Here is a 72,089-nt window from a genome sequence, read left to right as displayed (position 1 = left end):
TGCACACCAGGTGAGTTATTCATGGTCACATCACTTCTTCTCTGCAGAAGGAGCTATTTCTACTGGGTTTTCCTTATGCCTCAGTTGGACATACTTTTCCCCTCCTTGTAAGAGGTCAGGCTCTCAGCCATTTCAGAGTCATATTCATTTCAGCCACCTCCACACTTCTCTCCTCCCTGCTATTACAGCATGAAAGGCCTGCTGATCCCCACTGCCTAACAGAACACATTCTGGCTTTCTGCTGCCCTTGGGCCAGATTCTGTTCTTATTTAAAGCCAGGCAGCTCCATTGACTTTGCAGGTACACGTGTACCTCACTAGTCAGTGTGTGCACAAGTTCCCCTCTGTGCCAATCCCCAGAGAACATGAGTGATTACAGCTCCTAGCTACAGGGTTTGGCTCTTTAGCTCTGGAGGTGCCTGGTCCAAAGTCACATCAGCAAGAGCAGAAGGCACCTACTTATCTTTTCTCTGTGAGCCTGGCCTGATTCTTTTGTACTCTTAATTGGGTGCTTCCCGTTTTCCCTTCTAGTGCAGTTTGTGAACCTCTGGTCTCTGAGCAGTCTGGCACTGGTGGATTTCATGATGCCTGCTCATTACTCCCTGCCGGCTCCATTGCGCCATTAGGCACTGGCTGTCTTTGGGGACCACCTTGTCCCAGGAGTGCAGCTGCTGTTACAGATACTTGGAGCGCACATCGGGTCTGTCTCATAGCTACAGTGGGTGCAAGGACAGAGACTGTGGCCAGCAGAGAGATGCAATCTGGGATCCCCTTGTGCCCTCAGAGTCACCTTGTGTCCCTACTCAGGAGCCAGGCACAACCTAACCCTGGTATTTTTAATCCCTCAAATCCCCAGAGCTAATCTCCTTATGCTGCTGCATGCCAAGCTCCCATTCCTTACTCTGCTGTGTTCTAGCTCATTGGTTCCCAGTTTCTGTTCCAAGGCTCCTGCTCCCTGTTGGTTCCTCCCTGCCAGTACAGAGCAGATCTGGGCAGGCTCCTCCTAACAGTGAGTTGTATCTTGTGGCTCACAATGTTGTCTCCTGATGTCCCTCACTCTGCTTGTCTAGCTCAGGTCCATCCTGCAGCATTATGGGTGCTCTCCCCTCTCCCAGCATTGCTTGTATCTGTTGCTGCAGCATGGGCATCTTCCAGACACAAATGCAGACATGACCCCTGCCCTAAGGAACTTACAAGCTAGATGCACTCAACTACCACAGGGATGGGTGGTACAAAGTTAGAGACCAGGAGCCCCTGGATCGTCTCTCCTTTGGCAGGTCCCTTCAATGCCATTGTTTTGCTGTGGCCAGGGAACTGCAAACAATCCTAAGTGTATTTGTAGGCATCTGTTTCTAAAAATTGCTTATTTGTGCTTTACAAGGAAGGTAAAAATCTGTGCTATGACAGGTAAGAAATGAGCCTTGGCAGGAGTCATGAAACTGATAAAGCAGCCAAAGGACAATTAAAATACGTGCCCCCCTCAGAGTTTGAACTGGGGGGACATGCAGTGGCACAGCACACTATCACCTCTTAAATCGCCAGCTCATTCGCCAGAAGCTCAGATGCCACCTCTAGCCTTTATGGTTGCAGAGAAAACCCTGAAAGCGTGACCTTGGTGCCACTGACACCATTACACCTGCCTGAGTCTGCAGACAGCATGAAAGAGTAGATCTGAGAGGTGTGAACTGCCTTATTCATTTCAGTGAGGTGCCCAGTGATGGCAATTTAAATGGCAACATTGTTAACTATTTCACTGCTGATTCAAAGCACATAAGATAGGGGAGGAAGTATTACATCACAGAAGATCTGCACAAACTTTTCTGCCGGACTGCTCATTTCGGTATCATTAGTGGGCGGCCCTTGAGAGACTCCACCACTTATTTCCTTCCCCCAGTCAAAGAAGAGGCAAATCCAAGGAGTTTAGCAAGGCCCCACATGGTATTTGAGCCCCATTAAGGAGAACTGCAGAGCCCAAGGATGTACGTGAACCTAGTGAAGGGGAGCCATGACTAAGGCACCAAGGAGTCCAAACACCACATGTGGCCATGTTTTGAATGTCTGCTCAGTGCACTATGCATACTGGGAATGCCAAGTGGGTGGAGTTGTACAAATATGACTGCCCTTTCTTATCTGTTCTAAAACAAGGCTGCGTCATCACCAAGCCCTGGGGACAAAGCAGCAGCAGTAGACCCAGGGAAGAAGATCTTGGCCTCCAACTTTCAAAAACCCTTTATTCCACTATCTCCAAATTCCTCTGTGAATACTGTCAGTTCCTCGTTGGGCTGTGAGATGTGATGGACAGTCAGGAGAGGGACCACAAAAGCCGAAGGATCCCATGCTCCAAGTGTTTGAGAGTTGATGCAAATCTCCTAGAGTCTGAACTAGATCACCAGGAAACAACCTTCACACTGGATGCCAACGACAGCCACCGAGGCAGGAGAATTTTATGGGAGGCTTGAGGAACATCCTTTACAAAGATGTGCCTGGGGCTTAACAGCAGCATGTTCTGGCAGGAACACTGTGAGCTGTTCAATAGTTAATGAGACTGAGGTCTGTGCTCCGTTCCTTAAGATGATTGTTTGCAGCTCCTGGAAATCAGTTTCAGATGAGAGTTTAAGTTAATGCCATCCTGCAATTTTTAGCAGTGCTGCTTGGCTTCTTCCCAGAGTCAGTCTTATACTTGGGACACTGTTCCTTTAGCTGGGAAGCACCCACCAAGGCCGCAGCCTCCCAAACAGACGGCAGTCAGAGGTCTGTCTCATAAGGCTCCAGCTAGTCCTCTGTAACCCTAGCCCAGGCACTAAAGACCAAGGCCAGTGGTCCTAGGGTCAATCGCTGCTGCCTACAACACACCCAGGGGCATGGTGCTACCCATTTCTTGTATGGAGCAGATTTAAGGAGATTTGTGTCATCCAGGACAGATCCCTCGGGCGGTGCCGCTCCCGGCTTGAGGCCTGGCAGTGGAGGCATGAGTCTACTACAGCCTCATTGCTGATGAGGTCATGGATGGCCTGAGACTTGCGGGCAACAACTTCAGCATTGATGCACGTCTGCTGGATTATCTGGTGAGCAGACTCTGTTGCGTTAGGAGTTGTGGCTCTGCGCTGCCGTTCCCTGAGAGCATTCTCTACAGGACACATATGGGCACTTGAACTGCTTGGGAATTTTCTCAACAAAATGGTTCTTGGCCAGAAAGTGCCAGTTCTTTCAAACCAAAACCGTGTACGGGAAAGGGTGGGTTTTGACAACGCTTTCAGCAGGAAGGTTTCTCTGACCAGGAGGGAATTTCTGCTCAAAATGAGAGAGACTCCAGAATAGCCAAGAGCCCAGCGGTTAGAAACATGGCTTCAAGGCCCAGCTCTGCCCGAATCAGAGCAACTGGCTATTCTGGAGTCACTCTTTTCTCAAAAAAAAAAAAAAATAAAAAAATATGAAAAGGGCTTGGTTTCAGCTGAGTGCAGAAGGGGAACATTTTTGAAATCTCAGAACGTTTCATGGGATCAGAAACCCACCATGCCCTAAGCACAACATAGGGCCATGTGTTTGAAGCGTTTTGGTAGGCAAGTGCACATTTGCTCCCTTGTGTGTGTGTGTGTGTGTGTGTGTGTGTGTGTGTGTGTGTGTGTGCGCGCGCGCGCGCGGGGGAGTGGGTGTCATAAACAGATAGCTAAGGGTTAATGTCTTTCACCTGAAAAAAAGTAACCTGAAACACCTGACCAGAGGACCAATCAGGAAACCAGACTTTTTCAGGTCTGAGTGGAGGGAAGTTTGTGTCTGAGTTCTTTGTCTTCTGCCTGTACTCCCTCTCGGCTTTGGGAAGGATTTCTCTATTTCCTGCTTTCTAATCTTCTGTTTCCAAGTTGTAAGTACAAATATAGTAAGGCAGTAAGGTTTCTATTGTTTTTCTTTTGTACTTACATGGGTGTAGTGGCTGAAGTGTTTTGAATTGTATTCTTTTTGAATAAGGCTGTTTATTCATATTTCTTTTAAGCAAATGACCCTGTATTTGTCACCTTAATACAGAGAGACCCATTTTTATGTATTTTTTTTCTTTTTACATAAAGCTCTCTCTTTAAGACCTGTTGGAGTTTTTCTTTAGTGGGGGACTCCAGGGAATTGAGTCTGTGCTCACCAGGGAATTGGTGGGAGGAAGAAGTCAGGGGGAAATCTGTGTGTGTTAGATTTACTAGCCTGACTTTGCATACCCTCTGGGTGAAGAGGGAAGTAATTCTGTTTTCCAGGACTGGGAACGGGGAGGGTAGAGTCCTTCTGTTTAGATTCACGGAGCTTGCTTCTGTCTCTCTCTCCAGGAACCTAGGGAGGGAACACCTGGAAGGGAGAAGGGGGGAGAAATGGTTTATTCCCCTTTGTTAGAAGACTCAAGGAATTTGGGTCTTGGGGTCCCCAGGGAAGGTTGTTGGGGGGACCAGAGTGCCCCAAAACACTAATTTTTTGGGTGGTGGCACCTTTACCAGGTTCAAGCTGGTAACTAAGCTTGGAGGTTTTCATGCTACCCCCCATATTTTGGACGCTAAGGTCCAAATCTGGGACTAGGTTATGATAGTGGGCATGCCCCAAAGTGCAGAGGAGGCAGTTGGAAAGTCTGGCCCTTGATGTGAAAGCTGTGCAAGGGGGAGAGGCCTAAGCCAACTCTCTGAAACGATAGCCTGGTGGATTCTGTTACAGTGTGTGCCACGTTTACAGAAACAAGGAATGGGCACCTCCCAGCACAGAGCCCTGGCACTGTGAACCTACATCCCAAATAAGTGAGCACTGAATCAGGCCCATATCTTCCCAGGAAGCCGGGCTGGGCACAGCGTGGACACAGCACCGTTGACCCATCAAGCCTCATAAAAAACACACAATCAAAGATAGCTTTTTGGTACTGTCTAATCAGGCAGTTTACTCTGCCCTCCAGCTTGCTAAATCTCATCCAGGACCAGCACAATTCCCATTCCCCCAAATCACAGCGATTACCTCATTATTTGATATGAACAGAATTCATATGGTACAGAGAAGCCAAGTGTACTGTAGGGTACATACCCTAGGTGTCTATTCACCTTAGCAGTGCTAGCTGGGCATGCAGGGTCTGTACTCTGCATGCTGCCCTAACTCTGCTAACCAAGTACAAGCAAGGCCATGAGGTTTAGCTCTGGAGAACGTACAGCATAAGGGCTGAGTTAACTTTGCAGTTCCCTCTTGAGAATGCAAGTTGCTCAGTGTGGGGTCAAGATACCGTTTTAAAGGTGAACAGTCATGGACTAATAACATCACCTGCTTGGATTTTCTGCCATGCAGCAGCTTTAGTTCTTAAATCTTATGTTTGGCTCATTAAATTCAATTGCAGGCTGAAAACCCGGGTTTCTTTTCTTGCCTATAATGTTGAGTTAGGAGACACTTGAGCTGCTGAAGAGGAGACAGAAAATGAAGGCTCTGGCTACTTGCGACCAGTAAGGATCTCACAGCTCCAAGGATGCTAACCCCGCGGTCCTAGCTAAATTCCATTTGGGTGATTACATTTTAACCCCCCTAAATTCTCCTGAATTGACTACGGTATCCTCCACTGCCTGGCCTGAGCCGCCATTAGGGTGACCAGACAGCAAGTATGAAAAATCAGGACAGGGAGTAGGGGGTTATAGGAGCCTATATGAGAAAAAGACCCAAAAATCAGGACTGTCCCTATAAAATTGGGACATCTGGTCACTCTAGCCACCATTTAGTGTAGGACTGCTCTGTCCAACAGAATGGGTGCTCCACCCAGAGGCAGCTCCACTTCACTCCTACGCAAAGGGATTCCTACATGTAGTCTGTAACTCCACTGACAGTGTTTGTAAAGCGCTTGGGGATCCTCCTGTATGGAAGGGTCTATAATAAACAAGAGGCTGTTGTAGTCACAACAAATAGTTCGACAAGCGTGAACATTAGCCAATTAGCTTAGTCTTTTTTTTTTCCCGTTCATGAATCAATCCTGACTTCTGCAAACCTCTTTGTTAAACATGAATATTGGACAAACCTCTTGGACAAGCAATTTTCAATCTCCAGTGTGTCTGAAGCTTCCTCTTAGCCACTGGCAACTTGTGGCATGCGACTAGCCACCGGAATCACATGGTATCATCTCTGTTCCCTGACTTGATGACAGAAAACTTTTGGACAAGAGAACTACAAATGAAGAACAACGAACAGGACAGCTGTGCAGGAACCATCTGCTTTGTGGACAATTTGGTGACACTGTTTAGTGTGTTCGTCCCATGCTGGAATAAAGAGTTGGCATGGTGATATTTTCCATAAACATGGAATCTTCCACACAAAAAAATTTCCTTCTGGGAAGAAAAAAAAAGAAGGAAAACTTCAAAAAAAATTCAGGGCAGCTGGAAACCAGCAAGCTGACTGGGCAGCCCCCATCTCCGCTTGCCAAGCAAGCAGCCACTGGAGCCAGTCAGCTAGACTTGCTTCCTTCAGAGTTCTGATGGAGTCAATGTGTTCCCACAGATTCCATCAAATCAGCATTTTCCCAGTGGTGACTCCAGGCACCAGTGTGCCAAGAGCATGCCTGGGGCAGCAAGCCGTGGGGGGCGCCCTGCCAGTCCCTGCAAGGGTGGCAGTCAGGCTGCCTTCAGTGGCTTGCCTGCAGGAGGCCCACCGGTCCCACGGATTCGGCGGCAATTCGGAGGCAGATACATTGAATCCATGGGACCGGGGACCTCCTGCAGGCAAGCTGCCGAAGGCTGCCTGACTGCTGTGCTTGGGGCAGCAAAAAGGCTAGAGCCGCCCCTGCATTTTCCAATAGATAAATGGAAGAGTTTCAACCCACTCTGGTGGCTCACCTGCACATCTGGGTGCAAAGTATTTGTGCAAACAGAACCTGGCCAGGAGGGAACATTCATGAAATGGGACTCTAAAGGGCCAGACCAAAGAGCTGGTTGGTACTGGAACCAATGTCCTTGAACCTTGGTGTCTAGAGCATTCAACCTGCTATAGTTATTTAGGGCTAGATTGCAGCCCATCCTGCACACACCTGCAGGGGAGTCAAGGTATATAAGGTGCCTCATTATTCCTCTGCACTCACAGCTTCTGTGAGGTTGCCACCCGCACTCCCATGCCAGTAGGTGGGCAGGGGCAACCACTTGGCTGAGTCAGTCTCTGTCCATTCACAGTGTGCCCATACTGCAGCAGTACTGGCATGCCGGGGAAGTAATCTGTGCCTGAGACAGGTCTGGAGCCAGCTACCCCCTCCTAGGGCTAGGGGAGAGCCAGGAACCCGATTGCACTTGGAGGCCCGGTCCACTTCTGCATCAGGATGCTGCCCATTGCTCAGGACAAGTGGCAAAGCCAGTCTCCTGGTAATTCCTGTCCCTATTACCATCCTGCCTGTGAGTGGCAGTCATTCCATGGTACTAGGCACTGAACAAACGCAGCACAGAACTACGGTCCCGGCCCATCGATGGTGCGTAACAGGCCTGGCTGGAGTTTATTCATTTGTTTTCTTCAAAATCTCACTGAATTGTACCTAATTTTACCATGAGCTTGAAGGAGAACAGCAGAGTCTAATGTCCCCATCTCATCCCTCTCTTCCCTGCCCCCACAGATCCTACCTTGGGGGGAGACTGCCTGTGCCCTGCATTATGCATGTGACCGTTATTTAATGGCGGTTGTGTCCCAGGGTGCTGGCCAGCCGCGGCTGCACACCGCTGGTGCCTGTTTGCACAATGGGGCGGATTCGGTCCTTTCACCAAAAATTATTCATTATCTGCAAAAACCACAGAGGCAGTCTGTGCACTGAATGGGATTTCCCAGATGATCCTGCGCCCCCAGAGGCTGTCTGCTCCCCTTTTCAGGGGTTAGATTGAATCCACTCACCCCTGCCACTCGCCTGCATTCCTAGGTGTAAGCAGAGTATTGTGATTCAACTCCAGCCCCACCTGCTCTCTAGTCAGATGGAAAATGACCTATGAGACAAAGCCCAAAGCTATCCCCCCACTCTAGTGCTTTGCCCCGACACGTGTCTCTTTAACCTCTGCCTTGTGGCCAGCTGCTACGAGGGGCGCCTCCTTTGTGGTGATTAATAGGCCCTAGATCACATGATTAAACAGACAAGTCTCCCCATCTGGTCAACAATCCCTTGTCTGTTAGAGACCCCGTGCCCTTGGTGATAATGATATTAACCTCCCCGGCATTCTGCAAATGGCCCCCTTCAAAGGGCCCTGTCAATTGTCAGCCGGCCTGAGGCTGAGAGAGACGTTTGTCCTAGCAGGCCCCACTTTGCTAGTGACTTGATCAAAGTTCATGGCGATCTCCCTGCCAAGGCAGAGAGAGATTTACAATCGCCACTTAACATGGGTTTATGAAGCCAGCTAAACCCCTGCCACGCTGCGAGCCCAGCCGCCTGTGTGGCTGTCCCAGGAGGAATGTATGCCGTCGCCACACTCCTTTCCTTAAGGAATCATCTATTTAATTCACCTCACTGCAGTGACCCCCTATCCACAGCAACAAGGGACAGTTCTGCAAGGGGACGTGAGGCCACTAGCCGCTGGAGCGTGGTGCATGCTGCTGCTGCTTTTTCACACTTGTGCAGTGGAACTGCTTTCCAGACACTGATGACTCTGTGCCCCACCTGGGGAGGGGCTCCCCATGTCACAGCTGGGGGCGCTGCTGCAGGGAGCAGATTTTCCAAGGAGACAAGCTCCCATGGTTGTGGCTTCTCAGCCCTGCTGAGGCCCAGGCCATAAAGAGTTTGGCTGAGGGCCCAGCAGGAGAGCTGGGAGGACACTGGCATCGCTGGCTCTCCCTGCCCTGCTTAGCTCACTAGACTATGCTGCCTCCGAGTTCAGTTGCACCCTGGTGGCCAGAGGCTGTTCAGCATAAGAACCAGCTCCACAGCAGGCAGGCAGCTGGCAGGAAGCCTGTGGCGGCCTCATCGTGCCATCACTTACTGCAGCCAGAGCAGCACTGCCTGCCACATTATAATCAATCATCCTGGAGTCTTTCCCCAGAACTGAGCCCCCATCAGTCCCACAGGCCAACCCAAGCAGCTGTGGGGCTGTCTATACATCTGCCATCCTTGCAGACAGGAGCCGCTCGCAAGCAAGTCTCAGAGGCAAGTCTCCAAGGGGAGCCTGCAATGAGATGAGCTAGACACCATGGGACAGATCCTGAGCTGGTGGAGGCTGGCCTGGCTCCCCTGGAGTTAATGGAGCTGTGCTGATTTACACCAGCCAGCGAGCTGGCTGTGGTGTGTAGTGAGGGAAGCAGCTGAGTGCCCGGAGATGCAGCATGGTTTAGTGATGGAAGCATGGAACAGAGAGTCCTGCATTCTAACCTCAGCTCTCAGGCTGCCTCTCTCTGATATTATCAAGTTACTTATGCTTTCTGCCTTAGCTGTCCCCATGAGGGAGCAATAGCTGTTCAGGAGGAACAGAGCTATACAGAACTAGTAAGTTCAGCGTACCCTATGGCACCTCCTCCAGGCTATGCTTAGGTAGCAGGCTATAGCTCTCTAGCACCTCCTTGGGGAGACAGCAGGCATGACTCATCTCAGAGGCCCCTCCCTGGGCCAGAGGCCAGAGCATTGCCTGGGGGTGTCCCAGCATCCTGAGTGCAGCCCTCCTGTTTAAAAATCTGCCTCCTTACCAGAGTCCATATGAAGACATCAGGATGATTCCACAGGCCACAAATAGCAGAATCCAGACTCTTCAGAAAACACAAGGGGGAAACAGGGGCAAGAGAGAAGAGGACCTGGGCAGCCAGGGCTTTCAAGCAGCACCCCATCATCAGCTGGGGCTGGGTAGCTCAGAGTTTCAGCTCTGCTCCTGCAGCGCAGCCTGCCACCCTAAACTGAGCTGGGATCCTGCCTTTTAAGGACTCGCCCCCTCTGGGCCTGGCAAGCCTCAGGTGTGCAGAGTTGGGCTGATTGTGCCGAGGTCTTTAACCTCTTCTTAACTGGGCTGGGGATGTGGCCTACCACATCCTGTAAATGTCACTTGGACAAGATTTAACAGGCGAACACCAAGGATGAATTACAGACACCGTAACAGATGAGCAGCCTCGGCAGGGTTTATTCCCATAGGTGATTCCAGAACGAGGTGTTGATTTTTGTGGTCTGTTTCAATAAATGACACACTCTGCTGATTGAGACTCTGAAGTCTCATCCAGGGCTCTTTGCAGAATGGACAAGGACCCTATTTCATGCCAGGTGCTGAGAAACTCTGGAGGCTTTTTAAGCCTTGGCTTTTGCTGAATCTTGCATTGGGATTTTGGGTTTGTTCAGACCATGGAACATACCATGGAAGTTTGGGTTTGGAACAGAAAACAAAGTTTGTACAAATTCTGGCAAAACAAAGGCACTGGGTTTTGCACATCTCCGGTCCTAACCCCAGACCCCTGCTCGGACCACTACCCCACTTGAGCCTGTTTATAGCCAAAAGCCCCGGAGTCCCCTATGGAGGAATCTTTCCTGCCGAATCACAGGTTGCTGAAGAAGGGTTTCAGGGGAATGCAGACTCCAGGCACCTAGGTAGTCCAGGGGATTCTTGTTGTAGTGAAACAGATCAAACCCACCCCACACTCTCTAGGAGCTGGGGCCCCTCAGCTGCCAGGGCTGTAATGTGGAAGGATCAGCAGAACGGAGCACGTGGCTGAGGCCAGCTTTGCCGGAGAACCCTCATCATAGGCAGGAAAGAAAGGCTTGAAGCAGCAGTGGCAGACACCCAGTGAGGTTGTCACAGAGCCCATGACAGACTGAGACAGCAGCGCCAGTGGCACCAAACAGACTTGTCCTAACTTGTAGAGCCTGCAGGGAACCCCTGTGACTGAGCAGCACCTGGAAAGGCCTTGCCAAAGGGCAGAGAGGAAAGAGTCAGCAGGAGTCCACAAGGAGAGCTCAAACCAGAAGCACATCCATCACAAGCCTGTGGGCTCCCAAGGCCAGGGAATGGGTGACCCCAGACTCTGGTCTGTGGTGCCCACGCCAGGCATCCATTTCTGAGCAGGGTCCTATCTCCTGCTAATGCTTTGCAGCACACACACAGATGCTTGTGGGCTTGGCAAGGTACTCAGGAACTGCATTTGCTCCAAATGGATTCTATCACAGAACACCGGAGAGTTTTCAAAGCAAGTCATGTCCCCAGACCCAATGAAAGCCAGCCCACCTCCTCTTGCAGCACCTTCTCCATGACTCAACAAGTCATGGAGCCCAGCCTGACAATCATTCAGAGTCAGACCTTCTCCCAGGACGAGGCGTCTGCGAGTCTGCATGTGGTGTGGGGAATCCTTCCCCTGCTGCTTAAAGGCAGCCACCTCTGGGGTGGGACACAGCTATCCTGTGGCAGCAACACAAAACAGGTAATAATATCTGCCTTGTTAACCCTGGTCTGGCTGTTTGCTGTGACATTCTCTGCTGGGGCAGCCTCATCTACACTGGCCTGTTTCTTAAACACTCCCACGTCACAGTTACAGTGGGGAGGAGTGTAGTGTAGACCAGCTGCCAGCATTGGGCCATCGTGTGCAGAGGAGCTGTTGGGAGTGGGTTAGATGGCCTGATGGCAGGAACGGGACAGAACCGAGAAATCACCACTTCGCTCCTTCTTGGCTTCCCTGTCCGAGGGGGAAGGTGATGTGGCTCCCACAAGCCTTGCAGCCTGAGACCACAGATGGGGCAAGGGCACAGCCCTCCAGGGGACTTCTGTGGCAATATGCTGCCAAGATCCCAGCTCAGAGATGTAGCAGGGACAACCGGGTTGCTCTCTTCCGCAGCACGTGGCTGCTGAGCCAGGCGCTGGACAAAGCCGGTCCTTTGGAAGTGCCCTGCCAGTGCTGCCACAGCTGAAGAGAACTTCAGGAAAGTGAAGGAAACTCCTGGGGTGGGCGTGGCCCGGGCAGCTGAGGGGGTGCACATTTCAGCCCTGCCTGTGGGAAACCCCCTCTGATTTTCCACCCTCCCCACTCCCCCACTTCCTGGGATGTAAGCAGCCAATCAGGCAGCGCCCTCCCTTTCCCCTGAGGCCCAGCAGTCTTCTCAGAGGAGGGGGAGCTAACGAACCCAGGGCAGCTCTGCCCCCCACCCCCGTCCTTTGAGCAACCCCCCCCTTGCTGCAGCACTCCTTGGGCAGGGGGAGAACCACCCCTGGAGCTGGAGCAGGGCAGATGGGGAGGACAGAAGTGATGGGAGGTAGGGGATGGGCAGAAGCCAGGGGTGAGTGGGTTCAGGCAGAAGCCAGGTGGGAGGTAGGGTTGCTAACTTTCTACTAGCACAAAATTGAACACCCTTTCCCCACCCTCACCTCTGGGGCCGGGGCAGGGATTTGGGGTGCAGGGGGGTGAGCGCTACAGCTGGGGGTGCAGGCTCTGGGGCGTGGCTGGGGATGAGGGGTTTGGGGTGTAAGAGGGTCTTCGGGCTGGGGCCGAGGGGTTCAGAGGACCAGAGGGGGATCAGGGCTGGGGCAGGGAGTTGAGGCACGTGAGGGGAATCAGGGATGGGGCAGGGGGGGTCAGGGGTGCAGGCTCCAGATGGCGCTTAACTCAGGCAGCTCCCAGAAGCAGCAGGATGTCGCCCCTCTAACTCCTACGAAGACGCGCAGCCAGACGACTCTGCGCGCTGTTCCATCCACAGGTGCCGCCCCACAGCTCCCATTGGCTGCAGTTCCTGGACAGTGGGAGCTGTGGAGGTGGCACTTGGGGCAGGGAGAGCATGCGGAGCCCTCTGACTGCCCCTACGCCTAGAAGCCAGAACAGAGACATGCTGCTGGTTCCAGGAGCTGTGCAAAGCTACATAGGTAGGGAGCCTGCCTTAGCAGTGCTGACCGGAGCCATCAGGGTCCTTTTTCAACTGGGCGTTCTGGTCAAAAACCGGACACCTGGCGATCCTAGTGGGAGGTCAGACAAACGGGGCAGGGAGAATGGGCAGAAATAGGGCAGGGAATGGGCAGAAGTAGGGCAGGAGATGGGCAGAAGTGGGGTGGGAGATGGGCAGAAGTGGGGTCGGGGGAGAGGCAGAAGTGATGTCACATTCATTTCTGTAGGAAATGATTGACATCCCCCCACATGCACATTCTTTTTTGGACCCCTTTGAGGCTGGGCAGTGCAGCCCCTGGACCCTGCAGAGGGGTCTGCCAAAAGCCTAGTCCCTTTGCTGTTTGGGGTTGAGGCCCTGCTGGACTCCCCAAGGGGAAAGGATGAGGGCAGGTGATGGCCCTTCTGCAACAGCAAGTGTTGCTGAGTGAGCCCAGCAGGGAGGAGTGCGCTTTGCACACTGCCAGAAGCACAGCAGCAGTTGCTGTGGGCTGTGCCCATCATCCCCACCCCCCGAGCACTCTGCGAGGTTCTGGAGGAGCCAGCTAACGGATCTCCAGCCCTGCTACTGCTGCACAGTGCCGAGAATGGGCTGCAGCTCAGACACCACAACGCAGCCGAAACCCCACATGTGGAAACTAAGAGCAGCCCATTTGGATCGAGCACATTTACTAAGCCCTTTGCATTCATTTAAATAAGTCATTCCCAGGCCCCGAGAATACCCCAAACATGGGGGCAGACTCTCATTTTTGCAGCGCCCCTTAACATTAGACTGGCAGTGAAAAGGGGCCTTCCAGTTGGGCATAAATGGCAGTTTAAAGGGGCTGTTAAGTGACCTTGAAAATGTTTATTCCTATTTGAAGTCCTCCTTTCTACTGAGGGCCTTACTGTCAATAAGATTTGGGCCCACAGTCTGTTTGATTTATTTAGCTGGTGGTAAGTTTTGTTGTTGGAAATGCACTTGAGCTCTAGCGAGGCAGCCCACTGGTTTTAAAGAGATTTATAAGCAAAGGACCTTCAAAAATAAACCTTTGTAAAAGGACACATTCCCAAGCCTGGTGGATCCTAGCTGTCAAAAGAGAAAGCTTGTAGGGAAAAAAAGATGTTTCTTTGGACTAGCAAGACTTTTGATTCTGTTCCCAGGCCAGGGCTGCCCACAGCAGTAAGGTATCGCTGCAGGATCCTGGAGAAGGGTGTCAGGAAGAGTGGTAAGCAAGAGCATCTGAAATAACAGCCAAGTATCAACCACGTGGAAATTTCATTTTGTAGAGGCGTCCTTGCTTTGTGAATTGCTTCAGCTCAGAATCCCACAGTTGAGAACCGTCTGGAGCTGTGGTTTTGCTGGGGTCGGTTGTCTGCGACTAGCAACGGGCGCCGTGCATTTCCTCCAGCTGACTCAGGTCTCTGAGAGTTACCCTAAAAGGCAGAGTGCCCTCTCCCCCTCCCTCAATACACCCACACAGCGACGTAGCCCTGCTCCATCTGCCCAAGACAGCCAGCCTGGAAAGTCTGATTCTGACACATCTTACAGGGAAGCTGCTGCCAAAACAAATCTGGAATCTACATATATTTGTGGATTACTCACATCTGGACCCAATTTCATAACAAAGGCATTTCCACAGCTCTGCGGCAGGAAATGTAGGTCTTGAACCTTCTGCACAAGGATTCAAAGGAAAAGAGAAGATCGGGGCTAGATGGATAGTTCAGAAGGACAATTCTGTCCTGGCTTGAAGAGCCACTGATGCCCATGACCCCAGCTTTAGATTCTGCAGACGTGTCATACTGCATTATCGGTATTACCCTTCCTCTTTCTGGGTTACTAGGCCCTTTGCATGACATCAGAACCTTTCCTATTTAAAAGCTAACCTATTTTGGTTGCTTTTACCCCACCTGAATGGCCAGTATCCTGTTTGCGACAACATAATTGTTTCCACAGCAGCCGATTGTGATGTCATAGATAAAAGATTTCGGTTTTAGCTGGACAATGAGCAGCAGGAGAAGACAAACGCATGGGACAGCAGGATCCTGATGTTCCCTATGGAAATGTTTCTATAAATGATGAATGAGAAAAAGAGGGGTGCAGAGTTTGGGTGATAAAGGAAAAGGGTTGTTTCTTGGCATAGATTTTTCAGATCTTCCCAAGTTACACTTGAATGTCTGTCCTGGATGCTCAGGACATGAGCAGGGAATGATGGGAAGCTATTTTAAATAATAAAATGGTAATAATGCTGACATTTTTCTTTTCCATCAGGAAGCTGACAGTATTATGTGCACATGTGCATGTGTATGCATCTGTTTGTTTAAAAATTAATTGCTTAATCAAAATTGTGTGTTCAAATCAAGACAGGGTTTTTTTAAGTTGCGTGGTCAACTGCATGCCTCATTTTGCATGTGCAATTACCATGAGCATGAATGCGGACTGCGCAACCCTCCACACAGATGACCATCATTGTTACAATCAGAGCTGGTTGAAATATTTTCAGCAAAAGTTTGTTCTGTCGAAAAATGCCATTTAATCAAAACTGAAATGTTTTGTGGACACATCTTGATTTCAACAACTGTTTCACTGGGAAGTTTTCAAGACAAAAAAGAGACTCTGACTTGTTATAGCCCAGTGGGGAGGTTCTAACTAATAAAATAGTAATGAGGGAGAGTAGAAAGTGATCATAAATCATCAAACAGCATTTTTTAAAAGCCAGTTAGTGGCCTCAAAACACCTTCCGCTCATGCTACTGAAACTGCAACATTGCAGCTTAGATGTCTATGTCAAGAAAGGGACTGAGATGTATGTAGCTGAGTTCTTATCCAGAGCAACCTTGCAGCATGAAAATACCGCGGCTGAACAAGAATATGAGACCTTCACCCTGCTAGAACTATAGATACCACAGAAAAACATAGAAAGCATCGCCCGAGCCAGTTATGTGGCAGTTTAAAGGCAGGATCTGGAAAGCATCTGAGAACAAATCATACAAGATAAAAACTGACAAGTGCTCACATCCATCATACTGTCAGGATGGCCAGACACCAGAGCAGTCCCACCTGCCTCTCAAGAATATCCGTCTTACAGAGATAGGTTCATATGTAAAGACCATTGATACATAACACGTTGATCACTGAGTACAGAAATTCTCTTATGAATCCATCACAGCCATTTGTATCTGGAAAGGCAGAGACATGACATCCTGGCCAAACATGAAATATCTGAGACCTGGTGAGTTCTGATACATGTGGGGAAATGCAGGCCAAGCAGCAGAAAGAGACAATGAAAATATACACTATTCCCACCAGACCCAGAAGCGGAGCAGGAATGGACCTTGTCACTGAAAACCGCACAAACGATTATTGCCGAAAGACTTCTGGGAACTATCTGAATGAGACACAACAGCAGTGACCATCACAGAGAAAGCAATGCCACATTGGGGTTGGCACCCTTAAGACAACAGACCTCTGTTTACTTACATTTAGTGTGTACTAGTTACTTAGGAATGGGAATTCAGGCAGAGCCTATCCCCGCCATACCACAGCCAGTCAAATGGCAAAGCTGAGCAGGCAGGTAACATTGTTAAGGCTCTATTAAAGATAGCTCGCAAAGAGCAAGGTGAATAGATGGCAGAATGGAGAAACACTCCCACAGGAGGCCTTAATAGCAGCCTAGTACAAAGCTCAATGTCTAAATGCACAGCCCTGGGTGCCTACAGCCGCAGGATTACTCTAATCAGCAGCACTGGAAGGAGTAAGACAAAAAGCGAGAGAGACAAGTAAAGGCCAAAGCCTATTATGACCGACAAGCTAACAACCTCCCAGCACGACAACTGGGAGACCCTTGCAGAATCAAGTGGTTCCTCGAGACAAATCATGCCCTTGGAAGCAAGCTACGTGTGTTGAAGAGAGAAATCCTCATTCATATCATGTGGCGGCGAGGGGGCATATATTTCACCAAAAGTGTGAACACATTCACCCCTTTGGAACACATGCATGTGGAGGATGGTGAAATCTTGCCCTCTAATTGGACCAGATGCACAAAACACTCCCCAACCACAAGAACCAAGCACCAGGCAGTCTTCTGTCGCTACAAGAAAGACTAGCACACACTGCAACATCAAATTGCCCACAAGGTATATACAAGACTTTGTCCAATACGAAGGCATGAAAGAACAACCCTCCTAAACCCAGAGGAAAATACCTTAGCTCCTAAGCAAGTTAATTCTAGTTAGTTTTTTTAAAGGGAATTGGTGTTAAGTGGTATATCTGACTTGACGGGGTATAACAGAACGTTCAGGTTGTGGGATTCATGTTTCGTTTGGCTATCAGATAAATGTGACAAACGGGATTGTACAATAGGTAGCTTCCCAGTAGGGTGCACTGTAGTATGTGCTGTGACCGTCACACCTGGCAGCTCTGGGAAGGTGACTGAAGGCAGGTATATTAGCCTTAGAATGATTAAAGCCCTATTCCCTGTGAACTGACAGAACTTACCTCAGGTTAATTATGGACAGCTGAGTCTAATTAAGGGCAGCTGGTGACCTTTAAACACCTCTTCCGGAGAGAGGACTGAGAGAGGAGGGATGAGAAGCAAGCTGCAGCAAGGTTGTGTGCAACAAGGGGAAAAGGCTTCTCTTAGGTGAAGAGCTGTTCTTCCCTAGAAGGGGAAATTTTGTGTTTGTCTGTTTGGGGAGGGGGCCTCCATAGCTGGGCCCTGTGTGGGTTAGAGAGAGTGGCTAGCGATTGGTAGCCAGCATGAGAAGAGGCAGTACTCCAGTGGGAGTTAGGAAATGTAATTTTTTTGGTTTTATTTATAGAAGCTCTCAGGCCAACCCAGAGGCCTCCCCTGTAAATATCGTGAGCATTAAACCTCTGGAGTGGGACAGATTTGCCCCCAGCCTCCTCAATGCCAGAGGGAGAAACTCTGAGCCCTGACATGATGGAAAAGGTGCATTGTCACAATGCCAATAGGTATAGTATAGGTACTTTGAGAACTCTGCTTGCAGAAAGTGCTTGATAGGAGAAAACAGAGTATGTGGAGGAAGGAATAAAGTCAGAACATTGCACTATTGTGTGTGTCTCTCTCTTTACACTCAGACACAGAACAATAATTAGCCACTCGCATGGGCAGTTACCTGATGTGCAAAACAAGTAGTGACAATTCCTTAGAGTGAGCCCAATTTACAAAAACAAAATCAATTTCCTGAGACTTTGCTCCATGCTGTGGGAAAATCTGTACGGCAACACGAATTCTTTGGGGTCAGATCAATTTGGAGGACATCTGGACCCCATTAAAAAGATTTTTGCCAAATATTTTGATTAGTGTATTCTTGGTGAGAATGGCTTCCTGACACCAGCATGGTCATCCTGACAGTGGGATCAAAGTGAGGGCCGTGTCTCTTCTTTGCCAGTGGTGCCAACACCTGCCATTTCCATTTTTTCATTTTTGCAGTGTTTCAGCAGGAAGACAGGAAGCTGGCCCTGCTAGCATTCTGCTGCATGCACCTGAATCACCTCTTGATCTCCAGCATGTAAAGCTAATAAACACTGATTGGGTTATAATGCTAAAGGAACTCAAATATGAAGTTGCAGAACTACTAACTGTGGTATGTAACCTATTGCTTAAATCAGCCTCTGTACCAGATGACTGTAAAATAGCTAATGCAACACCGATTTTTAAAGAAGGCTCCAGAGGTGATCCTGGCAATTATAGGCCCATAAACCTAACTTCAGTACCAGGCAGATTGGCTGAAACTATAATACAGAACAGAATTATCAGACACATAAATGAACATGATTTGTTAGGGAAGAGTCAACATGGCTTTTGTAAAAGGAAATCATGCCTCACCAATCTACTAGAATTCTTTGAGGGGGGTCAACAGACATGTGGACAAGGGTGATCCAGTGGATACAGTGTACTTAGGTTTTCAAAAAGCCTTTGCAAGGTCCCTCACCAAATTCTCTGGAGCAAAGTAAGCTGTCATGGGATAACAGGGAAGGTCCTCTCATGGATTGGTAACTGGTTAAAAGACTGGAAAGGGCAGAATAAAATGGTGAATTTTCAGAATGGATAGGGCAGGATCCCCCAGTGCTGTTCAACATATTCATTTATGATCTGGAAAAAGGGGTAACGAAAGAGGTGGCAAAGTTTGCACACTACAGAATTTCATAGATTCATACATTCTAGGGTCAGAAGGGACCAATGTGATCATCTAGTCCGACCCCCTGCACAAAGCAGGCCACAGAACCCTACCCATCCACTTCTATAACAAACCCCTAACCTATGCCTGAGTTATTGAAGTCTTCAAATTGTGGTTTGAAGACCTCAAGCTGCAGAGAATCCACCAGCAAGTGACCCATGCCCCACGCTGCAGGGGAAGGCGAAAAACCTCCAGGGCCTCTGCCAATCTGCCCTGGAGGAAAATTCCATCCCGACCCCAAATATGGCGATCAGCTAAACCCTGAGCATGTGGGCAAGACTCACCAGCCAGCACTCAGAAAAGAATTCCCTGCAGTAACTCAGATCCCATCTCATCCAACATCCCATCACCAACTACTGGGCATACTTATCTGGCGATAATCAAAGATCAATTGCCAAAATTAGGCTCTCCCATCATACCATCCCTTCCATAAACTTATCAAGCTTAATCTTAAAGCCAGATAAGTCTTTTGCCCCATAGCTCCCCTTGGAAGGCTGTTCCAGAACTTCACTCCTCTAATGGTTAGAAACCTTTGTCTAATTTCAAGTCTAAACTTCCTAGTGTCCAGTTTATACCCATTCGTTCTTGTATCCACATTGGTACTAAGCTTAAATAATTCCTCTCCCTCCCTCATATTAATCCCTCTGATATATTTATAAAGAGCAAGCATATCCCCCCTCAGCCTTCTTTTGGCTAGACTAAACAAGCCAAGCTCTTTAAGTCTCCTTTCATATGACAGGTTTTCCATTCCTCGGATCATCCTAGTAGCCCGTCTCTGAACCTGTTCCAGTTTGAATTCATCCTTCTTAAACATGGGAGACCAGAACTGCACACAGTATTCCAGGTGGGGTCTCACCAGCGCCTTATATAACGGTACTAACACCGTTAGTACTAACGGTACTCACGGTACTAATTTCTCAAGATACACAGAGAAAGAGAGGCCTGTGAGAAAGAGATTCAGACAGTGTGTCTGTCCTATATATACACATTAAAAACATTCTCAAAAAGTAAAAGAAATGGACTCAAAAATTAATAAGGCTGGTTGACAATCCTAATTTGGAAACTCTTGTTCCATATGGCATGCTTGAATAGCTGCAGTTGTGTTAGGATGGAGCCGACCAGCTGGGGAGTTACTGGGGGTTGTTTGTAATTGTAATAATGGAGATCAGATGGCTGGTGTGGAGAACAGACAAGAAGCTGCACTGTTTGTCAGGAGATCATTTCTGATTTGGCCTTTGCCAAATGAAAACACTGCGCAGCTTTATCCCTGTTTGCTCTGTTCTTGTAAACATGTTTTGCAGATACCACAGGTAGGATGTTCTGTTTACAGTGTTTTCACTCTGTCCCATTCAGTGTACAGTGGGTCAAACAGTTAGCCAAAGCTGCCCTGCCAGATACAAACATAACTGACCAAACCGTAGAGTGAATCTCAGACCACACCTGAGGTGACCCTTTGCCCAGCCATGAACCAGGCTGCCATGAGAGAGGCTATTCTCATGGTATTCCTTACTGCTGGGGTTAGGAAGGGGGAAACCGGTGCTCTGATCACCCTCTGGGATTGCCAGGCTCACTTCCCCTCCCAGGAGGGGCCGAGATATTGCAGACAAGCAGCTAAAATATCAGGTGCTTCCCAAAACAGAGGGTTTCCCCCAGGCTTGCTGGACGATAGCAGTCTGTGCTGCCCATGATATGCTTGGAGTAGTTCCTGCAGGGCCAAATTGAAGAAGGTGCAAGGAAAGTGGTGGTCTCTGGCCATTTCCCAGGGGAGGCATTTCCACATCGCAAACACCCCGCTCCCACAATGGGCAATGCTTGGCTTTCTATCCTGCCTGGCACCCGGTGCCTTCTATCCCCCCCGGTACCTTGTGTCCTCTATCCTGCCTAGTACCCTGTGCCTTCTATCCCCCCTGGTACCCTGTGTCCTCTATCCTGCCTAGTACCCTGTGCCTTCTATCCTACATGGCATCCTGAGCCCTCTATCCCCCTTGGTATTCTGTGCCTTCTATCCCCTCTGGTACCCTGTTCCTTCTATCCTGCCTAGTACCCTGTGTCCTTTATCTCCCCAGCACCCTGTGCCTTCTATCCTACATGGCATCTTGTTCCCTTTATCCCTCCCAGTACCCTGTGCCCTCTATCCTGGCTGGCACCCTGTGCTCTTTATCCCATGTGGCATCCTATGTCTTGGCAAGTGCTGTCATCCTTCATAGCTTGAATTTTGATGACATTTTAACTGCCTGCTGAGATCAAGACAGGAGCTCCCCTTGCCTGCTTGCTGGACCCAAGGTTTAGTTCAGCTGGTGCCTTTGGGGTATTTATGCTCTGCTCTGGCCTTGTAACCTGGGGATATTTCTCCAGGTAGATGTTTATTTGCTCACATGTGGTGTGTGGCTTCCGTTTGGCAGGCGCGGGCAGCGGCACACAGCAAGTGCTGAGTGTCCCCTTTGGAATGGCAGGGAAGTAGAACAGAGCCAATCTTCCTCAGCTGGCAGGAGCAGCTGGCCTGACATCAGGCTTTTGAGAATGGTGGGGGCATGGCAGGTTGTGCAGAGTACAGGGAATGACGAGCCCACACCAAAGCAATGGCAAGTATATGCTTGGTCTGCGAGGAGGCGGTGGCTGTAACTATGCAGAGACAGCACCTGCCTCCAGAACAATGATTCAGAGGTCACAGGCATATTCTGCATCTACAGCGCCTTCTCACTGAGCACGAAGAATGTGCTGCACAGCCAATACCAACAAGTGAATGATCCCTGGGAGGCAGCTCAGTAGCATTATCGGCCTTGCCTGGGCTGGGAAGACCAAGCACAACGAGGGGCAGTCAGCTGTCCAGAGCACAGAGCTGGGAACAAAACCCTGCTGTTGAGATTTGCACTCCCGTGACCTCGCAGCAGCCTGAGACCAGGCGCTCTGACAACCCTCTGAATAAAGGTATGCTGGGTTTGTACAGCCTCCTTAGGACAGCAATCTACTCCCTCCATGGCAGCAGCTTGGTTATTCTGTGCAGGTGACAGCCTGAGACCCCCTGTGCTGTGAAGCTGGACACTGTCAGGAGACAGAGGGGAGCTGCAGTATCTATTTGTCTAGTTGGTGGCAGACAGCACGTCCGGTCCAGAGGAAATGGCTGGAAAAGCCATGGAGTCAGCGCCACTTCTAAGCAGGATCTGTTTTGTAGCAGAAACCACGAGAAGCTGGTGTCATACTGGAGCCTTTTCCATCTTTCTCAAGCTGATGTAAGGAGAGCTGCTCCTGTGATTAAACATGTGTTGGGATATAATCAAGGACCTCTTAGAAGGAAGTTAGAACTTATCCTAACAATGCAGCTGGATGTAACAGGCTTCCTGAAGCTAGTAAAAATAATCTCTAGATAAGTAAATTACTATCGATTTGATATTTAAACAGAGGGAGGATGGTTATTTACATAGTATTCTACTACTCTAGCTCCTGACTCACACACAGACCGATACCCTGTGGGGGGCTGGGGGGAGGATAGGGTGGGATGGAGGGTTCACTCACACAGCTCTGAATGTGGGATCACTCAGGCCTTACTGCAGGCCATACTTGAAATAATGGATGCTGCGTGCCCTCAGCTCCTTCCCATGGACTTCAGTGGAAGTTGGGGACCCTCAGCAGCTCGCAGGATCAGACACAAGATCTGTAAGTCTTTTGAGTGCATCTCCTGATGTGTTTTGCCCCTTTTTACTCTCCTAATAAAGCAGAGGTTTGTCAGATCAGCTGAATGGGGCGGCAGGGGGAACATCAAAGGTTTATTGAGACTGAGGACTGCTCACAGAGCATTGTTCTTTCCCGGTTGTTTGGCTTTTCTTTTTCTGTGAATGTTCGTGTTTCTAAAAATTATAACTAAAATGAAACAAACACACAGAACATAGACACATGCACACATCTCCCTTCCCAGGCCCCTCAAAAAGGAGGGTGGAAACTGAGAGAACATTTCAGCAAATCCAAGGCTCTGCAATTCTTTGCAGGTAGAATTTTGAAATATACAAGAATTCTGCTCTCCAAAGCACCCAGAGAGATGAAGGGTATGTCTACACTACGGGATTATTCCGATTTTACAGAAACCGTTTTTTAAAACATTGTATAAAGTCGAGTGCACGCGGCCACATTAAGCATGTTAATTCAGCGGTGTGCGTCCGTGTACCGAGGCTAGAGTCGATTACCTGAGTGTTGCACTGTGGGTAGCTATCCCATAGCTATCCCATAATTCCCACAGTCTCCCCTGCCCTTGGAATTCTGGGTTGAGATCCCAATGCCTGATGGGGCAAAAAACATTGTCGCGGGTGGTTCTGGGTACAGCCTCACCCCTTCCTCCGTGAAAGCAGCAGCAGCCAACCGTTTCACGCCTTTTTTCCAGGGTGAACTGTGCAAACGCCATAGCACAGCAAGCATGGACCCTGCTGAGCTCAAGACAGCAATGATGGACGTTTTAAAGACCTCGTGCATTCTTGTGCAGTCAATGCTGAACCGGGACCTGCAAAGCCAGGCGAGGAGGAGGCAGCTACGGCAGAGCGGCGACGAGAGTGATGAGGACATGGACACAGAATTCTCTCACACTGCTGGCCCCTGCGCTTTGGAGATCCTGCTGGTAATGGGGCAGGTTCTAGCCATTGAACGCCGATTTGGGGCCCAGGAAACAAGCACAAACTGGTGGGACCGCATAGTGTTGCAGTAGTGCGACGATTCCCAGTGGCTGCGAAGCTTTCACATGCATAAGGGCACTTTTATGGAACTTTGTGACTTGCTTTCCCCTGCCCTGAAATGCCAGAATACCAAGAGTAGAGCAGCCCTCACAGTTGAGAAGCGAGTGGCAATAGCCCTCTGGAAGTTTGCAATGCCAGACAGCTACTGGTCAGTCAGGAATCAATTTGGAGTGGGCAAATCTACTGTGGAGGCAGCTGTGATGCAAGTAGCCAAAGCAATCACTAAGCTGCTGCTACGAAAGGTTGTGACTCTGGAAAATGTGCAGGTCATAGTGGATGGCTTTGCTGCAATGGGATTCCCTAACTGTGGTGGGGCGATAGATGGAACCCATATCCCTATCTTGGCACCGGAGCACCAGGGCACCCACTACATAAACCGCAAGGGTACTTTTCCATGGTGCTGCAAGCACTGGTGGATCACAAGGGACATTTCACCAACATCCATGTGGGATGGCCGGGAAGGGTTCATGATGCTCCTGTCTTCAGGAACACTACTCTGTTTAAATGGCTGCAGCAAGGGAATTACTTCCCAGACCAGAAAATAACAGTTGGGGATGTTGAAATGCCTGTCGTTATCCTGGGGGACCCAGCCTACCCCTTGATACCATGGCTCATGAAGCCATACACAGGCAGCCTGGACAGTAGTCAGGAGCTGTTCAACTACAGGCTGAGCAAGTGCAGGATGGTGGTAGAATGTGCATTTGGCCGTTTAAAGGCGCGCTGGCGCACATTACTGACTCGCTCAGACCTCAGCCAAACCAATGTCCCCATTGTTATTGCTGCTTGCTGTGTGCGCCACAATCTCTGTGAGAGTAAGGGGGAGACCTTTATGGCGGGGTGGGAGGCTGAGGCAAATCACCTGGCCGCTGATTACACACAGCCAGACACCAGGGCGATTAGAAGAGCACACCAGGAAGCGGTGCGCATTAGAGAAGCTATGAAAACCAGTTTCATCACTGGCCAGGGTACAGAGTGACTGTTGTGTTTGTTTCTCCTTGATGACCCCCCCCCCGACTGACTCATTCCCTGTAAGCTACCCCCCCCTTCGATCACAGCTTGCTTTGTAAGGAAATAAAGTCACTCTCGTTTAAAAATCATGTATTCTTTATTACTTAATTATAAAAAGAGAGAGAGAACTGACAAGGTAGCCCGGGTGGGGTTTGGGAGGAGAATAGTAGGGAAGAAAAAGGCCACTAAAAAAATTTCATAATAATGAGCACCTTTTGGTTGGGCTGTCCACTGGAGTGAAGTGGGTGGGTGCATGGACCCTACCCCCACGAGTTCTTACTCGTCTAGTGGGTGAGGAGGCTAAGGAACATGGTGAAGGGGGAGGATGGTTATACAGAGGCTGCAGCGGCACTCTGTGATCCTGCTGCCATTCCTGAAGCTCCACCATATGCCGGAGCATGTCAGTTTGATCACACAGCAGCCCCAGAATTGCATCCTGCCACCGCTGATCTTCCAGCTGCCACCTCTCATCTTGAGCATTTCTGCTCTCATCTCAAGCGTCTCTCCTGTCCTCACGTTTGTCCCTCCTGTCCTCACATTAGTCCCTCCTGTCCTCACGGTCACTGACATCTTTCCTGTACTTTGCTACCACGTCCTTCCACTCATTCAGATGAGCTCTTTCATTGTGGGTCACTTCCATGATTTCCGAAAACATTTCTTCTCGCATCTTTTTTTTCTGCCGCCTTATCTGAGACAGCCTTCGGGATGGAGTACGGAGGATTGAAAAATTTGCAGTTGCATGAGGGAGGGAAAAAAGGGAGAGAAGTATTTAAAAAGATACATTCGAGAGAACAATGATCATACTCTTTCACGGTGAATTACACTATTCACCTTACATAGCACATATGTTTTCACTACAAGGTCGCATTTTGCATCTTAATATTGAGTGCCTGTGGCTTTGGAGTTACAGATCACAGACGCAGGTCCAGGCAGCAGAATTCGGCTTGCATGCGGCCACGGTAAGCCATTGTCTTTCGTCTTCTGCAGACTTAATCTATTCAGCACCCTCCTTTCCCAAATAGCAAGAAAAGCCCATTGAGTGCTGCTTCTTTCCTGTTAACGTACAGCAGCAGAAACCACCCCGTGGCTGGTATCATGGAAGATCATTGCTAAACACCCCCTTCTCCCCCCTAACCACGTGGCTGGTAGCAGGAAAGATCCCTGCTACCCAAAAGCAGAAAAGCTCAGCGCCAATTGCGCCCCGCCGCTTCCCTCCATTTGGCTACCTGCAGGGAAAGATTTCTTTTAAGCCACAGGCAAACAGCCCAGTAGGAATGGCCATCTCTGTCCCCTTACTTAAATTCCTGAATTTCAACCAGGTTACCATGAACGATATCACTCTCCCGAGGATAACACAGCAAGATAAAGAATGGATGTTGCTTGAATGCCAGCAATCACTGGGACCATACGCAGCTAGGCTTTGTCATGCAATGATATCAGATTACTTGTTACATGCATGGCATGGTCAAGTGTCCTACCGTGGAGGACAGAATAAAGCAGCACTGCCCAGAAACCTTCTGCAAATGCTTTTGGAGTATCTCCAGGAGAGCTTCATGGAGATGTCCCTGGAGAATTTCCGCTCCATCCCCAGACATGTTAACGGACTTTTACAGTAACTGTACTGGCCACGAATGCATCCCAAGTACTCAGGGCAAATTAATCATTAAAAAACGCTTGCTTTTAAACCAAATCTTATATTTACAAGGTACACTCACCAGAGGTCCCTTCCATGGCTTCATTGTCTGGGACAGTTGCTTGGGAGGGCTGGAGGGTAATTCCCTCAGGGTGAGAAAAAGCTCCTGGCTGTTGGGGAGAACGGAGTGCTGTGTGCTCTCTACAAGCTCGTCCTCCTCTTCCTGCTCATCTTCTCCATCTGCAGAATCCTCAGCCATGGCTGCGATTACCAACCCCACCTCGGAATCCACGGACAGGGGTGGGGTTGCGGTGGCGGACCCCCTAGAATTGCATGCAGCTCAGTGTAGAAGTGGCATGTTTTCGGCCCTGCACTGGACCTTCCGTTTGCTTCTTTGGTTTTCTGGTAGGCTTGTCTGAGCTCCTTAACTTTCACACGGCACTGTACTGAGTCCCTGGTGTGGCCTCTCTGCATCATGGCCTTGGAAATTTTTTCAAATGTTTTTTCATTTTGTCTTTTGGAACCGAGTTCTGTTAGCGCAGAATTCTCTCCCCATATAGCGATCACATCCAGTACTTCCTGTGCGGTCCATGCTGGAGCTCTTTTTCTATTCTCAGGAGACTGCATTGTTACCTTTGCTGATGAGCTCTGTGTGGTCACCTGTGCTGGTGAGCTCTCCATGCTGGCCAAACAGGAAATGAAATTCAAAAGTTCGCAGGGCTTTTCCTGTCTACCTGGCCAGTGCATCTGAGTTCAGATTGCTTTCCAGAGCAGTCACAATGGTGCACTTTGGGATACCGCCCAGAGGCCAATACTGTCGATTTGCAGCCACACTAACCCTAATCCGACATGGCAACACCGATTTCAGCGCTACTCCTCTCGTTGGTTTAATACTGCTAAATTCAGTTTAAACGCATAGTGTAGACCAGGCCGAAGATTCTGCATGTTTCAATTCTCAGCTTGCTCCAAGAATGAAGGAAGACAGGCAACATGGACAATGGACACATGTTGTGTCACACACACACACACACACACACACACACACACACACACCCCTGCAAAGCCAAACACAGCTGGTAGCTTGGACAGATCTAACTTTAAACTCAGCCACACTGGCACTGAAGGGGAAGATGCCCTTATGAACAAAACGTTACATTTTCCCTTTGCAGAGTCACATTGTTTTCAGTGTCCAAGCTCGGGGGCGCAGGACATGCAGTGCATATCCAAAGGCCCTTCGTTATTATCCTGCCACGTGCCAGAGGGAACTTTCTAGAAAAGTGCTCCCCACAGATTGGAAGCTAGCCACCCAGAGTACGTACCCATCCGAGACACTAGGCATGGACTTGAGTAGCCAGCCCCTCCCATTGCTTTCACCAATGCGGGTGCCCTTTATTTTTGGCATGGCATCGATCAGCGCTAGTACGGGCATGTTTCCTTGAGCTAAAGTTTATGTCTCCAGCCTGACATGTAGACATACCCATAAATATGTGCTCCATTGGTGCTTCCTGGGTGCACAGACTGCTTGTGCCTGGGCCACATGCAGCACCAGGACAGGATGAGGGGAGGATGCAATGGAAAGAAGGGTCCTTGTGCCATCTTCACCACCCCTCCCCACCCAGCGTGCAGGGGCCAGGCGCTCCGAAGCTTGCCTTTACCTCTCAATCGCTCATTACTGCTAACTCAGGGGACCGATGGATTTGTGACCACGGGAACCTGGTTCTAGCTCTGCCACTGACTCTGTGACCTGGGGCAAGTCACTTTGCTTCGTTTCCCACCTACACAATGGGAGGACAATCCTTACCTGCCAACGGGGTGCTGTGGAACTTCATTCCCGGATGCTTGTAAAGTGCACTGAGACCCCCAACTAGAAGGCAGAGCTTGGTTGTTTTGTTACAGGGCATGCTCAGAACGGCTGAGGATGGGTTAAAACAGCCACCTTTCCTGTCTCCCTGCGTGTGTGTGTCTTTCCAGGGGGTGGCCTGGGCTCGTGTGTTTTGTGGGAGGTGGTTGGAAAGGGTCAGGATATTTGTCTAAAGGGCTGCCCCATTCAGTTTAGTTGACTCTGGATCCAGTCCAGCACCCAGTTCTTGCCCAGGGTTCTAACAACTTCCATTGCATGGTGGCAGCCACACCCCAGGCAATGGGCTGCGTGAGATGAAAGCAGCTGGCTCGTGTATTCCCAAGAGAGACGGGAAAGTATGGCTTCCAGGGCACACAGGCTGTCTTGGCTGAGATGGCAGAATGTTGTCAAACAATACCAAAGGGTGAGTCACAGTGACTCACCGGTGCACACGTTAGAGCCAAGGCCCTGTAACCAGCAGGCAGTGCAGTCTAGTGGCTAGAGCACAGTCCTTGCTCTGCTGGTGGATGACCTCCGGCAAGTCACTTACTTCTCCATGCTCTAGTTTAACTATCCAGAAAATAGGTGTTGTGATATCCACTTGCTGTGTAGAGCGCTTTGAGGGCTGCTGATGAAAAGAGCTAGGTGCTGCTGTTATTCGCTGTGCTGGTGGTGGGTTCCTGTGCAGCAGGCAATCTGTAGCAGACTGAGGAATTCAGGAGTGGAGGTTTTCACTGTCTGTCCAGGGGTAGCTCGTGTCACTCCAAACTCTGCTGGTTTTATGTTGTTTGGTTCTCACATCCGGCAGACGTTCGCCCTGGCTCTGCCTCGCGGTGCTGCGGACCCTGGTGGGGGGAAGCTGAAGGCTCTGGCAGCAGGCACTTGGTGCCCAGGGAGCACTGAGGTTTGCGACGTTGGAGCGGGGCTGCTGTTGATCTTTCCCTCCCCATTTCAGGCAGACTTGGAGGTGATTGTGTGGCTGAAGGCTTATGGCACAACTCTGTTCTTATGCTGGTGAACCCCCATCGCTGTGTTGGAGCGGGGCAGGCATTCCCACCTTACACGCTGCTGCTGGATAGAATGACAGATGGGGATTCCCAGGCTATAGTCCTGGCTTTGCCATTTGCTTACTGTGTAGCTGTAAGCGCAACTCACCACCTCCATGCCTCAGTTTCCCCAACTGTAAACTGCAATTAAAGCCACAGGTGCAGCTGGCCGTGCTCAATTGACCAGGGCTTGTGGGGCTCAGACTCATGAGGCTAAAAATTGCAGTGTAGACATTCGGGCTGGAAGCTAGGCTCTGTAACCCTGCGGCTGGGGGAGGGGGAATCAGAGTCCAGGCTCCAGCCCAAGCCCAAATGTCTACACTGCAATTGTATAGCCCTGCAGCCCAAGCCCCACAAACCTGAACCAATTGATCTGGGCTCTGACACTTGGTGCCATGGGTTTTTTGTTGCAGTGTAGACATACCCTTAGAGTCTTTGCCTGTTTCACAGGGCAGCATAGGGCTTAACAAACCCTTGGAACCAGAAAACTGTGGCAAGGAGGACAAGGAGGAGGGTGACTGATTTTATCCTAACAATAAGAATAAGAAGCCTCTGCTGAGGACTAGCAGCCAGGACTCAGTTCTCAGTCCCATCCCCGCTGCCCCCTTCCCACAGTCAGAGACCAGCCCCTTTATGAGCCTACTCGTGGTCCTAGCAGAATGGCTCCTGGAGGTGCAACACCAATACTTTAGGGTTAGCTGGTAGGTTACTGCAAGCTTTTAAAGCACTTGGGGGTCCGTAGTGTATATACAGAACATTCAGAAAGCAGTGCCTGGTGTTGCAGAACCAGAGCTGCCCCCTTGACTAGGAAACTCTGTTGTCCCAGGGACTGCAGTATGGTAAAATCATTTTAGAAATAACCAGCAGCAAGTTTTGCTCGTTTTGGACCCACTGGTGGGTGTATACGAATCTCCAGTCAGTAACAACAGTGGGCATCTCGCAGGGCAACTCTGCTTCTTTGGTTCCTGTGTCTATCTTTCTAAAGGAGAACGGCTCTGGAGCGGCAGCACTGCTTTAGAAGCTAGAGTGGACATGAATACAGACTAGCCTGGGGGAGAAGGAGGATGAATGACAGGTTTTGCTGAAGAAATGAAAGTGGGCTTAACCTTCCTCCCTCCTGCTTTGGGAGGGTCACTCAGCATGAATGGTTGAGCAGGTGACTGCGCTCCCAGAGTCACATGGGTCAGGCACAGACTTGCTCCTCTCTGCCCTTTCATCCATCATGAGCCACGGAGCTTGCGAGAGGACTTTCTGCAGCCCTGCTGTCCGCTGTGGTGTTAGGGGCAACGGAGCCATCTGCAGGCAGCTGCTCCCAGGGACAGACGGAGCTTTCAGAGTGCGACAGCAGCTTCCCAGAGCAGATGTGGGCTATCTCTGGCCATATGATCACAAAAGGCAATTGCTGCACAGAATGCTATGAACTCTGGAACATAGATAGGTAGATATTAGATTAGATAAGATGATATCTATAGCAGGGTAGCAGGCCTGGACTCTAATTTACTCTCATATATATATAAAAGAATTCCGGTGCAGCCCTACTATAGACACAGGGGAGTACTGCTTATTATGTACGGTCTGTGGTGACTATTTATTACTGTATTGCAGTAGGCCCAGAGGCCCTGGTCCCGTTGTGCTGGGCATTGCACAAATATATAACCCAAAGACTGACCTTGTCCTCAACCCTTAGCAACGCAGTAAGGTTTGCTCCCTTGAGATTGCAGCACTGGACACCTTAGCACCACCTACTAATTAAGCTGTTTCCATTCAGTTATTTGCAGAGCTCATTAATATCGAAGAAGGGAATGGCTACTATCCTACAGTACCCAGGTGAGAACTATTTAAGGGACCCAGGATTATACAGACTCCCAGAGACATGGCTGTCATCATTACCTTCCTCAGTGGTGTCCAGACCTTCAGTCTGAGGCACAAACATCGTGTCCCAGGAAGGTCCGAGCCATGCTCAGACCTTTGGGGAAGATTCCCTGCTTTGTTCCACTCAGTACAAAGGGAGCAGAAACCAGCTGCAAATCCGCAGGTGTCAGGAGAGGCCTGTGCCTAAACACTGGATTGCCGTAAGCCAGCCCAGGGCTCAGGGAACGTGTCTATGATTCATTCTCAAGTAAAAAATTTTTTCTCACCACAACTACCTTGGAAGTCTTCAGTCGGGGCAGCTCCAGGCATCAGCACGCCAAGCGCATGTTTGAGGCGGCAAGCCACTGGGGGCGCTCTGCCGGTCGCTGCGAGGGCGGCAGGCAGGCAGGCAGGCAGGCAGGCTGCCTTTGGCGGCACGCCTGCAGGAGGTCCGCCGAAGCCGCGGGACCAGCGGACCCTCTGCAGGCAAGCCGCCGAAGGCAGCCTGCCTGCTGTGCTTAGGGCGGTAAAAGGCCTAGAGCCGCCCCGACTTCAGTTTATCACACTGAGGCTTAAGCGGAAGACGACAGGTTTATATAGTGCTGGCTTGCAACATGCTTTGGAGCAGTAAGGGTTGTATCCGTTTAAGGGCTTGACCCAAGGTCCAGTGGAAAGAGTCCCACTGATTTCATTGGGCTTTCAAATGGGCCTTAAAGGCCAATTTCTGCAACCTCTTTCTTCCAGTCCCCACAAACATGCCCCTGACCTCACAAGGCTGCTCTGGGGAACAAGGATTCCCTGAATCAGTCCCTTCTGCTCACAGACATGCTGGGAATTTTGTAGTTGCAAAAACCAAATTGCCGATCTGGAAGTGAGGGAGGGAATTCAGAGTCAAGGTTAGAAGCAAGGGGCTTGTAAGTCAGGAAAGCAGGAGATGGTTTGGTAGCTCAAACACCAAAACAGCAGGAAGTGTGGAAATACTCAGCTAAGGTTTCATCATCAACCTTAACTCTGCCCCCTCACACTCACTCATATTCTTCACAGGAAAAGACCCCCACTACTTGCCCCATGAAAGAAACATAAATGCTGCCAGCTGTGTATATGCATAGCAAGGTCTTCTATTGTGCAGTGCTGTAACCTGCAGTCTCCTTTCTATGCAGTAGCATGGCCTAGTGGTGAAAGCAGGAGCCTGGATTCTGTTGCCAGCTCTACTGTTATATTTACCCACCTTTATAAGGTGCTCTGATGACAAGTGCTTTGTGTGCACAAAATATATCATTCATTACTCTTTACTGCATCAGCTCCTGGGGATCTCAGGTCCATCTCGCGAGAGCGCGCTGCGTGCTGCAGGACCGTGCCCTGTAAGTGAAGGGTAGACCTGGCTGCAGCCTGTGTCGAGGGGGCAGGCTCTGACCAGCCCCAGGAGGATGACCTGGTAGAGCAGGCTGTTCAGCTCTCGAGGGCATGGTGGCATGCCACCCTCCTGCCCGCTTCACATCAAAAGCGGGCTTATTGTGTTTACCTTTAAGGCCCTCTGTTGCCCAGCCTCATCCAACCTAGCTGAGCATGTAACCTCCTGAGACACCAATGCCACCAGCATTCCCAGCCTTTGCCATCCACCGGTCAGCTCCTTCCATGCACCCTCCGTGCTTCCTGCTGCACTGGCCCCCTGCTTGGAGAATGCTCTCCGATGTAATCCAAACAGCCACCACCTTGCCCTGTCTCAAACCCTCCTTCAGATTGCCCTCGTCCAGCCTGAGGACCACAGCGAGGTGTGACTAGCGGTGACTGTCCCTTACCCTTCTGTCCTTTCCAGCCACCTTCCTCTATCCCCAGTTTCAAATAACAAACCCAGCAGTACAACTCTTGGGTGCAGCAGAGCTGGGTCAGTTCCTCCCCAGTTCGTTTGCCAGTGTTCTGTATCCACATCCTCTGCCCTTGTGTCTTTAGCTCGTCAGCCCTTCAGGGCAGAGTACCCGGTTTGCCACTCATTGCTAGTGCGCCGCCTTGTGGCTAGGTCAGGGAACGTAGCTCTCGCTGTGTCAGGCGCCCCACACTGATGGTTGTGCACTGTGCAATGGTCTGTTTTCTGGTAACTTGGCACTCCAGCCAGGTCACCGTTTAGTCCACCCCTTCCAGAGTTACAAAGTCCAACAGGACAACTGCCCAACGCTGCTTCCAGACAGCGTTCAGCCCTGCCCCAGACTCTTGAGTCACTATACCAGTATCTGGCAGGGGAACCTGTCCCATCCCCTGCACCAGGTTCCAGCCCAGGTACCTTATAACTGGCAATCCAGGTCCTAAGTCCCCATCCCTGTCACTGTTTCCCTGGACTCCTTCCTACCAAGACTTCCTATCTTCTCTCTCCTGGTTCTGGGTTTACCACTGGAGCCTTCTGTACTCCCCATGGCTACCTCATCTCTCCTAGCCTCTTGCCAGCCCCCTTACTACAGGACAAGCTCTCTCGGCTTACTGTCCCTGCACTCCTCCTTGTTTCTGGAGGCCTCACTCTCCTCAGAGAGCAGCTGCAGAATCCTTCCCCTGAAGCCCTTTCTTTCTTTCTTTCTTTCTTTCTTTCTTTCTTTCTTTCTTTCTTTCTTTCTTTCTTTCTTTTACTGTTGCTTAATGGCACAGCAGCCTCAGCAGTAGTGACTCTGACCCCACCACCACCTACCCTAGTTTTCACATACGCAAAAATCTATCTCCTCTCTCCCAGTCGTATATCTTTAAAACAGCTTTTTTATGCTACCCTGCTTCCTGGTACTCTCCCCGGTCCCTTCAGAGTGTGTTCTTTCACCTTCAGGCATCTCAGTTCTTCATCAAGAATCTTTCCTTCTGTGCCATTCTCCCTGCCTTGCCATAGCAGATGCTCCACTGTTTCTTGGACTTTCCACATGTCACAAAACCCGTCTTTATGCTTGTTTAGTCAATATAAATCACCATTCAGGTAACAATGACTGGTGGTACACTGAAGATAGGTACCTTGCTTCTATCATAGTTATTAAGTATGCCACTATCCTCAAATTTAGGACATATTTCATCGTCATCCTTTTTTCTAGTTTGGCCCCTAGTTCACGCCATTCCTTAAGTTCTCCCTTAATCAAACTTTCGAAGTCCGATTTCCTCAGAGGGATCTTTATACTAGTCTCCTTATTTTAAAGGCATTTTTCGCTACTCTATCTGCCATTTCATTGCCCAGTATCCCGACGTGCTGAAAGCAACGCTATTACTACATGTATACCTAATTGTACTAGCCCTGGAGTTACGAACAATATTTAGTTGATTAAGTCATTCCTGCTTTCCAAGTCTCCCTTTTTGATTACTATTATAGCTGATAAAAAGTCAGATAGGATACCAATCATAATTGGGTGTATACCCCTTCTCCAGGTCAGTGCCAACAGTATGTCCATCAACTCAGCCATCATAATGGCCACAACGTTGGATAGCCTTATGGATCTCTTCATTCCAAATCCAGAGATGCAAAAGGCCATTCTCACTCCACTGGGTTTGTCATCTCTAGAGCCGTCAGTATAGATCTGGTAATGCTGGCCCATTTGCCTGTATAAACTCATAAATCTTAGGTGTCATTTTTAATGGTCCTTTTCTTCCCTTTGTTTTATTGTATAATTCTAAATCCACAACTGGAGAGACAATCGTCCAGCTATTGTTTGATTTCCCATGACTACAGATTTTCATTTCTTCCAGTCCTTCCTTTTCAACCAGGTCTTCTACTCACCTTTTGATGCCGTTAGTTTGTGCTGAGTTTGTGGCACTCAGTTACATCTTATCCACTTAATCCCCGTAGCCCTGGTATATTTGCGTAGGCCTCTTATCTCCACTGTCTCCATTAACCTTAGCCCAAGAGGTTAAATCTAACAATTCCATCCTTCAGTTTATAGGCATTTCTCTGGTCGCTACCTGCAGCACACACAAGTGTCTCAATACTCACATCATGTGTGACTGTCAGAGCTTGGGCGTGGGTCGGCTCTAATTATTTACATGTTGATTTAGAAGGCTTGGCATCCACAGTCTATAACTGTTCTTATTAGAGCCTTATACAGCATCAGCAACTGTTCTTATCTGCACCCCAAGTCCCCTTCTGCTTTCAGCCTCTTGGCTTTCTAGTGCTGCTGGCCCAGCCTCTCCCCAGCCGGGCTTCACTCTCAACTCACCCTCACCTGCCTTCTCTCTGGTGATGCCAGATGACCTAACTGGCCTCTCAGGCCCTTGTTAACCCTATCAGGGTTGGTGTGGGGCAAATACCCCATCACAGGCAGGGATGGTCTCTTGTCTTTGTTTGTACAGAACTCTGCACAATGAGGCTCTGATCCAAGCTGGAACCTTTAGGGGACCCAAATATAACCATTTAATAATAATAAATAATAATAATAATGTGCACCAATGTCTCACTACAGATTCCATCTGTAGAAATGAAAGCTAGGAAAAATGACTATAGGCATTTGTATCCTAGCAGCCATAAACCCCAGGGCAATGCCTGGCGCTTGTGAAATTGTTGCACTCCCACTGTGGCATCCACATCCTATACAGGGAGTGTGTGTTTTCACAAAGGTGACCTGCAAGTGGCAAAGACCTGACTTTGTGCTCTTATAGAAGGATGGCTCAGAAGGGTACCTTTCCCTGCCCCTCCAGTTTCTTTTTCTGTTTTTTTTTCCCACCCACAAAAATATCCAGAAGGGGAAATCTCACCTTCCTTGTTTGGGGTGGAGGTCTCTTTGGAAGACCTGATCTAGAGAACTCCATTAGGACCTTTCTCAGCCTTTAATTGAAAGGGGGAGAGGGTGTTTAGTCTTTAGCAAAGACCGCTTTCCTTCCAACTATTTGTTGGCATTGAGTTACCAAAACAAAAGTGTTTTAAACAGTCTGACTAGAGATTGCTTCCCCCTCCATTCACCGGGTTTCATTTCCCTGATCCTTTTGATGTCACAATCATGCTAATTCTCCAACCACCCAGAGAGTTCTCCAGGAATAACAGGGCAGACAAGACAAGAGTTGATGTAGGAAGCAGAAAAAAAAAATGGAATAAAAACCAACCTCTTCCAGGCCTTGTCACGCAGGCATCATAAAAGGTATGAATCCACCATTTATTTGCTTTGGGGGTTAGCCGCACATGCTGGAGTTACTGCTGAGTTCTGGCACCCCAATACTGTGCCCCATACCTCCCTAGGGAGGGACACCGTGAATTTTAGGCCCAAAGATTCCAACATTCTCCCTTGCTTTTATTGTTGAAAATGATTTACCTGAGAAATTAACAATTAGGGAACTGAAGCTGTAGAACTGGCCGGCTGTGTGGGCACTAGGGCTGGTCAGTGCAGTGTCCAGTCTGACAGTGGCAGACCTTCCACGAGCCCCAGGTTTCACAGGACAGTCCTGCTCTGACCTCCACATATCCCAGTTAAAGCAGCTCCCATCCCTGGGTGGGCTCAGCTCCCTGCTCCAGGCACTGTGACCTGGCCCCTTGCACACAGGATTGTAACACCACTCATGCAAATTTGGCCCAGCCAGCCCCATAGGAAAGGAGCAATAGAAGCCATCATTACAGGGTGAGTGTGGGGCAGGCTCACTCTACAGCTCCCTCTCCCTGAGCTTCCCACTGCCTGGGGGGCAGCACCCAACCCACACATCCAGAACTCCCACCTCCCCTCCCGGGACAGGACCTGTCCCATGTTAGCCACTTGAAATGGTGGGAGGTATGCAGTGGTACTATTCTCTGGTCAATTATGCAGGGATCTTACCAGACAACAGACTGTGTTCAGCTGGAGAGTGAGTTCCCATGGTTTAAAGCTGAGACTCTGTACACGAACACTGCATTTAGCACAAAATAACCATTTAAAAAAAAAGCCAGGAAGCTAGAGTTCAAGTTAAATTAACACAAAACCAAATGTTTAACCCAAAAATGTCCCTGTGAAAATGCAGGATTCACAGTCGAGGCACCTAGATAACCTTAACTTTGCCCTAGGAGCAACAACCTGGGAACATCAGAAAATCACATTGGAGAAGCTCTTACGGGATCTTGAAAAAGCTCTTCAGCCTCCTGCAAGGCTTGTCCTGTGCTGATGAGGCACTTAAGTAAGACCAAACATTTTGTCTGCACAGACATTGCACCTGTTTAAAAAGTGACACACTCATATCGGTTTCCAGTGGAATTACATTGGTTTGGCTCTAAGAGAAGTGGGTGTACACAGGGGTTTGTCCCAGTGGAGAAAGCCTTAGACCTTGGGGAGGGAGAATAAGGAGGCTTTACAGAACCGAAGACTGTCGGGCCCCTGCAGGGGATGGAGGAGGGCAGGCAAGCTGCCCACAATTCCCTTGGTGTGAGAAGTACTAGAGAGCCTCCTCCCCATCTCCCCACAGAGCTCCTAAGGCTGCAGAAGTGGAGTGTCCTCAGAAAGTGTGCAGAGTGGGGGAAAGGGGATGCATTCCCCCTCCATGCCTCTCCACTCCTTCACCTCAACAGTATTGCTAGCTCTCATGCTGTTTTTTCTTAAAGCCCCTGCTCCTGGAGTCATGTGAAAATGTGAGACTCTCAGCTTCCCTTTTTTTTAAAAAAGGCTGTTTCTAAGCCTCGTGGTTGTTTCAAACAGCTCAAAGCACAAACCGTAAAGGCTCAGAAACCAGACAGCAAATATAAGAACCTGCATTCATATTTTTTAAATCTCATGATTTCGAAGCCAGTTTCATTAATTTTGACTCACTGTATTTGAATGCTCGAGGTTGTGAATCCAGCCTCTGGCTCTGTAAGAGATCTGGGGTGTTTCTGTCTCCCTGCTCTGTCTCTGCAGGCAGACGTGGCACAAAGACAAACTTCCAGGTCCTAATGATGTTAATATTTAATATGCTAATAACACTGAAAATTAAAGTCTTAATAACAAAGTTTTTTGTCCTGTGACTAGAGCTTGATTTCATGAGTCCAGGAGACAAAATCTGAGCTAAAAGAACAGGAGTACTTGTGGCACCTTAGAGACTAACAAATTTATTTGAGCATAAGCTTTCGTGGGCTACAGCCCACTTCATCGGATGCTACTCTAAAATTTGAGCTGTTTCCTTTCTCAAATAAACAAACATAAACAAGTTAGAAACTCTTTTGGATTCTGGCAAGTCCTCTGTTTTTAAAGTGTCTTAAATCAGGAACCAACATCCTATTTCCTTAGAAGTCAGAAGGCATCCATTCTACTTCCTCCACAGATGTCACCTACCAATTTTCAGGCAGCTATTCCTTTGGTTGTTGATTTTACTGGGGACGATAAAAAATATCAGGCTCACCATGGATGCCATTTACAAGCTTAGTTCTGGAGCAGTCCCTTGGCTCCATAATCACAGGGTGGAAGGAAGTTACTCCCTGATGCTTAGAGCCCTGTAGCATGACAGACAACAAACCCTGCAATTTCTTTGCCTGACTTGCTTATGTTGTAGTCACATATGTAAACACCTAGTGTCTCTCTAAAGGTTTTGAGAAGCAGTTTTCTCAGCACCTTTACCAGTTGGTTCTTGAATCAGGTAATTCTGGAGCACACAAGGGACCACTAATGGACAGACACTAGATGGACTGAGCTGATGTGGCAATTCCAGCCGTCCCAACTCTGCAACCTGCTGATTTCCTGTGGCAGAAAGTTTTCCCCTTGGCAAAGTGCTGCCTTTCGGCTTCTTTCACAGCCCCCTGGTTCTTGTCCAGATTAGTCAGCCGTTATGGCTACGCTCAGAGATCTTACAGCTGTACCAATGCAGCTGCACCGCTGTACGCTCTCTCGTGTAGCCAATGGGAGAGAGCTCTCCTGTCCACTTAACTAACCCACAACCAATGAGCAGCGGTAGCTATGCTGGCAGGAGAAGCTCATAGAACTGTCCACACCAGTGGTTAGGTCAGTGTAACTGTCACTCAGGGGGTGGCTTATTCATACCCCATAGCAACATAACTTACACCGATGTCAGTGATAGTGTAGAGATAGCAAGAGACAAGCTGTCCTTCCTTTTAACAGCACAATGGAAGCCAAAAGAGCTTCACAGAAAACATGGGCCCTTCCTCCCACTGTGATGAGTTTCCCAGTTTGTCTGGCCAGACAATCTCCAGCCAGAGACCTCACAGCATCCCCCTCTCCAGCCAGGGGTGGATCCTGATGTGCTGCGTCAGGGCACTCAGTAGCACAATCCAGTGCAGTGACCCATGGAGAGCACCATTGTTTTACCAGCTGAACATCCTAACCAGAGCAGAACTAACAAGATGGCTGGCGTTAGCGCGGGTAGAAGGGACATGTTCCCAACAGACCTGCGCCCATCCTGTTCCTTGTTAAGGGATATGCGTGTATATCATTCCTCTCTTTGGCATTTGTCTCTTTACACTGCTGACCTAGGTAAACAGCTCCAGGCTGCCATGTGCCTTTTTACAGTAAGCAATTGAGTCTGCCCACCTCCTGGCTGCCTCCCATTTCCTCCCAGGCGACACAGTGGCTTGGGTTAATGGGTTTACTTTGTCATGCCTAGTAGGGAATGGCCTCTGAAAGTGGGTGTTAATTTGTTATTCTAAGCCGGCAGCTGTGTGGTGGGATTGAGAGAGCAGGTGGCAGCCCAGCAGCCATGGGCAAACAGGAGGGAGGAGGAGGGAGGGCAGGGCTTCTGTCAGAGGAGGAGGTTAGTCATGAGATCACTATGTCCTGTATCAATGGATTAAGCATCATGTGATGCCAGCTCTTGGAATTATGCCAATTATATTATTCCACCAAGAGGCAGACTCTTTCCTGGGACCACCATGCTCTGCTCTATGCCCACCACTGCCGCATTTGATGCTTAATTGCATCATAACATTCTTTTGTCCCATTCTTTCTTTCTTTAACTTAAAAAAAGAACCCCGAGAATCTGACGCCAAGAGTTGAAAATTGCCAATTACACGCCGGAATCTGCTTGGTAAAGCCTGGAGTCCCAGACCAGCACCAGGGTGTTCTGATTGGTCAGGAAACTTGACCAGGGGGTGAGAAAATTCATTCCAAAAAATTAACAATGAGATGCATGTAGGAGTCCTGCCTGAATTGCATGATGGGAGCTAGTCTGAGGAAGTGGACGGGAAGGGATCTATTTCTGTGGTTGCCAGTTCCATGCTAGTCCATCAGGACTCACTTGGCAAGTTGAAAGACAGATGAAGGAAGGCTTCGTTCTCTGGGGCTGGTGCTACATTAGCATTTTCTACCTAAAAATTTGCAGCGGTTCTAGCACCAGCAGCTCCAGAGCTAATGGCAATGCTAGAAACGCTAGTGCTGATAACGTGCTGGTCTATCTCCACTTGGAGCACATCTAAGGCCTGATCTACACCTAAAATTTAGGTCAACATAGCTACTTTGCTCAGGGATAGAGAGATGCAGTTAAGCCAACCTAAGCCCCTGGGTGTTCCGTCGACATAATGACCGCTTCTTGTGGGGGTGGATTATTAACCGCAGTGACAGAAAACACCCTTCCATTGCTGTAGCACACTTATACCCTATGGCACTACAGCAGCACAGCTGCAATGCTATAACTGTGCCAATGTCACATCTGTAGTGTAAACAAGCCCTAAATTAAACAGCAGTTGAGTTTACAGTGGCCTCCCGTGCCTTGTCCATACTAGCTTTCCAACCATCGCTATTGCAGGTGAACTGCCTGGCTGGTAGCAACTGGGAAATTTTAGGGAGGAAAAGCTAATGTAGATGAGGCCTCTGGTCACTGCTGGATGGAGCTGGCTGAAGAGTGGAAAAGGGCTATTACAGCTAAAGCAGGATATTATGGCTAAAGGATGGCTCACGGTAATGGGCTAAACACCAAGTAGGCAGTATCAGAGGGGGAGCCGTGTTAGTCTGGATCTGTAAAAGCAGCAAAGAGCCCTGTGGCACCTTCTAGACTAACAGACGTATTGGAGCATGAGCTTTTGTGGGTGAATACCCACTTCGTCAGATGCAAAGAGGGAGTGAGCTAAGGAGGTACAGTTAGGGGCTATGGCTGGAATTAGGTAGAGGAAAATGTAGGTTGATTATGATGAATGTTTCCTAGCAGTGGAGTGGAATAGATTGGGAAAAGAGCTCTCCCTGAAGGTTATGAAAACCCATTTGTTTGGGTCATGGGGACAGAGTTCTCAAGATGATGGCTTTAAGGAACAATTCTGCAGGGATGCACTATGACTGTGACGTAATAACTTCTTTCCATCTCTGCATCCCTGACAGGATTGTTCCTTACAGCAGCATCTTGACATATTTCTTTACTCAAATATGAATAGTCCGTTTCTCCTGCCTACTCCTCTGTCTGTCCTGTCTATTTAGATCACAAGCTCTGTGGGGCAGCAGCTGTCTCTTGCTAAGTGTCTGTGTGTTGTCTAACACAGTGGGGCCCTGATCTTGGCCAGATTAATGGAATACAAATAATGAATAATAGCATAAAATTAACCTGTGAAATTCACTGCTGCAGGTTAATAGGGAAAATAACTTAGCAAGATTTGAGAGAGGATTAGACTTGAATTTATCTGACTAGAACAGCATCTACTGTTCTATTATTTAGTGTAAACATGTCAAGGATTTTTAGTGTTCAGATCCCTTCCCTCCACCGCCCCCCCCCTCCAAATACTGCACAATTGTCCCAGTGAACTGCAGGAATTTTGGTCTCAATACTTAGCATTTACCGGCCTTTATACCTTCAAGGTACTTTACAACCATGAACTAAGAAACTCTCATAACATATCTGTTAGACGAAGAACTGTTATACCCATTTTACCAATGAGGAAAGTGAGGACGAGCTGTTATGTGCCTTGGCCAAAGCTAGAGAGTCACTAGCAGAGGTTGGATTTGAACTCAGGAGGTCTTGGCGCCTAGGCCAGAGCTCAGGCCACACTTGTTCCTCAACAAGAAGAGAAAACAATACAACCAAAATGTTGATGGCTGGTGGCATCCCAGCCAGGGAGGGCAAAACAGGTTCCCATGGCCTGAACTCCCCAGTACCACTCCCCTAACTCTCACAGATTGTGCCTACCATGGGACAGCATCACACATGCTGCTCCAGAACTGCAGGCCCCTTCACTGCCTGTCTGCTGCAGGCACATTGGGAGGCACAATGACAGCTGGTCAGAGGGGAGATTGACCAGCAGGATAAGCAGGACCATGCCCAGGGGCAGAAGTGCAGAGGGAAAACCTGAAGGGCCTAAAATGTTCTGGTATGGGGGAGGGGCAAAAGAGGGAGAAGGGAGTGCAGCAAGCAGGAAGGGGTGGTACATTGCATGGGGCAAAGAGAGGAGATGGAGGAAAGGAAAACGGTCAGGCAGGAAGGGAGTGGAGCTACTGGAGAAGGGGACAGGAGCAGAGGACGCAGGAGACAACTCGGAAGGAAGTAGAGGAGGGCTGGGAACTGGCCAAGAGAGAAGAGAACCTCAGAGTGCCAGGCAGGACAGCTACCTCCACTACTGGGCAGGGTGGAGCTTCAGGGAAGAGGCAGAGCCCCTGGTCAAGAGGAGAATGGGGTGGGGGGAATATTCAAAAGGACACAGGAAAAAAGCCCACGTTCCTTCCAGCTTTCAAATTTCAGCCCTGAGCAAAATCCCCTGCCCTTCCCCCACCTACATTTCTATTTGCCAGCTGTGTTCCTCCACTAGCACCCCGCTTTCCCCCACCCCGGCACTGAACCAGCTGCGTTGCCAGCCTGCACCTCTCTGCCAAGGCATTGCTGCTGGAACCCCTTTGAGCTATCAGCAGCTTCCTGCCCCTGTCACTGCTATTTCAAACCCTGCCATAGCAGAGTGCCGGGATCACTGTGCCAGTGCACGTGTTCTTGGCAATCCCAGGGCCTTTCCAGATTGATGTTCTCCGTCTGGTTTTTCACCTGTCCGTTTGCCTGAGGACAGACAGACTCCTACAGCCCCTTGCCCGGCCAGAGGAGATGAGTGACACACAGACAGGGTGCTCTCTGCAAACACCTGTTTCCTTATCCACTCTGGCCTCCTCAGTCAGAGAGCAGCTTAACGTTCCCCTCTCACCTTTTCTTACCCCAGCTTGTTCCTCACAGGGAAATGGCTTTAAATAAAAATTTCAGCCAAAGCAGCAGAAATGCCAGGCAGGTTTCTGAGAGCCGCTAAGCTCCTCTTGGGCTTGACTTATTAAAGGCACCCTGCCTTGTTTACACTCGGCTGCTAACCCAAGTTAGTTAACACCTTCTAAATCCTAGCCTAGACAAGGCCTGCTTGCTACAGCACCTCAGCCTCCCACAGCAAGCCCCTGCACACAGGGGCGGCTCCAGGCCCCAGCACGCCAAACGCATGCTTGGGGCGGCAAGCTGCAGGGGGTGCTCTGCCAGTCCACACGAGGGCGGCAGGCAGGCTGCCTTCGGCGGCTTGCCTGCGGAGGGTCCACTGGTCCCACGGCTTCGGCGGACCTCCCGCAGGCTGCCGCCGAATCCGCAGGACAGGGGACCTCCTGCAGGCAAGCCACTGAAGGCAGCCTGCCTGCCATGCTTGGGGCGGCAAAATGCCTAGAGCCGCCCCTGCCTGCACACACTCTGGCCACAGGAGTTCCATCCTCACTGGATACCACGGACAGACAACAAAGCACGGATGGGTATCCAGTGGGCACTGCAGTATAGCATGGTTGGGTATTATTAATAATGGGTCTAGCTCTTATCAGTAGAATGAATTATACAAATGAAGGCAGTATCATTATCCCCAGTTTATTGATGGGAAAACAGAGGCAGAGAGCAAGGCAGTGACTTGCCCAGGATAACCCAGCAGTTGAGCTAGGAATAGAAGCCAGGTCTCCTACGTTCCAGGCCAATGCTCTATTCACTAGGCCAAACTGCCTCCCAAATAGCCTGTCCATTCCAAGTCCGCACGTCACTGGTCTCCCTTCCCACACCATTAAGATTAAAAAGCTTCTGACACTCGAATGACAACTCAAATGGCCTGAGGATGGGGCTTGTCTTTGAATAATTCTGACTCATAGGCCTGCTGGGCCAACTATCACTTTAATCTTTGCTCACTGGCTGAAACTTTAGAACTGCTCCCCCACGCACAGCCAGTGAGCAGAGATTAATACAATGACTGAGAATTTGTCAGCTTGCAAAGAGACTGTCTCTGAACCCCAGACTGGAGAGTGGCGGGAGTTTACCCTCCCTTGGGCCATCAAGGAAATTCACCCCCCAGTACAGAGCTGTTGTTCCTGGCATCTGCTAGGCAGAAAGATCATCAGATGCCCCAAATATCGGTTTACTTTAAAAAGCAAATATTCACTTCAGGATGCTGTTTACGTAACAAGTCTCGTACAGCTTTAAGTCATTGCCTTTTGCTAGTTGTCAAATGCTATTATTGTGGATTTAATATTTATTTAACTCTGCATGTTGTGCCTATGGCAGATGGCAGGCAGTCTGTTAGGCTAGCCACTGAGACAGATTGGTGCCACATCGAAACTAAAACATTGGATGGTTTGAGGAGCAGCAAACTCAACTGCTTCAGAGATCAGAGCTGTACATCTACACATTGGAACTTTCTTATTATCACAGATGTCTAAATGTTGCAGATTTGTGTGTTGCTGTTGGGCCTGGCTTTACGCTGGAGAACACCCCTACCCTGGAATCCAAGTGCCACAGGGATGACTTCTGAGCACAGGCACAGCCCAACGGCTTCAGCCTTTGCTATTGGGCTGACCTCTGAGGCTTAGCTTGCGTTTCTGCATTAGGATGAACAATGGGAGCTAATCTCCTTAGCCCTAATAAAAAGCCTCAGCCAGCTTGCCTGAGGTCTAGAGAAAGCCAAGTTCCAGGGAAAGAAAGAGACTTAAATGGCAAAGGGTCTAATAACCTACTCCACTTGCTGAGACACAAAATTAGAAGGGCTCTCGTGCCTTAGGCACGGGCTGATCATCAGTCAGGTCCAGGAAGTGATTTTCTTCCCTGTAAGGGTGTAATATTGCATAAAATCACAATGGGGCTTCCTCTGAAGCAAGATGAGACAGAACCAAGATGCCAGAGCAGGCAGACCAATGATCTGTTTCATTGTGGCCATTCCTACGTGTCTAGCAGCACAAAACATTCAGCATGATGCCATCTAAAGGAGAGGAAATCGTGTAGTCAGATCACAGGGTCTTTCACTAGTGACATGCAGGGCTGACAGGAAATTACACCGTAAGCTCCTCTGTTTAAAGTGCCAGCTCCAGAAGTAATCCAACATTTCAGTCTGAACATGAATGGAGATTCCTTCCAGTCCATGACTGCTGTTGACAGTCCCCTCCATCATCTGCGCCCCCAGAGGGGGTCTTGGCATCATGGTGGCCAATGTAAATAGCACTCCTGCACACCAAGCACAAGTGTTGGCAGGACAAGCTGCGCTCTTCAATGGATGGAAAGCTGAGAGGCTCAGCACAGCGAGCAACTCCCCATCCCTAACAAAAATAAACTAAAAACCAGAGGAAGAGGAACAACTTGGGGTCACAGGATTTCCTATGGGTTAATTACCATATCAAGTCTCTTTTAACAACCAATATATAAGAGCATAAGAATGGCCATACAGGGTCAGACCAAAGGTCCATCTAGCCAAGTGTCCTGTCTTCCGACAGTGGCCATAGCCAGGTGCCCCAAAGGGAATAAACGTCTTTCAGTCTTTCCAGCTGATCATTATACCCCAAGTCACAGCCCTCCTCCCTGCTGGTTGTTGCTTAAACCCCATGGGTGCTACTTTCCACTTATGAGGCCTCATCCGATGAGGTTTTAGCTCCATTGACTTAACTCAACTACTTGTGGGATGAGGGCCATACAGTGCCTGTAATCCGAGGATCACAGAGCACTTCACAAAATTAGCAAATCCTCTTCTCCTGTTAGAAAGGAACTGATGCACAATTGACTGCAGTTTGGATGCACCAGTCAGGAATCTCTTCAGCGAGAGCTGCAACTGATGGTCACGGGAACATTAAGAGCAAAATCGCTTTGATTTACGAGCACGCTTCCATGATGCTTTTCTTCCACCCCCTTTACTGTAGCTCAGCCATGCTGTAATCCAGGAGCAACAAATGGCTTGTCCACTTTTCCCTGAGATCCATTCTGATTACGAACGTTTTCTTCACCCCAGCAAAGGGTAGAGAAAGAAACATACACACTCAATGAGAAGTCGGGACTCAGGGAGTAGATTTTCCCTTATAGCTTTTCCAGTCACACACTGGCCAAGTGCAGAGCATTTCCTTAGGCCAGGTCTACACTACAGAATTACTTGGGTATGATGTTGTTCGGGGTGTGAAGAAGCAACAGAGTTCTACTGACCTTAAAGCCCCCGTGCAGACAGCACTATGTTGACAGAGAGCTTCTCCTGTCGACATAGTTATTACCTCTCAGGGAGGTGGATTAACTACACCGATGGGATAAGCTCTCCCATTGGCGAAATAGCATCTTCACTGAAGCCTAAGCCCCAAGTCAGAAAGCACTTCCAGTGCCACTGGCTCTTTGAGTAGCCAACAAACAGCTAGATGGGGTTAGGGTTAGCAGCAGCACTGAGGAAGCATTCACTGCAGGGGAAACTGCAGTGCTGTGGTGATCCATCCTGCGCAGGGAAGCGGAGATGGCACACACCGCATGGGGAAGCCATAACACAGAGATCACACACACCGCACGGCAATGCCGTAGCACAGAGATCACACACACCGCACAGGGATGCCGTAGCACAGAGAACACACGCACCACACGGGGAAGCCGTAGCACAGAGATCACACACACCGCACGGGGAAGCCGTAGCACAGAGATCACACACACCGTACGGGGAAGCCGTAGCACAGAGATCACACACACCGCACGGGGAAGCCGTAGCACAGAGATCACACACACTGCACGGGGAAGCCGTAGCACAGAGATCACACACACCATACGGGGAAGCCGTAGCACAGAGATCACACACACTGCACGGGGAAGCCGTAGCACAGAGATCACACACACCACACGGGGAAGCCGTAGCACAGAGATCACACACACCGCACAGGGATGCCGTAGCACAGAGATCACACGCAGCGCATGGGGAAGCCGTAGCACAGAGATCACATGCAGTGCACGGGGATGCCGTAGCACAGAGATCACACGCACCGCACGGGGATGCCGTAGCACAGAGATCACACGCACCGCACGGGGATGCCGTGGCACAGAGATCACACACACCGCACGGGGAAGCCGTAGCACAGAGATCACATGCACCGCAAGGGAATGCCATAGCACAGAGATCACACACACCGCATGGGGAAGCCATAGCACAGAGATCACACGCAGCGCACAGGGATGCCATAGCACAGAGATCACACACACCGCACGGGGAAGCCGTAGCACAGAGATCACACGTACCGCACGGGGAAGCCGTAGCACAGAGATCACACACACCGCACAGGGAAGCCACAGCACAGAGATCACACACACCGCACAGGGATGCCACAGCACAGAGATCACACATACCGCACGGGGAAGCCGTAGCACAGAGATCACACGCACCGCACGGGGATGCCTTGGCACAGAGATCACACACACCGCACGGGGAAGCCGTGGCACAAAGATCACACACACCGCACGAGGAAGCCGTAACACAGAGATCACACACACCACACGAGGAAGCCGTAGCACAGAGATCACACACACCACACGGGGAAGCCGTAGCACAGAGATCACACACACCGCACAGCGATGCCGTAGCACAGAGATCACACACACCACATGGGGAAGCCGTAGCACAGAGATCACACACACCGCACGGGGATGCCGTAGCACAGAGATCACACACACCACACGGGGAAGCCGTAGCACAGAGATCACACACACCGCACGGGGATGCCATAGCACAGAGATCACACACACCGCACGGGGAAGCCGTAGCACAGAGAACACACGCACCACACGGGGATGCCATAGCACAGAGATCACACACACCGCACGGGGAAGCCGTAGCAGAGATCACACAGACCGCACGGGGATGCCATAGCACAGAGATCACACACACCGCACGGGGAAGCCGTAGCACAGAGAACACACGCACCACACGGGGATGCCATAGCACAGAGATCACACACACCGCACGGGGAAGCTGTAGCACAGAGATCACACACACCGCACGGGGAAGCTGTAGCACAGAGATCACACACACCGCACATTAGTCTTGCTTATACCATCCATATCCCACATTATAAAGTAATATGTGAGCCTAGGTATTGTAAGCCTCTGTAACTAGGTAAATCACCAGACAGGATGGAGACATTAAATAGTGCCAAATGTTGAGCTGCAATCAAAGGTGCTACACCCTGCCTCACAGGGAAGGTCAAGGAACACCAGACTGACTATTGTGGAGCATTAAAGAGGACAAAATACTTTGTTGCTCTGCTCTCCCTCTTCTGCCCCCATGAAGATAAGTCGTGCAAGTGGATTCCTTCCATCAGCTGAGTTTGCAGCTCAGCACACGTGACAGGAGGGGGATAACAACCCCTCACAAGAAGTAACTGTATCTCTATGTGGCTTGGACTCTGGAGGGCAAGGTTTTCTAGACATAAGCAAGAGGTCCTCCGTTGTTTAGCCCTAAAGGACATATAGAGCTTCTATTACCTTTGAATTTTGTAACTCATTTGGGTATCTCTCTTAGATTTACCTGCTTTAACTTTATGTTTGCGGGGACAGCGGGAGCGGTTCATGGGATGGCTGGTGGAGTGGACTGGTTGGCAGAGCTGAGCAGTTTGTGGGACGGTTGGAGAGGCCCATGGAACAGTGAGCAGAGCAGAGTGGAGCAGTTTGTCGGGATGGCTGGAGCAGCTCACGGGACGGCTGGTGGAGCGGAGCGGCTGGTGGAGTGAAGCCGTTCATGGTGAAGGCTGCAGAACTCCATGGAGAGGTGGGGCAGTTGGCCTCGGACCACGTAAGGTGCCCCTTAATACTCCGTGTGCCCCCCACAATTCCACCCATGCTGGATAAACTTTTGAACTCTGGGGCTGTACTGACCAGGGACAGAGACTTTTGGGTTGTTGGACTTTGGGGTGATTGGACTTAAGACCCTGAGGGGCAAAGGACACTGCCAAAATTTACTTAGAGGTGGGTCTTTTGCTCATGGTTTGTATTATGTTGGAGAAACACCACAAACAAACAGAATTCATAACACCACATTGTTTCCCTCCTTTATTAAAAGGATTTTGCTACACTCAGACTCTGTGCTTGCGAGAGGGGAAGTATTGCCTCCTAGAGGCACCCAGGGGTAGTATGTAATTGTCCCAGGGGGCTCGAGCTGGTTTTGCATTGCGTTATTGAAATGAAACCGCTGGATACTGAACCCAGCCCTTGTTGCTGCCAATTCAGAGGGGCTGAAGGGTTATACTTATACATAACTCTCATTTTCTTTTCCTATTAATAAATCTGTATATATTTTATTATAGGATTGGCTACAAACATGGTCTTTGGTGTGAGATCTAAGGTCCTTTGGGACTGAGATTAATCTGACTATTGCTGTGATTTACAGTGTAAGGGACCATCTATCACACAGGCAGGTTTATCTGGGTGGCAAGACAGAAAATCCAAGGGGACTGTATGTAACTCCATGTTAAGGCTGTTATAGTACCTGAGGAGTTCACACTTAATAAGTGGTGGGTGAAATCTAAGTATAGAACTCATCATAACCAGTTTGGGGTTTGGACCTTTGTTCTTAACAGTGTGCCCTGAGGCCGGTACTCACAGTGCAGGCAGCTTGACAAGGCCACTAATAATTGTCTTCAGAGCAGGCTTTGAATAGTATATTGTAAATAAGGCCTGGTGGCATCCATTGAACAAGGAGGAGAAACATAGTAATGTAATAGCTGCTTACTCAGAGTGCACTGGTTTCAGAGTAGCAGCCATGTTAGTCTGTATCCGCAAAAAGAACAAGAGTACTTGTGGCACCTTAGAGACTAACAAATTTATTTCAGCATGAGCTCACGAAAGCTCATGCTGAAATAAATTTGTTAGTCTCTAAGGTGCCACAAGTACTCTTGTTCTTTCAGAGTGCGCTGTCCTTCCTGTGCACTGAATGACACAGAGGTCTAGTGGAAAAAATAGAATGTGATCGTATCATTAAACAACATACCACAATACATACTCACACGCTTGACAGGCAGCCTTAATTCTGGCATTTCCTGACTTCTGAGTGCTAGACTTTACAACCTGACTAATATGCTTTCCCTGTTGTCTGTGCAGTTATACACACAACACTCACAGAATACAGATTGCATTTTTATACTCCAAAGTGTATTTAAGAACAGCATTTTTTAATGATAAAAATGAAGATAGGGCCCAGTTCCATGTATCCATAAATCTCCCTAATTTATGCAGTTATTTAAAATGTATAGAACAGAAGGACATATACTAGAAAACATCAGGGAAACAGACGGGTGCTGCTCAGTTGCACACAGAACATAAATACGTAGGCATAGGAAAAGGTCTTTTTTTTGTAGTGCAGCAAATAAAAACTGCTCCATTTATTGGACTGGGCTAAGATGGCAATTAACCCCCATGGGCGACTGTTACACAGGTTATATACTGTACTTGACTGCTACACCTCAACACAGCAAGCTGCAAGTCACTTCTGGATCATTATGGGGTTTGCAAAAGGATTCATAATCCTAACACTCAAGGCAAGCGGGTTATTGGGTGAATGATTGCTCTCTGGGGCAAGCCAAGAGGCAAAAGGGGAGGAGCTGATCTCTGTTGACACAAAATGTCACATAAGTGCTGAGGTGAAAGGGTTGTTACCAATCCCACTGCGAACTGGGGGGGCCTGCTGTGCTATTTGTTTCTTTCAGTGCTAGAAGAGCACATCTGTTCAGAGTCACTAGGAGGAGGGAAGATAGATTGCTGACAAAAATAAAACCATATAGAAACATTTCCACAGCTCTTTGTCATAAACAGATAGCTAAGGGTTAATGTCTCTTTCACCTGAAACACCTGACCAGAGAACCAATCAGGAAACCGGATTTTTCAACCTTGGGTGGAGGGAAGTGTGTCTCTGAGTCTTTTGTCTGTCTGCCTGTTTTCCTCTGAGCTTTGGAGAAGTAGTTCTATTTTCTAGTCTTCTGTTTCTAAGTGTAAGGACAAAGAGATCAGATAGTAAGTTCTATGGTTTCTTTTCTTTGGTATTTGCATGAATATAAGTGCTGGAATGCTTTGATTTGTATTCTTTTTGAATAAGGCTGTTTATTCAATATTCTTTTAAGCAATTGACCCTGTGTTGTATCATCTTAATACAGAGAGAACATTTGTATTTTTTCTTTCTTTTTATATAAAGCTTTCTTTTAAGACCTGTTGGAGTTTTTCTTTACTTCAGGAAAATTGAGTCTGTACTCACCAGGGAATTGGTGGGAGGAAGAAATCAAGGGGAGAGCTGTGTGTTGGATTGCTAGCCTGATTTGGCATTTCCTCTGGGTGAAGAGGAAAGTGCTTTTGTTCCAGGATTGGGAACGGAGAGGGGGAATCACTCTGTGTAGTTTCACAGAGCTTGTGTCTGTGCATCTCTCCAGGAGCACCTGGAGGGGGGAATCACTCTGCGTAGTTTCACAGAGCTTGTGTCTGTGTATCTCTCCAGGAGCATCTGGAGGGGGGAAGGGAAAAAGGATTATTTCCCTTTGTTGTGAGACTCAAGGGATTTGGGTCTTGGGTCCCCAGGGAAGGTTTTTCAGTGGGACCAGAGTGCCCCCAAACACTCTAATTTTTTGGGTGGTGGCAGCAGTACCAGGTCCAAGCTGGTAACTAAGCTTGGAGGTTTTCATGCTAACCCCCATATTTTGGACGCTAAGGTCCAGAATCTGGGAATAAGGTTATAACATGGTGTGGCAGCGGCGGGATATAGACAGAATCCAGAAGCCAGTAGGAATATTATATTTTTCTTTTCTCTGCTAAGGGCTTTTTAGCAGAGAGAAACAGTTTGGTTTTAAAAGGGAACCAGAGAGAATTTTTTTTTCTGCTCTCTCTAGCAGTTTGTGGTTTGCATGTTAAGCGAGAAGACTGTTAAGGGTCTTTTGTCATGCAATAGCCCTCCCATTAGGAGGCAAGTAGCAGCACTTATATGCATGCAAATAAAGTGGTTTTTCTGGTTTCCCTTCATTGAACATTAGCTAGAGAGAGAAAAGGAAAAAAGCACTGTTGCTAGGCAGACTTCAGGAGGCAACAGAGAGCCTGCAGTTCAGAAGATAAACATCGGAGGGCACCCCAACACAAGAAAACAGGAACCATGACTTCTAAGGCAAGGATTGACGCCGAAGAACAAATCAAAGACGCTGAACACAGGCGACAGATGGAGATGAAAGAAAAGGAAGAAAGCCTCAAACTGGCAGCCTTCCAAAGAGAACAGGCAGCCCAAGAGGCAGCACACAAAAGAAAACTAGAAGAAGAAGAGGTGGCCCACCGCCGAGAAATGGAAAAGCACCAAAAAGAAATGGAAAAACAACAAAAAGAAATGGAAAAACAACAAAAGAGAATGAAGAGAAGGAAAAACAGAGAAAACATGAACTGGAGATGGCAAAAGCTGGGCTGCATGTGCCAGCCAACCCTAACAACCCGGCGCCAATTATTGCTCCACAGCACAGGAAATTTCCCACCTACAAGGCAGGTGATGACACCGAGGCCTTCTTGGAAAATTTTGAAAGAGCCTGTCTTGGGTACAGCATCCCCGAAGACCAGTACATGGTAGAATTAAGGCCACACCTCAGTGGACCTTTAGCAGAGGTGGCAGCTGAAATGCCCAAGCCGCAAATGAATGACTATAAACTTTTTCAAACCAAGGCCAGATACAGGATGGGGATAACCCCAGATCATGCCCGTCGGCGCTTCAGAACCCAAAAATGGAAACCAGAGGTGTCATTTCCCAAACACGCCTACTACATTGCAAAAAACTATGAGGCCTGGTTAACAGGAAACAACATTCAAACCTTGGAAGAAGTGAACCTCCTCATACAAATGGAGCAGTTCTTGAATGGTGTTCCTGAAGACATCACACGGTACATACAAGATAGAAATCCCAAAACTATCGCTGAGGCGGGGGAGATTGGAGCCAAATGGATGGAACTGGCAGAAAGCAAAAAAGCTACTGTCAAGGGGAACGATTACCCCAGGGGGCACACAGACCATAAACCCTACAACCGAGGACAGCCAAAGACCCTCCATACCACCCAAGTAAAGCCACAGATACCCTACTCTTCAACCTCACCAGTCTCCAGTAACTCACCTCGGCCCAGTGACCCATCAGATGGAAGATGCTTTAAGTGTAATGAACTGGGACATATCAAGGCCAACTGTCCCAAGAACACCATGCGAGTGCAATTCATTACACCACCATCACCCCAAAGATCCCCAGGCCCAGATGCCTCTCAAATACCCTTGGAGCGAAGGGAAAATTTGAGAGTGGGCGGAAAGAAGGTTACTGCGTGGAGAGACACGGGGGCACAAGTGTCAGCTATCCACCAATCCTTCGTTGACCCCAAATTCATCAACCCAAAGGCCAAAGTTACCATTTACCCCTTCATGTCACAAGCTGTAGACTTGCCTACAGCTGAACTGCCTGTCCAGTACAAAGGCTGGTCAGGAATGTGGACTTTTGCAGTCTATGACAATTATCCTATCCCCATGCTACTGGGGGAAGACTTGGCCAACCAAGTGAAGCGGGCCAAGAGAGTGGGAATGGTTACCCGTAGCCAAACCAGGCAAGCTTCCAGACCCATTCCTGTTCCTGAGCCGTCCACAGACGCCCCGTCTGTGTTACCAGAGACCCAGACAGAGGTAGTGGACCCGGATTCCATGCCTACCACTGAAACAGCCACAGCATCTCCAGTACCAGGCCCGCAACTGGAACAGCAACCAGCACCAGCAAGTGCAACCACATCTTCAAACTCAACGCCAGAGGGCGCCAGCGTGCCAAAACTGGCAGAAGCACACGACAGCCGTACCCAAAAGGCTCAGCCAGAGCCTGAAATACCCTCAGGTGCACCAGCGGAGAGCGGTTCACCAGCAACGGAAACAACCCCATCACCTACATCGCTTCCAGCGGGACCAAGCCCAAGTCCACAGTCTGAGGAAGAACTGGTGACCCCAGCCTCAAGGGAACAGTTCCAGGCTGAGCAGGAAGCAGATGACAGCCTTCAGAAAGCGTGGGCGGCGGCACGGAGCACCCCACCGCCTCTCAGCTCTTCTAATCGATCCCGGTTTGTTATAGACCAAGGACTTTTATACAAGGAAATTCTTTCTGGTGGACACCGGGAAGAATGGCAGCCGCAAAAACAGTTGGTGGTCCCAACTAAGTACCGGGAGAAGCTCTTAAGCTTAGCCCATGATCATCCCAGTGGCCATGCTGGGGTGAACAGAACCAAGGACCGGTTGGGGAAGTCCTTCCACTGGGAGGGGATGGGCAAGGATGTTGCCAAGTATGTCCGGTCTTGTGAGGTATGCCAAAGAGTAGGTAAGCCTCAAGACCAGGTCAAGGCCCCTCTCCAGCCACTCCCCATAATTGAGGTCCCATTTCAGCGAGTAGCTGTGGATATTCTGGGCCCTTTCCCAAAAAAGACGCCCAGAGGAAAGCAGTACGTACTGACTTTAGTGGACTTTGCTACCCGATGGCCAGAAGCAGTAGCTCTAGGCAACACCAGGGCTAACACTGCGTGCCTGGCCCTAACAGACATCTTTGCCAGGGTAGGTTGGCCCTCTGACATCCTTACAGATTCAGGGTCTAATTTCCTGGCAGGGACCATGGAAAAACTGTGGGAAACTCATGGGGTGAATCACTTGGTTGCCACCCCGTACCACCATCAAACCAATGGCCTGGTGGAAAGGTTCAATGGAACTTTGGGGGCCATGATAAGAAAATTCATCAACGAATTCTCCAATAATTGGGACCTAGTGTTGCAGCAGTTGCTGTTTGCCTACAGGGCTGTACCACATCCCAGTTTAGGGTTTTCACCATTTGAACTTGTGTATGGTCACGAGGTTAAGGGGCCATTACAGTTGGTGAAGCAGCAATGGGAGGGGTTTACGCCTTCTCCAGGAACTAACATTCTGGACTTTGTAAGCAACCTACAAAGCACCCTCCGACACTCTTTAGCCCTTGCTAGAGAGAACCTAAAGGATGCTCAAGAAGAGCAAAAGGCCTGGTATGACAGACATGCCAGAGAACGTTCCTTCAAGGTAGGAGACCAGGTTATGGTCTTGAAGGCGCAACACGCCCATAAGATGGAAGCATCATGGGAAGGGCCATTCACGGTCCAAGAGCGCCTGGGAGCTGTAAACTACCTCATAGCATTTCCCAATTCCTCACTAAAGCCTAAAGTGTACCATGTTAATTCTCTCAAGCCTTTCTATTCCAGAAACTTACAGGTTTGTCAGTTTACAGTCCAAGGAGATGATGCTGAGTGGCCTGACGGTGTCTACTACGATGGAAAAAAAGACGGTGGCGTGGAAGAGGTAAACCTCTCAACCACCCTGGAACGTCTGCAGCGGCAACAAATCAAGGAGCTGTGCACTAGCTTCGCCCCATTGTTCTCAGCCACCCCAGGACGGACTGAACGGGCATACCACTCCATTGATACAGGTAATGCTCACCCAATCAGAACCCCACCCTACCGGGTGTCTCCTCATGCCCAAGCTGCTATAGAACGGGAGATCCAGAACATGCTACAGATGGGTATAATCCGCCCATCTACCAGTGCATGGGCATCTCCAGTGGTTCTGGTACCCAAACCAGATGGGGAAATACGCTTTTGCGTGGACTACCGTAAGCTAAATGCTGTAACTCGTCCGGACAACTATCCGATGCCACGTACTAATAAGCTATTGGAAAAGTTGGGACGTGCCCAGTTCATCTCTACAATAGACTTAACCAAGGGGTACTGGCAAGTACCGCTAGATGAACCTGCCAAGAAAAGGTCAGCATTCGTCACCCATGCGGGGGTGTATGAATTCAATGTCCTTCCTTTCGGCCTTCCAAATGCACCTGCCACCTTCCAGAGGCTGGTAGATGGTCTACTAGCTGGACTGGGAGAATTTGCAGTTGCCTACCTCGATGATGTGGCCATTTTTTCAGACTCCTGGCCCGAACACCTACTCCACCTGGAAAAGGTCTTTGAGCGCATCAGGCAGGCAGGACTAACTGTTAAGGCCAAAAAGTGTCAAATAGGCCAAAACAGAGTAACTTACCTGGGGCACCAGGTGGGTCGAGGAACCATAAACCCCCTACAGGCCAAGGTGGATGCTATCCAAAAGTGGCCTGTCCCAAGGTCAAAGAAACAGGTCCAATCCTTCTTAGGCTTGGCCGGATACTACAGGCGATTTGTACCACACTACAGCCAAATCGCTGCCCCATTAACCGACCTAACCAAAAAGACCCAGCCAAATGCCGTTAAGCGGACTAATGAGTGTCAAGAGGCCTTTACCCAGCTTAAGGCGATGCTCATGTCTGACCCTGTGCTCAGGGCCCCGGACTTTAACAAGCCATTCCTAGTAACCACAGATGCATCTGAGCGTGGTATAGGAGCAGTGCTCATGCAGGAAGCAACAGATCACAACTTCCATCCTGTCGTGTTTCTCAGCAAGAAACTGTCTGAGAGGGAAAGTCACTGGTCAGTCAGTGAAAAGGAATGCTATGCCATTGTGTACGCCCTGGAAAAGCTACGCCCATATGTTTGGGGACGGCGGTTCCAACTACAAACTGACCATGCTGCACTAAAGTGGCTTCATACTGCCAAGGGGAACAACAAGAAACTTCTTCGGTGGAGTTTAGCTCTCCAAGATTTTGATTTTGAAATTCAACACATCACAGGAGCTTCTAACAAAGTTGCTGATGCACTCTCCCGTGAGAGTTTCCCAGAATCCAGTAGTTAAAAAGTGTTCTTAAAATGTAAAAGTCTGTTAGTTATATACTTAGTAGTATATGTAAAGGTGCATGTGTTGTATTAATCTGTTTATTTTCAAGTTCTAGAAGGAAATTGCCGCCAGTGAGCTTCCCCACTGTCTGCAATTTGGGGGGCGTGTCATAAACAGATAGCTAAGGGTTAATGTCTCTTTCACCTGAAACACCTGACCAGAGAACCAATCAGGAAACCGGATTTTTCAACCTTGGGTGGAGGGAAGTGTGTCTCTGAGTCTTTTGTCTGTCTGCCTGTTTTCCTCTGAGCTTTGGAGAAGTAGTTCTATTTTCTAGTCTTCTGTTTCTAAGTGTAAGGACAAAGAGATCAGATAGTAAGTTCTATGGTTTCTTTTCTTTGGTATTTGCATGAATATAAGTGCTGGAATGCTTTGATTTGTATTCTTTTTGAATAAGGCTGTTTATTCAATATTCTTTTAAGCAATTGACCCTGTGTTGTATCATCTTAATACAGAGAGAACATTTGTATTTTTTCTTTCTTTTTATATAAAGCTTTCTTTTAAGACCTGTTGGAGTTTTTCTTTACTTCAGGAAAATTGAGTCTGTACTCACCAGGGAATTGGTGGGAGGAAGAAATCAAGGGGAGAGCTGTGTGTTGGATTGCTAGCCTGATTTGGCATTTCCTCTGGGTGAAGAGGAAAGTGCTTTTGTTCCAGGATTGGGAACGGAGAGGGGGAATCACTCTGTGTAGTTTCACAGAGCTTGTGTCTGTGCATCTCTCCAGGAGCACCTGGAGGGGGGAATCACTCTGCGTAGTTTCACAGAGCTTGTGTCTGTGTATCTCTCCAGGAGCATCTGGAGGGGGGAAGGGAAAAAGGATTATTTCCCTTTGTTGTGAGACTCAAGGGATTTGGGTCTTGGGTCCCCAGGGAAGGTTTTTCAGTGGGACCAGAGTGCCCCCAAACACTCTAATTTTTTGGGTGGTGGCAGCAGTACCAGGTCCAAGCTGGTAACTAAGCTTGGAGGTTTTCATGCTAACCCCCATATTTTGGACGCTAAGGTCCAGAATCTGGGAATAAGGTTATAACACTCTTCAAATAAACACACAGGCACACGCTATTATTAAGATTTATATAGCAACCAGAGTGGCTGGAGCAAGAAAATATAGTTCAGCCTCTTACCGGCACTCCTCTGTATGCGGGTGTCATCCTTTGTACAGAAGGCACTGGCGTTGCCCAGCTGTCACTAAGGATGCAATTTTTATTATTATTCCTGAGGGTGCATGGGAGGGATTGAACCCAGCTTGACTTGCAGATCCCAAAGTGTCAACAAGGCTGGCAGAAAGGAAAAAACTCTCTTTTAAACTGTAAAGAGAGTATGTTCAATACGCCCAGGTCACATTGGCTGGGAGGGATGCTGGGTTGCTTTGCAGCATTGAGTGTGGTGCGCTTGCTAGGATCCTGTGGGCATCTCATCTAAACAATTCTCTTCCATTGTAAGGACCTCAGGCTTTGCTGGCACCTCGGTATCGCCTGTTCTCTGCCTGTGGACACAGCAGTTTAGTCTCTTGAGGACTAAAATGTGTTAGTCTAACTAAAAGTCATTGAGCTCAGGATAGGGGTGTCCAGGTGAATCTGAATGGTCTGTGTTATACAGGAGGTCAGATGAGATTCTAATGGTCCCTTCTGGCCTTCAACTCTAGGGAAAGCCTCTGAAAGAGAACAGACACGGAAAACCCATGATGCTTTTCAGAACTGAACTGCACTTTACCGCGGTCTAAACAATGGAGGACACAAGCTCACTCCATCCACACCCACACAGCATTGCATGGGCCTCAGGACAGATAGTCTCATCCAGCATTTCCCCATCTCACAGACGTTCCCTTCGGGATTCTATTTCGTGACAATGGTGTCTGTCTTCTGTAGGATTGATGGACTCAGCCTCTACTTCTCTTCTCAGAAAGCTCTGAGTTGCAGGTCGCCAAACACAAGTCCCCCACAACCCATCTCATGTGCCATAATAACTAATCCAGTATAAGTGTCCAGTAGCCTGTCTCCAGCTCATGTGTCCCTATCTGTGTAAAAACCCGATAGAATCCCCAAGCTGCATGCTGGCAGATTATTGGGTCAAAAATGTGATCTTATTTGTGTCACACAGTTTAATGTGTCATGGGTCCCAAACCTATTGTCTTAATGCTCTTCTATCTCCCATTGGCTTCTCCCTATATGTACCCTAAACTGATAGTAACACTTCAACCTCATTGCCTTCCTCTGTAGGGTTACCCCTTTGATCCATTTCACCTCTGGAAATATAAAATAGGAAACAAGCTCTAACAGTTCTGATGCGGGAGTGGCACTACTTTCTCTTAGGGCAGCACTGCAAGCAGTTTAAGAGGAAGGGACTAGAGGGATATTTTGCTGTAGATGTATCAGCAAAGATAAAGAAAGAGCAAAGGGGAGATAAAACCTCCCTATCTGTTTGGAAAATAAGCAGTTACTGGGATAGAGACATGGCAAAAGCCTGGGTTTCTGGAGTACTTTCCGCTGCATTTTGGTGACAGTGGTGTTGGGGAATGATTCAGCTCCTTCCAGGTCTCCTTTTTAGTGGGGATCTTGATTATTCCAGCAGCATCTAGAGCCACCAACTGAGATCAGGGACCCACTGTGCTAGGAGCTGTACATACACAGAAAGTGACGGGTCTTGTCCCAAAGACTTTCCCTTACTTTTTAATGGAAATAACGTTGGTATTTCACTAATCTGTTTAGCTTTTGCAGCCCTCTTGTCCTTCCTTTCCAGAGCAGGCATGCCTTCTAAAACAGAGCACCATGCTGCAAGGTCAGGCTGCACAGAGAAGAATGAAATACCATTGACCCTGTGAGGAGCAGCAGCAGCAGAAATTGCCAGCACAGCTGTTGCCATACCGTTTGAGTGCTGTGGCATATGGAGAACTCCAAGGTCGGATAGCACTCTTTGGGGAAACAGTCTGCCTCAGCTTCGGTGGTTCTCTGACTGGTCTGTGGAGCATTTCCAGATGGTCAGTAGAGCTGCTTCTATAACAATGGTGCAGCATCTGTCAGTGTTCAAACAGGGATGCTCCCTGGGAGCTGGAGTCATGTCCGTGTCTCTTTCAGGGTTTTCAGAGTCTTTTGTGACCAGCTAAACTCAAAACCCAAGTCCTTGTCAGCACTGCACCACATCTCTCTGGTCCCATTAGCGTAAACTCAGCCACAATCACGTCTGCAGATGACATTGAAATTGGAGTGGTGGAAGACAGAACTAAATTGCAAAGTAACCTGGGGAGAGACAAAAGCACTGAGGGTATGGCTACACTTACATTTCTGCAGCGCTGGGAGTTACAGCTGTGTTCGTACAGCTGTGTAGGGCCAGCGCTGCAGTGTGGCCACACGGACAGCTACCAGCACTGCAGTTTGGCCACATCTGCAGCATTTGCAGCGCTGTTGGGAGTGGTGCATTGTGGGCAGCTATCCCACAGAGCACCTCGTCCCATTTTGGCGCTGTGGCTTGTGGGAAGGGGATGGAAGGGTGCGCGTCTTTCCGCTTCCTGTTCCAACGCCCTGTGGTGCTTTGCTACACATTCCAAGCAGTTTGGCGCCATTGTGAGTCTGCAGCGCAATTTCTGTTACAAATGGAGCCCGAGCTGCTGAGAACCTTGCTGATCAATGTTGCCAGCACATCACGTTTGGCAGTGGAGCTATTCCTTCAGCTCCAAAGTGACAGTGAGGAGTTAGACGATATTGATTTGCCTGACGCGCAAGACACTAAATTGCTTGTGGCAGTAACGGACGTGCTCAGCACTGTGGAACGCCACCTTTGGGCTCGGGAAACGAGCACTGAGTGGTGGGATCACATCGTCCTGCAAGCCTGGGATGACGAGCAGTAGCTGCAGAACTTTTGGATGAGTAAAGCCACTTTCATGGGACTGTGTGCTGAGCTCGCCCCTACCCTGCGGCACAGGGACACGAGATTGAGAGCTGCCCTGCCAGTGGAGAAGCGGCTGGCTATTGCAATCTAGAAGCTGGCAACTCCAGACAGCTACCGATCGGTTGCGAACCAGTTTGGAGTGGGAAAGTCGACCGTTGGAATAGTGTTGATGCAAGTTTGCACGGCCATTAATCGCACCCTGCTAAGAAGAACCGTGACTCTGGGGAACGTGCAGGACATTGTGGATGGTTTTGCACAAATGGGTTTCCCTAACTGTGGAGGGGCAATAGATGGAACGCATATTCCTATTCTGGCACCACCCCACCTGGCATCCGAGTACATTAATTGCAAGGGGTATTTCTCTGTGGTTCTCCAAGCACTTGTGGATCACCGTGGGCATTTCATTGACATTTACTCAGGATGGCCTGGAAAGGTGCATGTTGTACGCATCTTTCGGAACAGTGCCCTGTTCAGGAAGCTGCTGGCCGGGACTTTTTTCCCAGACAGCAAAATCACAGTAGGGGACGTCGAAATGCCCATTGTGATCCTTGGAAACCCCGCTTACCCCTTAATGCCATGGCTCATGAAACTGTATACAGGGAAGCTTGACAGGAGCAAGGACCAGTTCAACTACAGGCTGAGCCGGTGCAGAATGACTGTGGAGTGTGCTTTTGGCCGTTTAAAGGGTCGCTGGAGGGGGAAAGCAGCAGCTCCGCTGTTATATCCGCGTGCTGTACCCTCCATAATATTTGTGAAGGGAAGGGTGAAACATTCAGTGAGGAATGGACCTCCGAGGTTCGATGCCTAGAGGCTGAATTTGCACAGCCAGAGAGCAGGGCTACTAGAGAGGCCCAGCAAAGGGCTTCAAGGATTAGGGATGCCTTAAGGGAGCAATCTGAGGCTGAAAGCCAACAGTAATGTTTGGTGCCTTTGCTGTGCCCGTTTTTCCCTTGGGGTACAGTATTTCTCACTTTCTGCAATATTAAAAAATGTTTTAAAAGCCAAGAAATCATTTATTCAAAATACAGTACATAAAAGGGCAGGGGGGTAGGGTGGTGGACTGTACAGTCAGAGGTTTGAATATGTCCTGCTTGGATTGCTGTTCAATGCCTGCTGCACTTCAGGATTAATATGCTGCATCGTGATGGGGGTTGAGTGCATAGGGCAAGAGTTGTAGTTCTCAGGGCTGGAAGGTGAACGTATAGGTGTTGGGGGCAGCTGGTGGTGGTAAGAACCAGGCTGCTGGAGAAAGGTGTTTTGTGCAAACACTGGGGAACAAGGGAGAGAGCTTTGGGAGGGGTGGGGATTACCACGGTACTGATCTGCCTGCCTGGCTACGAGAGACTGCATACAGTCTGTTTGGCGAGCCAGGAGGCTTATCAGCTGCTTTGTGCTTTTCTTGGTAGCCAATTCCTTTCTCCTGCTTTGTGTTTGCCTCCATTCATGCATTTTCTCTCTCCAGTCCTGCAGCCTCTTGACTGTGTCTGGCGTACTGATTCATAACTGCTTTGATCAAATCTTCTTTTGATTTCCTATAATTTCTCCTCAAGTTCTGCAGTCTTCGTGCAGGTGGTGATAGAGCTGGAGGATTCAAGGACACTTAAAATAACAGAAATAGAAACATTTAATACAGAGGCTACATTGTTATTATCACAGTGAAGGAGGTTGTAGACTATTTGTAGCATCATGTACACATACCAAACATAGCACAGAGAGGCCACGGCAGCGAAGACATGGCGAGTAATGGGGTGAGTGTTTCTGCCGCGACTTCACCTGGGAAGGGGAACTGCCTCAGGGCTCACTGGGGTTTCTGTGCATTGGGGAAAACAGAGAGCAGCTGGGGCGGACCTGCACTGAACAACCCCCCCAATTGCCACAGCAGTTACTCCTCTGGGAAGGGGAACTGCCTCAGGGCTCACTGGGGTTTCTGTACATTGGGGAAAGCAGAGAGCAGCTGGTGGGGACCTGCACTGAACAGTATCCCTACATTTTCAACAGGATTTTCTACTGCCAGATATATCACTGCTGTGTGTTACCTGGGAAGAGAGGGAGGGTCTTCTACAGCAATGTGGATTCCACCCTGGTCCCTATGCAGTTTGCCTGTGTGCAGCAATGGTCCCCCCACTCCTCGCGGCACAGTGGTGCGGACGAGTTAGCCTGACTGGGACAAGGACCACGGTGGCTCTCCCTTTTTGCGCAAGCACATTGCCCACGCTCTGTCTGCAACTTTTGAAGAGATTACCGAGGCCGATTACAGAGATGTGATAGACCAAATCAATGGGCTATTCCACATTTAGGCATGCATGCAGGCAGCCATAACCCTCACCCTCCTCTCCCAAAACATTTCCATCCTAAAAATAAAATCTGCTTACCGGGAACCCGCTCCTCTGCTTCTTCTTCACCAACAAGTTCCAGCTGCTGCGACTGGCTAGCCTCCTCCTGGCTTGAGAAGAGCTCCTGGCTGCATGCCTCCTGGGACTCCGGGGTGTCTCCCTCCACCCCAGTAGCCTCACTCTCGGCTTCCTCTACACCCTCCCCCACTTCTCCCTGCTCTGAACTCTCCATCATGCTCCTCAGATTGGCAGTGGGGTCACACCCAAGTATGGCATCCAGCTCCTTGTAAAAACGGCAGGTCGTGGGGGCAGCTCCTGAGCGGTGATTTCCCTCACGGGCTTTGCAATAGGCACTGCGCAGCTCCTTTACTTTTACCCTGCACTGCAACGCGTCCCGTTCATGGCCCCTTAGCAGCAAGGACTTTGATATCTGCCCATAGGTATCATAATTTCTACAGCTGGAGCGCAGCTGTGATTGCACAGCTTCCTCATCCCAAACACTGTGAGATCCTGCAACTTGCAAGTGTTCCATGCTGGGGCTCATTTGGGGCGTGGAGGCATGGTCACTGATTGATTGATTGATTGCACTCCACACCTGGCTGAGCAAACAGGAAGGGGATTTTTAAAATTAAAAGGGCAGGTCACCTGAGCCCAGGGCAGTGGAGTGTGAAACGATGAGCAGAGTGGCTGAAAAGGTATGCTGGGATACCTCCTAATACCCTGGAGGCCAATAAAAGCGCTTTTGGTGTCCACACTTGATGACCAGAGCTGCATCACCAGCGCTGGAATAGCTAAGCCCCAGGCAGACCAGGTGTACAGCCAGCGCTGCAACCAGGGAGTTGCAGCGCTGACCGTGCTTTGCAAGTGTGGACACAGAGTGAGTTGCAGCGCTGTAACCCCATCACCAGCGCTGCAACTCTCCAGTGTAGCCATGCCCTGAGAGGGTTTTGTGGGGAGGAGAGGAGAAAGGGATAAGAGGCTATGAAGAGAGGTTTGGTCCTGAAAATAAATGTTAAATCCAGCATACAGGAAAAGGAAACAATCAGTGAGATAAGACTAGACTGCCACACAGACTGCGTTCAAAGGGAGTTAATTTTTATTGTCTTCCTTTAAAGCTGTCCCAAGTGATAGGACTTCTTCATGTGAAGAAATTCTGCTGTTGTGTAGGGAAGGTATGGAACCAGAACTGGGAGGACAGGTGGGTCCATGAGAGGATCTCTGCCTAAGGAATGGCCAGTTATATGAAAAAGTGAGATTTATTGCAAATTCTTTAAGGTAAGGCAGGGGTTCTCAAATGGAGAAACATGACCCTTGAGGAGGTCAGAAGGTTATTACAGGGAGGGGTCACAAGCTGTCAGCCTCCCCCCACAACCTTGCTTCGCCTCCAGCATTTATAAAAGTGTTAAATATAAAAAAAGTCTAACTCCATATGTTTAGTTTTAGTTTATAAAGGGGTGGGGGTCGCACTCAGAGGCTTGTTGTGTGAAAGTATCACCAGTGCAAAAGTTTGAGAACCACTGAAGTACAGGCTGTCTAGAAACTTTCCTTTAATATAACAAGAACTGAGCCATTAGCTGCAGTCACATCTGGTAAAGAGCCCATTTTTTTCTCCTGCGCTGTTCAACAGCATGCATGTTGCAACCAGACCATGTTTTCAATGATCTGAGCAGCACAGCTCCAGAGGGGACATAGTCTGCCTTTCCTACAGGGGATCTGGCCATCTAACCCAGACACTGGACAATCAGCCTTTTGTATTTTAAGGGTAATGGTGGTGGGATAATGCTCTTTCTACAGAAAGCCTGTCTAACGTGCCTCCTCCTCTCCAGACATCTGCCTGCAGCTGGTGTAAGTAGCAAACACAAACTGAAATCTGTCCGCCAAATATATCCAGCTGTACACTAGCTACTGCAGATCCAACCACAGCAAAGCACAGCATGGGATTCTACAACGGATGGACCGAGGAACCCATCTCTCTCAAACCCCTCCACCCCTTATACTCCCTGTTCAATCCGTCAGTCCCCCAACTGGTATTAAAAATAGCATGTGCTTATGGAAGACTTTTCTGAGCTCCTTGCAGTATTGGGGTCTATTATATTATAAAGCTTTTTTTATAGTATACCCGAGTAACTCTCGTACAAAATTCCTCAAAGATACGAAAAGACATGTCTCTTCAGAAAGGCCAACAACTCAAAGCAAAAAGGGAGTTTCTAGCCCAAATCCTTCTTGAGACTATATGAGCCAAACAAGATTTTGGCATTTAATTCGTCTTTGACTACTAGCAGTAAATATGCCCAATGGCTTGTGATGGGATGTTAGATGGGGTGGGAGCTGAGTTACTACAGAGAATTCTTTTCTGAGTGCTGGCTGGTGAGTCTTGCCCACATGTTCAGGGTTTAGCTGATGGCCATATTTGGGGTCAGGAAGGAATTTTCCTCCAGGGCAGATTGGCAGAGGCCCTGGGAGTTTTCACCTTCCTCTGCAGTGTGGGGCACGGGTCACTTGCTAGAAGGTTCTCTGCACCCTGAAGTCTTTAAACCATGATTTGAGGACTTCAATGGCTCAGACACAGATTTGATACAGGAGTGGGTGGGTGAGTCTGTGGCCTGCATTGTGCAGGAGCTCAGACTAGATGATCATAATGGTCCCTTCTGACCTTATAGTCAATGATTCTATGAATTCCAGATGTTTTTTTCAAGACACCCTAACGGTGAAGTCCTTTTCTGAATTTTATCCCAGAGAACTATCTGAGGATGAGCTGTGGCATATGGAAGTTAGTTTATTTTGTTAAGTCAGGCTGTCACAAGGTGCTTTACTCATCACTGAGTTGGCGCCTCCTTCTAGCAATTCTGGAGCTTTGCTCTGCCCAGTTCAGCACCCCCTTTCCGGTCTTCCAAAGTGCAGTTCTCCTCCCGCTCACGAAGTCACAGTGCAACTACTTCATTACTTGGCCCTTTTGGCCAGGTCACCCTGAGATTTGCCCTTCTGGGGGAGTGTAGCGAGGTAATGACTCACCAGTGCAGCGACCTCCTGCTGGCCATCTGGGAATTAGCTCTTTTCCAGCATACAGCACACCCTCTCCTGGCTGGTGGCTCACCTCCTTCAGGCCATGTCCCTCCCAGATCCCAGTGCCCCTTCCCTCAGGGTTCTGCCTCCAGCAGTATCCCCTTACTCTGGGGTTCCCCTCCCAAAGGAACACCCAATCCTCTAAACCCACCTGGCTTCAGTGGCTACTGCCAGTCCTCATCCAGCCTCCACTCACTGGAGCAGACTGCAGTCTGTAATCGCCACTCATCATTGGCATGGGGTTAGGACCTGCTGCCTTTGCCTATTCTCAGGCTGTATCTCTGTAGCCCCAGTACCTTTGTAGGCCTTCACCAAGGCCTGCAGCCTGGGAGTTTACCAGGCTGGAGCTCCCCAGCTCCCTTGCCCTATTTCCCAGTGCTGCTTCACCTCAGGTACCTTGCACCAGGCAGCTAGCCCTTCCCACTCCAGTGCTAGAGTGAGACTCCTCTTTCAGCTCTTGGCCCACAGCCCTTTTATCAGGGCCAGCTGGGCCCTAACTGAACTGGCCACAGCTGTGGCTGCTTTCCAATTCAGCCTAACTTGGCTGCTTTTAACCCCTGCCTATCAAAGTGGGGCAGCTGCCCCACTACAAGGAGTCTTTCAAAGTCCCTCTGTACTAGCGGCATGAGGCAGTCCTCATATCCACTGCCTTGACTATGTCACTCCTGCCATGACTCAGGCAGTTGGCTCATTCACTGCCCCAGCAATTCCACTACGCAGTGGAGGGCAATGGAACCCAGGCCGGCCTTCTGCTTTAGGTTCTGTCCAAGGCACTACAGTGAGCACTTAAAGTCTGTGGTTATAGCTACCATACCACTCTTGCCCCTGTACTACTTCCTACAATGCTTCCCCAAGCTTTTCATTCTCCAGCCTTCCTAGTCAGACCCCCTCTCTTAGGGCTGAAGGTAAACTCTTTCTCGGAGTGAGTGGTTGGTTCTTCCCTTCCCTCAGGGAGCAAGACTACAGCCTTCTTCCCTGCATCCTTATGCTTCAGACAGTCTTTGCAGAACCCTATCTGTTCTTCTCTTCATTTTCATTGTGTCTGCAGGGGTGATAAAGTAGAAACTAAACCTGAAGAACTGCTCCATATTTGTCCAGACATTATGCACGGTCATTCAAAACTCCCTTTCACTCCTGCAGCATTTCCAGGGGGACCATCTTGGTTAATAACTTCACAGAGAACCTTGTTGGTCTGCCCTTCGCCTTTTTTGAATACGGCCATGTTTTGCCTCCCAGTCACCTGCCTCAGGGTAATGTCATCAAATGCAGGACAACCTAAAGGTACCTAGAGGGGGCTATTACCCAGCTTGCCCCCAGATACCACCCACTAACCCCCTGACATCATATAAGAACCTTCCAGGCATAGCAAAACTGCAAAGCCAGACCTGAAACATAAATTTCCAACCAGTGGTTTCCTCAGGAATTGAAATTGCGGGGGTGGGGGTGTTCAAATATACAGTGTGTGTGTGTGTGTGTGTGTGTGTGTGTGTGTGTGTGTGTGTGTGTGTGTGTGTGTGTGTGTGTCAGGGCCAATGAGGGGTGAGACTGTGAGGGGGAAGGTGGGCTGTATGGCACCATAGTGAAAACTGAAAAATGTTTCATGACCATTTTATTAGATTTAACTCATGTTTTAAAATCATCACACAAATTAAAGTTGGCTACTCAAGCCTCCTATGAAGCACAACGTCTACGTCCTTCTTGGTTTCGTGTTATAATTTTGCACAACTCTGTCAATGAACTTCTTGAATGCAATGCGTTTATCTTTGGTGGCTTCACATGTGTCCAGTACTTCCATTCCTTCAATTAATACGCTCATTAGTTCATTCACATGATTAGACAGAAGGCAACTTTTTTCAGAACACAAAATTATATTCAATGATGAAAAAGAACGCTCAACTGTAACTGTTGTGACTGGGGGTAGCAAGAGGTGAATTCCTACTTCTTTCACCTAAGGAAACAGAACACAAAATTGGGTCGAGCCACTAGTGATGATAAAAAAGAAGTTGAAATCAAATCTTCATTCATCGTAGGATATTCCACTCTGTGTTCAAATCCTCTATTCTGTCCTGATCACATGGCAGCCCCATTGCTGGTAGTGCCTCACTCCACTCAACTGTTGGTGTTTTATAGGACAGGCATCTGAAAAAGCTATGTAGAGGTTGAGTAGAATCTAGAAGTCACTGTTGTCGATTGTTAAGAACCAAGTGTGTGTACTTTTTCAGTTGTCTTAACAAACATTTCTTGTCTTCTTCACTTAAGGATTCAACATAAATGCCTTCATTGGTCAAATTCTGGACTGAAGTCTTTGCTTCTTCTAGTACTTTTTCAATGGATAGCTTTCTGACTGATCCAAATGTAGCTTCTATTGCTGAACAAAGATCTACTACTGTTGTAGCAGATGCCTGGATGGCAATGTTTAATGACCCAAGTGGTTTCAACAGTAGACTTATGAGCTAGAGTGAATGGCAATAGTCTTCTCTGAACGTAGTAGCAAAAGTAATCTACAAGCCTCACTACTTAGATCCATCCAATCTTGGTAGATACTTTTCAAAGCCAGTAATAATGGCTGGAGTAATTTTAAGACAACTGCCAGGGATCACTCATGAGAAAGCCAGCAGGTTTTCCCAGGTTGGACTAATTTGAACTTCAGTCTCAGTGTATCTTCTATATTTTCCAAGATATTCAGTCTTTTTGGACTCTTGCTGAAAAAAGAATATAATGAAGACATTACATTTATAGCTTTTAAATATCTTTTGTAGATTCTGCAGCTCATACTAGTGCTAGTTGGAGTAGATGGCCTCTGCAGTGTGTATAGGAGAGACTAGGGTTACACTTTTCTCTGAGCAAAGCTTGTACTCCACCATGTCTTCCAGAGAAGTTTGCAGCTCCATCAAATGCACAAGCAGCCATCTGTTTGAGGTCCAATTGATAAGCATTTAACTCTTCTAAGATGTGGTTTGTCACAGATGCAGCCGATGTGTCTTCTATAACTTGAACATCTAGAAATGCATCTACTGGCCTACCACTGACATCAAGATAATGTACACAATGACTTAATACTTAATGCCCATTTGCATCAGTGCATTCATCAGCCATGTATGCAAATGTTTTGAATGTGGTGAGAGAGTTCTTCACTTTTTCAACTGTTGAGTCTTTCACTGTTGCACCGCATGCTTCTAGCCAGTCAGTTGAGTTTCTTGCAGAAAGATAGTGAGCATTTGCTGGTCTTGTTCAGAACCAGAGTTCAACTTCAGGATGAACATGTGACAATGCACTTAACATTGGCCTCTAGTTTGTAGTGTGTGGTACCTCTTGCTTAAATAGAAGTAGGATGCCACAGCCATGTTTGTTCAGTAGACCTGTACTTAGTCTGAGCCAATCAGCACAGGATAAGTACAGTTCTACTGCCCTTTACTCATACAGTAAGAACAACAACATTTCATTCCCCCCCCACACACACATTCAAGTGATTTGTAGTCCGACCCCAGCCAAAATCCATCACTTGGGCAACACAGCTCTGTTTGCTGGATACCTAGGTAGATTAGGTGTGAATGTAAATACAATCTGGTCCTGAAGCCTTCCCCCCACCCCAGCCCTAGCTCATCACTAGCTGTTAGGGAGAGCTCATTTAGACTTTGTTTACAAATCATCACTTGAAATTATTAAGTTGGCCAACATCACCAAAATGAATGCACTGACATTGTCATAAAAAACAACAGCTGTATAAGGAAGCTGGTCTATGTTCATACTTTTCAAATTCGTTATACTTTTTCAGATACACGTATTTTATCATACACTGTATATGCTTTTAAAGTGTGTATTAATGTTTCAGTTTCAATTTAAATTTTCAAACAGTCACTAAATTGGCATGTAACTAGTTCACAAAACTGGTGGGGAGGGGTGTTGGGGAAATTTGGGGGGATGTAGGGAAAAATCACTGTTTCCAACCTCCTACCTCACCACCACCACCTTTGCTTTCATGGCCAAATGGCCAAGCCAAACAGCACATACAACAGACAAAAATCCCTACGTGGCCCTCTTCACATACACACCACTTACTATCTATGAGGTCCCCCGAGACTGGGATTCTTCCCAGGGAAGGACAGGCAGAAATGTGTATTGAAGTGGCTGTCACAATATCTCTGAAATATGAACAATAATCACTTGTGGAGGTTTTGCGCTCACACAACCACAGTCCCTGCTCCAGCCAGACCCTCTAGGACAGGGCCTTTACCAACAGCCAAGCGACTGGCCAACCTGACTCATGTTGACATGTTCATGGCTCTCAGTGCTGAGTCTCATAAACCCCAGAAAGCAGCAGAGAGGTGGAGGCAGTACTGGAGGATGCAGAGCAAAACCAACAGGGAGGTTTCCAGAGAGAGTGGCCAAGGACAGCATTGCCATGACAAAGTCAGTAATGAAAAAGACTGGAAGATGCGGAGGCAGCTCCTGGAGCCAATACACAGCCACAAGGCCCTGCTGTGGTGTACATACTATTAGGGGAGTAGGCAATGCAGTGCAAACCAACCCTCCGTCATGTTATGCAGCCCCTGGACAATACCAGCTACTGGAAACAGCAGCAACTCCTCCCCACTGTACTCTGCAGCACTACTCCCAGGGGCCACTTCCTTCCCAGACACTAGCTCAAAGAACTGAGAACAGCTGTGCCTGGGAGCCTGGCTCTTTTGAGCCCTGGCTCTTTTGAGCCCTGGGGAACTTTGAGCCTCAACACCAGAATAGTCATGAACAAGAAAAGGCAGAGAGGAAAGCATGTTCGCCGGTGACATTAAACCTCTCCCGCTGCGTTCTGCCCCATTTCATTCAAGGATTCTTTGTAGTTGCTGCATAAGATTGTTGTTTAATAATAAAAACCGGTTGTTTCATTATCGTTTCAGGTATATGTTTCTTTGTTTGTTACATAATACATTGCTGTTTAATAATAACAACCTTGAAAGCATAAGGAGTCCACAATGCATTTTACACAGAAAATTGTTACCTTTGAAATAATTCATAGGGTTTTGCAAAACTATCTAGGGAAAGACACAAGGCAAAATAAGAGTTGCCACAATGTTACATGTTCACTGTCCAAAACAGCACTGAACTGCTCACAGTCCTTCCCTGCCCCGCCCTCCCCTCCCAGGTTAACAGCTGGATGCACAGCTGCACAATTTCAGGCCTGAAAGTCAAAACAAGAGCAATAGACATCCCTGGCAATATTGCCCTGGCCGTTTCCATTTTCTGTGAGACACACTGCTCGTTGCTGAAACCACTGAGTAAGTCTCTGCATCTCAGCCTCCCACGCACAGTTCAGGACTTCTCACTCACTCATATATATTACGCAAAACACAATATGCTGCTATAACACTGCTCTACAGTCAAAATGCTTCTGAAATAAATGTAGTCCAACTTTACTAATTCTGGGTCACTGAGAACGAAAATGATGCTTAAAATTGTTGATTGGCTCGAGTTTTCAAGCTATGCTATTGGGTCAGTATATACGAACCTTGACTTGGGAATGGCGGAGGATAAGTGAGCTATAAAGGGAAGGGGTCTCAATTTAAACCAGAAATGACTAAAATACATCTTTGACTGGATCTATAAATAAATCTATGACTGGGTTTGGACAGTACTTGCTTTTTAGGCAAAACAATGAATGATGCAATCTGAAGCTGGTACTGCATCATACATGATATGAATTGCATCATGTTATTCCTAGAAGTCATGGATGATGCAATCATAAGGAAGCTTACATCACTCTGCTGAACAAATTGCCCTATATCAGCTCTAGAAATCATACAGTGTCATGCTCTCTTATTTGTCAGTGTTTGATTTTGCAAAGGGACACATTTCTGTTTAGCCAAAGTGAGCAGAG

The sequence above is a fragment of the Gopherus evgoodei genome, chromosome 14 (assembly GCF_007399415.2).
Source record: "Gopherus evgoodei ecotype Sinaloan lineage chromosome 14, rGopEvg1_v1.p, whole genome shotgun sequence".
In the NCBI taxonomy this organism is placed as follows: domain Eukaryota; kingdom Metazoa; phylum Chordata; order Testudines; family Testudinidae; genus Gopherus; species Gopherus evgoodei.
The sequence above is the reverse complement of the archived record's forward strand: the minus strand, read 5'-3'. Positions refer to the sequence as shown.